Source organism: Vicia villosa, unplaced genomic scaffold (assembly GCF_029867415.1).
Source record: "Vicia villosa cultivar HV-30 ecotype Madison, WI unplaced genomic scaffold, Vvil1.0 ctg.000488F_1_1, whole genome shotgun sequence".
Taxonomy (NCBI): Eukaryota; Viridiplantae; Streptophyta; class Magnoliopsida; order Fabales; family Fabaceae; genus Vicia; species Vicia villosa.
Window position 1 is genome coordinate 95838 of NW_026705237.1, and position 72089 is coordinate 167926.

Consider the following 72089-nt stretch of genomic DNA (forward strand, 5'->3'; position numbering starts at 1 on the left):
GTTTTGTTTAAAACGTCTTGTGTCCTTTATAGGAACCGTTCTAGGTAGTTTTGTTTAAAACATTTCATGTCCTTTATAGGAACCTTTCTAGGTAGTTTTGTTTAAAACGTCTTGTCCTTTATAGGAACCTTTCTAGGTAGTTTTGTTTAAAACGTCGTATGTCCTTTATAGGAACCTCTCTAGGTAGTTTTGTTTAAAACATCTTATGTCCTTTATAGGAATCTTTTTAGGTGAGTTTTGTTTAAAACGTTTCATATCCTTCATAGGAACCTTTCTAGGTAGTTTTGTTTAAAACGTTTCATGTCCTTTATAGGAACCTTTCTAGGTAGTTTTGTTTAAAACGTCTTATGTCCTTTATAGGAATCTTTCTAGATAGTTTTGTTTAAAACGTATCGTTCCCTTTATAGGAACCTTTCTATGTAGTTTTGTTTAAAACGTATCGTTCCCTTTATAGGAATCTTTCTAGGTAGTTTTGCTTAAAACGTATCACTCCCTTTATAGGAACCTCTCTAGGTAAGTCTTGTTTAAGATATCCCGTATCCTATCTAAGAGCCTTTTCAGGTGAATCCTGTTTAAGACATTTCATATCTTTTTAGGAGCCTCTCTAGGTGAGTCTTATTTAAGCCATATCATGCCTTTTTAGGTAGCCTTCTTAAAATGTCTATCCAATCTTTTTTAAGACATACCTAATTTTTTTAAAGAACTCCGTGGTTAGTCTTCTCCAAGACATTCTTCCTAAGCTTTGTTCAAAGCCTAAGCTTCATCGCATCAACCGTCGATATATCCTATTCAGGAACCTCTTCAGACAGGTACCCTGCCAGGAAAATGGGTGGCATCTATAAGCCCATCTCCCACGGAACTCCTTCCTTACGCAAGCAAATTTCAGGGCATTTCAGTGTCCAATCATCTTCTACCTCTTCAGGTTCAAGAAGATTGAACAGGGGCAGCTGTCATACCCCAAAATTTGCCCGATCAATTCATGTTTTTAATTCATCAAGATTCAAAATTAAGAGTCATGGGGTTTGACATTTCTATTGTCAAACCCACTCTCTTATAAGTTAGGTTGAGTTAAAACAAGGGTGTAATTAGCAGAGGTTTAGGACCCAAACGTTGGGCCCAATTATTACAAGGGCTTTATCATTTGTGGGGTATCTTAGGGTTTTTACTAACATTTATTTCGATTATTATTTTATCATGACTAACTATAGCATTTAACATTATTAATTTTTATTGTTATTATTAATATTAATAGGATTAGTATTAGTACTATTATTTAGGGTTAATATTATTATTAATTTTGATAAGCATTATTACCATTATTAGTTCCAATCACTATTATTCTCATTAATTAGTATTATTTTATTCACTATTATTATCAATATTAGGTTGTTAAAGTAAAAAAAATGTATAATAAAATTACAAACAATTTTTTTGGAAGGAGCAAAAAAAAAGCGTGTGAGAGGTTGAAAAAAATGTGGGTTTGATATGAGCATAATAACAAAATTGGAAAGTTTGAATATTGATTTTCAATCAAATAACAATTTCCTTAAATCATTGATTCTTGACCCAAGTGATGACCTAAAACTGATACACTATATATGGCCAAAGAATCCTAATCACTGGGGGACAAAAATTCTGGCTGAGAAACCCTTATTCAAGAACAAAAAAATTGTGAACCAAAGGTGAGTGGTGGATCGGATTGCAGCCTGTTGCAGGCCAAATAGAGAGCTCCAATCAACTCCTGGATAACCTCTGAAGCGATTTCAATTGTCACCATCATTCAAGGCCTTCAGAAAAGGGGAGTTTTGTTCATGGTTTATTAAAATCTTTTCAAGTTCGGTTTACATAATTCACACGTTTCTATTGCAATTTGATTATACATATGCGTTAATATTGAGATTTAGAAGGGGTCTGGATTGTTTAATTTGAGTTTAGCCGTATATTTAACAAGATGCCATGGTTGGGGTTTTGAAACTTTAAATTGGGGATATTGGGTTAGAGATGAAATTGGCCAAAACTATAGGTCTCATGGAATTCGCGGGATTGTGTATGATTAATCTGGGCTATTGGTTTGTGTTTAGCGTCAGTGATTTGCAGGTTTGGGAGATGAAGGGTTATGGCCACGCAATAAAACCGTGGCCAAAGATGTTGCCTAGTTTTGCAGAATCGCGAACGAAGAAGAAAGGCTACAGTGCTGGGCGCGGTTTTCGTTTCAAGTTTTTTAACACTCTTGTTTTGTATATATTACGTGATGTTTGTTTACTAACAGCAAAGGAAGCGTGGCCCAGTGGAGGAGGGTGTTTGCAAAGGATCTGGTGGTGCAAGACGTGGGTTCGATCCCCACTCCCAACAATATTTTTAATAAAACGCAGGTCCATCTGATTCAGTATAAGACATCCACACGCGGCCTCCATGCGCCTTCGCTATTCACCGCTGGATCGTCACTAGCGGAGATCTAAAGGAAAGTCCTATGGTGCACCATCAATGAGTAGCAGCATATGATCTCACGCCCAGGTTTCTTTGTTTTTTTATTATTTGTATATTATTTATATAAATGTTTAATTTTCTTAATTTATTTTTAGTATGTATATACATATATAATTTTATTTTAATTAAGATTAATATAGTTACATTAGGGTTAGGGCCATAGTTATTTCCCCGATTATTTCGATTATATCGATGTAATTTATTTAATTAATTATAATTGTTAAATCACAAAAAAACCCTAACAGTAACAATATATTAGGGTTCGCTCAATCCCATTGGCCCTTGGCCAAATATTAGGATTTAAATTATTATTCGTTTCGACTAAATTTATTGGTCGCGATGATTAATAATCGATTAATTTAATTAATCAAATCCTATAAATTAAAATAATTTATTCTGCTAAATGGTTTTAACCAAAGCTATTGGTTACGATGATTAGCATTTTCCTTTCATCAAAATTCGTTATTATTTGTAATCGAATCTATCGATTATGAGGAGTAACGATAATTAAAACACGCACATTTGCTATTCGCGATAATTGAATCTATCGATTATAGTGGTTAGCAATCCTCCCTTTAATCCGTTAGCCATGGTAATCTAACCTATTGATTATTGCAACTAACGGTAACAAATTAAAACCAGGGTTGTACGCCCAAATCCTAAAACATTCAAAATACACTAAACCACGATATTACGGTGTTTCAACACTGCGATGTTCACAACTGCGATAAGGTAACTCAAAATACCTTCGAACTTCGCATTTCAAAACAATTTCAAAACAAATTCAAATACATTCAATTCAATTCTAAGGCGTACAACCCTGTCCCCGAACTACGTTGACTCTGATTCTCCCTAAGGAGATACGTAGGCACTTGGCAACAAGGCGAGTCCCCCTCCTCCAAATCTTAATCATTTTCAATAATTAAACTTTTAACCCTAATAATTGTCTGTTACCCTTTTCTGCCATAACCCTTATCTTTGCATGTTAACCTTTAGGAAAGGGTTGAGGGTGCCTAACACCTTCCCTCGACCTGAATATAGTATCTTACCCTGATCTCTATACTGCGTAGGGTTTCCTATTCGCCCTTCAGAATAGGTGGCGACTCTTAAAGTCTAAATTTTTAGGGCAGGTTGCTACAGGTTCAAAAATTTTATCTGGAGCTGCGATATTCAAATTCAAAATATTTGCACAGTGGCTTGGTTAGTTGTGTGCAAATCGATAGATAAATGAAGTTTGGGGCTGAAATCGGCTAGGAGGATAAATAAGCCCTTAAATCTAAAACTTACCTGGAATTTTCATACTTCTAAGAAGGAGTGGGTAACTATTTACCAAAGTAGATATTTTTTCAATGGAGAGCCTTGTAGGCACCATATTAAGTCATCCATCTGGCCATGGATTTATCACCATCTGATACGGCTAATGAAGGAAAGTCGTTGGGTCACATAGTTAGGTGATGGTTTTGGGGAAGTTTTCGTGTCCCAACTCCATCAAATTCATTCTTAGGTTAGGATTATCTTAGAAAAAAACACTGGGCCATGTATTTGGATGATCGGAGGTGGATTTCTCATCAACCGGAATTGAAAACCCGTGAGATGTTCGGTTTATCTCTTCTCCTCTTTGTGTATTTCCTTTATGTTGGGTTTTGTTTGTAAATTCATTTGAATCTTATGTATATTTATCGCTCATGGCGTTGTATAAAGTCTGCTTTATAAATCGTTATTTTTATTTTCTCTAATCTTTTTGCATTTATGTTTGGGATTTGTGTTGCTTTAGAGATAAACTTCACGGATCATGATTAGGGATTGATATCTGTTAGTTTCTAAACTCTAGAGATGGATTTAGAGCTAACAATAACTTGAGTGTCGAAGCTTAAGGCTTCCGTGTTCGAGTTGCGCGCGAGAGATCGTGAAGCGATAATACTAATGTTATCACAACTTGTGTTAAAGATAACCTTGGTTGTGATTGTTCTCGTAGGTGCTTCAGAGATGAAAACTGATGTGAGAGACCTATGATGGTAATAACGAGTATTGTAGGTTGAGTGCAACTGAACGATAGGTTTAAGTTTGTGACGAGTGAGTGTATTTGCATGCCTGATAAGTTATTCTCTCCTAAGAATATATTTATATTCTATTCATATGTTTTATTTTATGTTTTTATAATTTCAACCCATTCAAACCCAAGCTCAAAAACATCAAAACTGTTGGATAACATTTTAACATCCATCTCCGTGGACACGATAAATTCTCGGAGTAATACTTCCAAATTTTTGGTTGCTTACCGCTATACAACTTCAACACTGTTAAAGCTACATCTGGATCTGTTAAAGTTTGTTTAATGTACAGGTGCATAATATTTTGGAATATTATGCAGTCCTAGGTGGCGCTTGATTTAGGGATAAGAGACTGTCTCTATTTTTAAGATATTTGATTGGTTTCTAAATATGAAAAATATTTAGGAAACTAATGATTGAAGCCCTATCTTCAATGAGAAAATTGAGGAGTATTTTTTGAAGTTCCCTACTGTGATTTGAAGCCCAAGTCCAGTCTAGAAGATTGTTGTAAATATTAAGCATCAATGCTATAATGGTGGAACTTACATTGTAGTTTGTGTTAGAGTTTGTGCAGTCTTGTATATTGTGAGCCTCTCTAATATCATCTTGATAGAAGAATTTGGTGTTTTCATTGAGTTGTAAGTTATGTGTTCATTCATAAGCTTTTAAGCATTGAGTGACTGTATTTTGGAAGTGTGTCTTCTAATATTTGTAATTGATCATCACCATTGTGATTAAGGGGGATTGAGAAGGGCCTCATACCTAGGTGAGTATTAGGTAGAAGTATAGCACGAGTAGTGATTAAATGAGAAGGAAGTAAACCAGAGGTTGTCTACGTGTGAACCAGAGGTTGTTTGCATAGTACTTCGAATTGATACTATCATAGTGGACTTATCCCTGACTTGGTAGCTCCCAGAGTAGGTATTGTTGATACCAAATTGGATGAACAATTACTTGTGTTCTTTAAAGTTTATGCACTGCACTTTTATATACCTTGTCATTGTGTGTTGTTTAGAGATCATTATCTCGACATTTTTTATGACATCTGAGATCTAAATACCAGAATTTCAAAATATATGGCTTAATCATTATAAGTTTAATTAATTAATTTAAAGCCATTAAATTGATTTAAACTACTATATTAAAATGTAACAAAAAGAGCACAATGAATATTTAACATCTCATCTCATATCTATTTATTTAATAGTGATAAATATGTCTCGTTAATGTTAAAGGATTGTAGAAATTATTTTCATGAATTCAAATTTCATCATTAATTTAAATTTAATATTAGAAATTATATTTAATGTATAATAAGAATATTCATAGTTGTAGTTAATGTATAATATTTTTTTTATATCATTTTAACAAATATCAGTAAGTTGATTCATTTATATGGTTTAATCATTTTTATTACATTTTAATAGACTTGATTTCATCATTTTTGTAAATATAACAACCAATATAAAAATCTCAAACCTGCCATTATTTCAAAATGCTATAATATTAATAAGTTATAATGACATACTCCCTCCAGCCTTATTTACAAGCAATGATTCTTTTTTTTAGGTTCATTGAATAATTTACAAGCAACGATTCTTTTTTTAGGTTCATTGAATAATGAATGTATCTGGTCTTTTACGTAGACTAGATACATTCATTATTCAATGAATCTAAAAAGAGAATCTTTGCTTATAAATCAGGCCACAGTAGTACATTCTCTTCAATTTTATAATAAAAGCTATTTAATATTTATATCTGTATTTTAGGAGTAGAGTACATTATATATTAAGTTAAAATTGTACAAACTGAAATTTAAAGGAAAAATGTTCCTCCATAAATTATAAAATCTACAATTAAAATTAACTTGTAAGAAAATGTCAAATATAATAAAAACTTTTAAAAAAATTAACCGCATATCCAAATACATATTGACTTGCATCAAATATCTCTTAATTTTAAATCACACAAATAAAATGCATTTTTTTATAGAAAAAGGGGAATTTTATATATATAAAAAAAAAAAAAGAAGCCTTTTACAAAACCTACATAATAGTCTCACCCACTTATATTGAGGAAATCATAATCCACCTTTATTATCATTTTCAATACATAAACATTATTTGGCTGGTGCTTTACAACACCCACTAACTCTTACTTAAATCTCAATACAACAAGGACAGAATATTCATCAAAGGGCATTTTTCCTTGCAAATGATTGTAGGCAATATCCAACATAACTCGAAGGCCGATATGCTTAAGAGCCTGCAATATGTATAAATTCCAAGAGACAACAAAAAAGAAATAATTTAACCAACAAATTACTACAGAAACTGACATTACTCTTCCATTTTTTGGTGGTTACCAAGAATTTCCATTATGCATTGAATTGTTTCTCTAAATTATCAAACAAACATATTTACGAAATAGTGCATTAGTAAGGAGAATCATATTTAGTAGGGTTAATGAACTTTTTCGTCCCTTTAAATATTTCAAATTTCGTTTTTAGTCCCTCTTAAATTTTCCTTCAAGAAATCGTCCCTTCAAAATTTTTCTTCCGAACTATTGGTCCCTAACGTCAAATTTCGCAGCTAATCGGTGGCTAAAGTCGTAGCTAATCTCTAGCAAATTTGACGTTAGGGACTAATAGTTTAGACGAAAAATTTTGAAGGGACGATTTCTTAAAGGAAAATTTTGGAGGGACTAAAAACGAAATCTGCAATATTTAGAGGGACCAAAAAATTCATTAACCCTATTTAGTAAGTAGATGAGAATTTTCAGTTCAAAAACAACAATAACCTTATAGTTTTCTTACCTACCTAAAATCTTTCAACAATAACCTTATACAACAGTAGAGGTTTTAAATTTACCAAAAGTACTTATTATAATCTACAAAATGAATAAATATGATTGTGTTAGTTGGGGAGAAAAATGTTTCTAATATCTAGCAGATCTACATTATGCAGTTATATACACATGGAGAAAACACCCTTTGATATAGAAATTGGCATTACTCTTCCATTTTTGGCTAGTTACACCGAATTTCCATTATGCATTGTCTTATTTCTCTAAATTAACAAACAAACACAATTACATTCTTCCCATAAATAAATAGTGTATTTCTAAGGCATATTTCTGCAAGTAAATGAGTTAGCAATCATTAAATTACAACCCCTGCATATTGGAATTCATAAACAGAGATAATAAACCAAAACTTTTGCATATCGAAGCGAATTATAAATCCAACCCCGACATAATGAATCAGGAAAAAAATCATAAACTAAAATTACAATAAATTGGAACTTGCTTTAAATCAAGAGAAATCACCTTTGATGAGGATGTATCAGAAGCTTTAGTTGAAAGATTGTCAATTACAGAACAAACAACCAAAAGCTCAACCGTCATCCATTTTATTAGTTAACATCTGCCATCTTAAAAAAACAATAGTTACAAACACTTTCGCAAAAAAACTATGAACTAACTAAATTTTGAGAACTATGAAGCTAATTGCATAATACCATCAAATACATGCATATAACAGATACAGAAATAAGAAATTAAATTTAAGTTAGTAATAACAACCACATAAGGAATAACCATTGACACAATAACCAGTGATTTGAAAGAAAGCAAAAGAAAAAAAATACTTATCCAGAACGAAGACGTAGACATTGTTAGTGAGCTGTGTGATTTTATCAGATTCACGATTTGCAACATAATCTTCTGAAATAGAGAAATCAAACCGTACATCGTTTAAAAAATAACATCAAAATTCATCAACCAAACAGAAATTCTTTACTTAGAGGTAGTAACAGAACAAATTTCAACTACAATTTCAGGTGTATATGAGTGTAATGGATTAATTAAGATTAGGGTTTATTAACTAACCTTTAAAAAAGAGAAAGGTCTATACTTCTTGAAAGAGGAAGAAGGAAGCAGAAGAGGAAGAAGAAAGATGAAGAGGAAGAAGGAAGCAAATTCATAGACTGAGAGAGAGAGAGAGAGAGAGAGAGAGAGAGAGAGAGAGAGAGTCAGAAGAAATTAAAAAATGCATTGGTTGAATGATCCTTAATGGTGTGAGAGAAAAAGAGATAGGGTAGAAACCGTTTTTAATGTGGAATATGAAGGATGAACCGTTTGTGAAGAAACGGTAGAAACCCTTGTGGAATTATGGAACTGTTTTTGTTCGTGAGAAAAAAGAAATAAAATAAATCAGGAAAATGGAAATATTTGGGAAATCAAAGAGGAGATTTTTGAGGCCATCTACGTGACTTATTTTGGAATCAGAAAAGGTTTGACTTTTCTTATATGATAGATTACATCACTCATCTATTATTCTATTATTAATATAACTAGTAAAGGACTCGTGCATTCGCACGGGTCGCGTAAAATTGATATAAAAATTAAATAAATATTATATTGTTATGGTTAAAAAATGTATATTAATATATACAAATTAGCAGAATTTTTTTTTCACAGTTGATTGTCATACAAATATTAATTTAATTTATCAAGTTGTAGTAGTTGTTAGGATATACATATATTTGATAATTGCTATTAAACCAAATATATGGTGGAAAAAAAGTTTGGCCCGTCGGACATGCCTATAATTTTTATAATTGTTTATAATTTTAATTTTACAATTTCTATTAACTAATATTATAAAATAAAACATATATACACCAAAAAATAAATTGGTTTAATAATTTGATTAGATTTAATGAATTGAATAATATTATGTTTGTTAAATTTGTGTAGTAATTTAGAAGTTATATGTTATAGTAATTCAGAAGTCATTAAATATATGATCTCTAATATATGTTCAATTTAAGTAAATATTTCGTTGGCCCGTCAAAAAAATAGGTTAGCCTGTCGGGCATGCCTATAATTTTTAAATTCTTATGTATTGTAAATTTATGGATTCTATTGATAATATATGATTTTATCATCTAATAAAAAACAAATTTAAACACAGTTATGTTTTATAAGAAATCTCTGACAAATCTTGAACAAATAACAATTGTTGAAAAACTTAAAAGAAAAAGTTTTTGAAAAATGGAATGTGATAAGTAAATTGTAAAAGATATCTTAGGAATATAAAATCAATATGAATATAAAATTTATATATTATGAATTTATATATGCAAAAATATAGTATGAATTTATCCATCTTTCTTATAAATATTTTTTTTTGGAGCAAATAAGGATATATATATATATATTCCAAAAATAGTTGCAATACAAGCTGATCCAAAGGATCCAAGCATCAAAGTGACAAATCCTAGGCTACAAGCTAAGACAAACTAAGGGCATTTACAAACAAACTGAATTTGCTATTGTGTGTCACCCTCCCTTTTATCCTATCCAAGACATCCTGAACAATTAGGGATTCCACATTGGGAGCATTAAAGACTTTCCTATTCCTCATTGTCCACACATAATAAACAACTTCTACAATACACATCTTGAGAAGTTTAGCTCTATTACTATTCCCTTTCGTACAATCAATGATCCATATTAAATCACTTTGCCATCCCTGTGGAATATGTATCAGCTGCATCCAATTTAATACTTGCTGCCAGACAATTTTGGTTACATTACAAGCAAAAAAGAGATGTTCACATGTTTCCGGTTCACCACAGAATAGACAGATACCGTCAATTCTAACACCAAACTTCTGAAGACGATCCTTCGTGTGAAGACGGCTATGACAGGTCATCCAGAGAATAAAGATAGCACGAGGGCTAGCCAAGTTTCCACGAATGAGATTCCTCCAAGGCACACACTGACGGTCTCCTCGCAACTCAAGATACATCACTCTCGTCTTGTAATTACCCATACCTGCAAATTGATTCCAAGCAACAGAGTTACAAAGTTTATCCTTATGTTTGAACATAGCTTTGATAATCCAAGAGGCAGTCGGCTTAGGCATAAAAGTCACAACACCACAGTTTTTCATATAGTAGTGGTGCACCCAGCTTATCCACATTCTATCCTTCTTGGTGTGTAGGTTCCATAGCATTTTCCCTATTTAGGCTCGATTCCACACGCCCAAGTCAGTGACATTTAACCCCCCTGCAGCAATGGGGTCACAAATGTGATCCCAAGAAATGGGAGCCCTATTGCTAATAATTTCCTGCCTTGTCCATAGGAAGTTTCGACACAGGCTCTCAACTTGTTTTAGAATCTTTTTTGGTAAAGGAAAAATCTGCAGCCAATAACTAGCAATGGAGGTTATTGTTAGAACAAGATTTATTCTGATCAATATTCTTAGTTTTGATGATAACAATGTATATGAATTTTGTATGAGATAATGTGGTACTCTAATACTATGCAATTTCTATTTCAGGAATTATATAAAGAGTATGCACAAAATCAGCGCAAGAAGCACTGACTCAGAAGGTTCAGCATGCAACATCAGAACATGGTCTGGCAAGACATCAGAAGATGGTCAAGCAGAATCAAACATGGTCTATGGAAGCATCAGAAGAACTTGAGATCAGAAGCAGAAGCACTGAAGTTCTCATGGTATCACGCTCAGAAGCACTTCAAGGTCAGAAGACAAGAAGATGCTCTGTATCAAGCTGTTTGTACTCTGATGATATTCAAACGTTGTTTACACAAACATCAGATCAGAAGCAAGTACTAGCTGGCAGGCTACGCTGACTGACAAAAGGAACGTTGAAAGCTATTAAAGGCAACGTCAGTAGACACAGCGAAAGCAAGGCTCGAGGTAGTTGACAAAAGAGTGAAACATTAAATGCAATGCTGTACGGAATACGCAAAGCATTAAATGCTCCCAACGGTCATCTTCTCAAACGCCTATAAATATGAAGTTATGATGAGAAGCTAAGTTACGAACTTTGAAACCAACTCTGAGTAATATACAGAAACGCTGTCAAATTCAAAAAGTTCTCAAACTTCATCTTCAACCTCACTACATTGCTGTTGTAATATATTAGTGAGATTAAGCTTAAACTTAAGAGAAAATCACAGTTGTGATAATAGCTTTATTAGAAGCATTGTAACTCTTAGAACTTGTTTACATTGAGTTGTAAGAACTAGAGTGATCAAGTTGTTGATCAGTATACTCTAGAAAGTCTTAGAGGGTATCTAAGAAGATTGTTCCTAGAGTGATCAGGTTGTGATCAGTATACTCTAGAAGACTTAGAAGTTGTCTAAGTGGAAAACCATTGTAATCTTGTGTGATTAGTGGATTAAATCCTCAGGTGAGGTAAATCACTCCAAGGGGGTGGACTGGAGTAGTTTAGTTAACAACGAACCAGGATAAAAATCATTGTGCAATTTGTTTTTATCTTACAAGTTTTAAAGCTACACTTATTCAAACCCCCCCTTTCTAAGTGTTCTTCTATCCTTCAATTGGCATCAGAGCGCCGGTTCTAAGGTGCAAGCACTTAACCGTGTTTAGAAAAGATTCAGGAAGAGAAAAACGCTTAAGTCCAGATGTCTGGTGAAAATCCAACAAATACATCTACATCTGGCTCTGCTGAGCAATACAATGGAAATGGTAACAATGGTTATACTAGACCACCAGTATTTGATGGTGAAAACTTTGAATACTGGAAAGATAAATTTGAAAGTTACTTCCTTGGTCTAGATGGTGACTTATGGGATCTTCTGATGGATGGTTACAAACATCCAGTGAAGGCTACTGGCGTAAGGCTTACAAGACAAGAAATGAATGATGATTAAAAGAAGCTATTCAAAAATCATCATAAATGTAGGACTATTTTGCTGAATGCTATCTCTCATGCTGAGTATGAGAAGATATCTAACAGGGAAACTGTCTATGATATATATGAGTCATTGAAAATGACCCATGAAGGAAATGCTCAAGTCAAGGAAACCAAAGCTCTTGCCCTAATCAAGAAATATGAAGCCTTCAAGATGGAGGACGATGAAAATATTGAGAAGATGTTCTCAAGATTTCAAACGCTAACTGCTGGATTAAGAGTTCTGGACAAAGGCTACACCAAAGCTGATCATGTAAAGAAGATCATCAGAAGCTTGCCCAGAAGATGGGGTCCAATGGTGACTGTATTCAAGATAGCAAAGAATCTGAATGAAGTCTCTTTGGAAGAGCTAATCAGTGCCTTGAGAAGCCATGAGATAGAGCTGGATGCTAATGAACCTCAGAAGAAAGGTAAGTCTATTGCATTAAAATCTAATTATAAAAAATGCACTAACGCTTTTCAGGCTGAAGAAGTAGATTCTGAAGAATCAGAATCAGAAGAAGAAGATGAACTGTCTATGATCTCCAGAAGGGTGAACCATCTCTGGAAGAGCAAACAAAGGAAGTTCAAGAGCTTCAGAAGTTCAAAGAAGCCTGAAAGAGGAGAATCTTCTGGAGGCAGAAGATCTGACAAGAAGAAGGTCATCTGCTATGAGTGCAATGAGCCTGGACACTTTAAGAATGAATGTCTAAAACTTCAGAAGGAGAATCCCAAGAAGAAGTTTCATAAGAAGAAAGGTCTTATGGCAACAAGGGATGATTCAGAATCAGAATCAGAATCAGACTTTGAAGGTGAGCAGGCAAACCTTGCACTGATGGCCACAGTGGATGATGGATCAGAATCTACATCAGAATCAGATTCTGAAGAGGTATTTTCTGAACTTTCTAGAGAAGAGTTAGTTTCCAGTTTAACTGAACTTCTGGAACTCAAGGCTCATCTTAGTATCAAATACAAAAAGCTAAAAAAGCTATTTGAATTTGAAACTAAGAAGCTGGAAGTGGAAAATTCTGAACTGAAGGGAAAAGTTTTAAAATTATCCAAAGATATTGGATCTCCTTCTGAATCAGAAAAATCCATTCTTAGTCTCAATCATATTCTGAAAGAATATGACTCGAGCTTCAGGAAGTTTCTATCTAGAAGTATTGGTAGAAGTCATCTTGCTTCTATGATATATGGTGTTTCTGGAAACAAAAGGATTGGCTTTGGCTATGAGGGTGATACCTCACAAAAATTTGAACCTGTTGATGATTTGAAAATCACATACAAGCCATTGTATGATTAGTTCAAATATGGCCACTCACATGATATTAGGCTCACTTCACATGCCAAAAGTTTTAACACGTCACACACCAAGAAGCATGTGACACAACCTAAAAAATATCATGCTGCCAAACCTAAAGAATATCATGCTGTTCCTCCTGTTACTTATCATGCTAAACCCAAGTTCAATCAGAACTTGAGGAAAACTAACAAGAAAGGACCCAAGAAATTGTGGGTACCTAAGGAGAAGATAATTTATGTTGCAGATATCCTTAGCAGCAAAGAAGACAAAGCACAAAATGTCATGGTACCTGGACTCTGGGTGCTCGCGACACATGACGGGAAGAAGGTCTATGTTCCAAGACCTGGTGCTTAAATCTGGTGGAGAAGTCAAGTTTGGAGGAGATCAGAAGGGCAAGATTATTGGCTCTGGAACCATAAGTATTGGTAACTCTCCTTCCATAACTAATGTACTTCTTGTAGAAGGATTAGCGCATAACTTATTGTCCATAAGTCAATTAAGTGACAATGGTTATGACATAATCTTCAATCAAAAGTCTTGCAAGGCTGTAAGTCAGAAGGATGGCTCAATCCTATTTACAGGCAAGAGAAAGAACAACATTTATAAGATTGATCTTTTAGATCTTGAGAAGCAGAAGGTGACTTGCCTTATGTCTGTTTCTGAAGAGCAATGGGTCTGGCACAGAAGATTAGGACATGCTAGTTTGAGAAAGATTTCTCAGATTAACAAACTAAATCTGGTCAGAGGACTCCCAAATCTGAAATACAAATCAGATGCTCTTTGTGAAGCATGTCAGAAGGGCAAGTTCTCCAGACCTGCATTCAAATCTAAGAATGTTGTCTCTTCCTCAAGGCCGTTAGAGCTTCTGCACATTGATCTGTTTGGACCAGTCAAAACAGCATCTGTCAGAGGGAAGAAATATGGATTAGTCATCGTAGATGATTATAGCCGCTGGACATGGGTAAAGTTCTTAAAACACAAGGATGAGTCTCATTCAGTGTTCTTTGAATTCTGTACTCAGATTCAATCTGAGAAGGAGTGCAAAATCATAAAGGTCAGAAGTGATCATGGTGGTGAATTTGAGAACAGATTCTTTGAGGAGTTCTTCAAAGAAAATGGTATTGCCCATGATTTCTCTTGCCCTAGAACTCCACAACAAAATGGAGTTGTAGAGCGAAAGAATAGGACTCTACAAGAAATGGCCAGAACCATGATCAATGAAACCAATATGGCTAAGCACTTCTGGGCAGAAGCAATAAACACTGCATGTTATATTCAGAATAGAATCTCTATAAGACCTAATCTAAATAAGACTCCTTATGAATTGTGGAAGAACAGAAAGCCCAACATTTCATATTTTCATCCTTTTGGATGTGTCTGTTTTATTCTGAATACTAAAGATCATCTTGGTAAGTTTGATTCTAAGGCACAAAACTGTTTCCTTCTTGGATATTCTGAACGCTCTAAAGGCTATAGAGTATACAATACTGAAACATTGGTTGTAGAAGAATCAATCAATATCAGATTTGATGATAAGCTTGGTCTTGAAAAGCCAAAGCAGTTTGAGAATTTTGCAGATATAGATATTAATATATCAGAAGCTGTAGAACCAAGAAGCAAAGTTTCAGAAGCTGAAAATCTCAGAAGAAAAGAATCAGAAGATCAAGTTGCTGCATCTTTAGAGAATCTCAGATTTTCTGAAGAGCCAACCGTCAGAAGATCTTCTAGACTCACCTCAGCTCACTCAAAAGATGTGATCCTTGGAAAGAAAGATGATCCTATCAGAACCAGAACATTCCTTAAGAACAATGCAGAATGTCAATTAGGTCTTGTTTCTTTGATCGAGCCAACTTCTGTTGATCAAGCTCTAGAAGATCCAGACTGGATAATTGCCATGCAAGAAGAACTAAATCAATTTACCAGGAATGATGTATGTGATCTTGTTCCTAGACCAAAAGGATTCAACATCATTGGTACAAAGTGGGTTTTCAGAAACAAGCTTAGTGAGAAGGGAGAAGTGGTAAGAAACAAAGCCAGACTGGTGGCTCAGGGATATTGTCAACAAGAAGGAATTGACTATACTGAAACCTTTGCACCAGTGGCCAGGTTAGAATCTATTCGCTTATTAATTTCTTTTGCCACTCAGCATATCATCACTCTGTATCAGATGGATGTTAAGAGTGCCTTCTTAAATGGTTATATAGATGAGGAAGTCTATGTCCACCAACCTCCTGGTTTTGAAGACTCTAAGTCTCCAGAACATGTTTTCAAACTTAAGAAATCATTGTATGGATTGAAGCAAGCTCCTAGAGCTTGGTATGAAAGATTAAGTTCTTTCCTTCTAGACAATGGTTTCACTAGAGGACAACTGGATACGACTCTCTTCTGTAAAACATCTAAGAAGGACATTTTAATTTGTAAAATTTATGTTGATGATATTATTTTTGGAACATCTAATGCTTCACTTGGAAAGGAGTTTGCTAAGTCTATGCAGGCTGAATTTGAAATGAGTATGATGGGTGAACTCAAGTATTTTCTTGGGATTCAAATCAATCAAACTTCTGATGGAACTTATGTTCATCAAAGGAAGTATGTGAAAGAACTTCTGAAGAAGTTTAATCTTTCTGAAAGCAAGGAAGCCAAAACTCCTATGCATCCAACGTGTGTTCTAGGTAAGGATGAGGTAAGTAAGAAGGTAGATCAGAAGTTGTACAGAGGTATGATTGGATCTCTTCTATATTTAACTGCTTCTAGACCTGACATTCTATTCAGTGTTTGTTTGTGCGCTAGATTCCAATCAGATCCTAGAGAATCTCACTTAACTGTTGTTAAGAGAATTCTGAGGTATCTGGAAGGTACTACTAATGTTGATTTAGTCTACAGAAAATCTAAAGAATACAACTTAGTAGGATTTTGTGATGCTGACTATGCTGGAGATAGAATTGAAAGGAAAAGTACTTCTGGAAGTTGTCAATTTCTAGGAAGTCATCTGATCTCCTGGTACAGCAAGAAACAAGCTACCATTGCCCTCTCAACAACAGAAGCAGAATATGTCGCTGCTGCTGGTTGTAGCACACAAATTCTCTGGATGAAGAGTCAGCTAGAAGATTATCAAATATATGAGAGTAACATCCCTATCTTCTGTGATAATACTTCTGCCATATGTTTATCTAAGAATCCTATCTTACATTCCAAAGCTAAACATATTGAGATTAAACATCATTTCATTAGGGACTATTTTCACAAGGGTGTTCTCTCTTTAAACTTTGTGGATACAGACCATCAATGGGCTGATATCTTTACAAAACCCCTTGCTGAAGATAGGTTTAAGTTCATTCTGAAGAATATCAATATGGATTTATGCCTAGAAAGAGAAGATGAGAAGATCTCATGTATGGTTAAATTCTTAAATGTGTTGGGATTATGTGTATATAAGAAGTTCTGATAATGATCAATTAGAAGTTCTGATTCTGTTATTACTAACGTTTCATTATCTAAGTTGATTCAGAATCTTTTTTAAAGTAAAACAGTTGTCACCAGTTTTCCAGAAAATGAACACGTGTTTACTATTTCTGGACAAGCATGCGTGCAGTTGAGGAGACGCCGCCCTAGGTAACTGTGCAAATCATTTCATTTTTCCACTTTATCTCTCCTAACGTCATATCTCATTAAATGCAAATTGATGTCATGTTTTTCTGTAATCATTTCACTTAAACCATTTTGCAGTTATTTTTTTCTTTCCAACCTTTTATATACTCCCTTTCATCTTCGTTTCATCTTTTTCACTCTCTCTCTCTTCATTCATCCCTCTCTTTTTGCATTCATCGCATAAACCCTAGTTTGTGTCTGAAACTTAGCATATCATCATGAATCCTTCATCAAGTTCTTCAAACCAAGCAGAAATGTCTTCCACTCAACTGGTTTTGAGCAAGCGTGGTTTTGCTCCATTGAAGACATGTTCCATTCCTACTGCAGAGATGGAAGTTCTTTGTGAGTCCTCAATGGACTTTGAAAATCTGAGAGCACATGGTTTCAAACCTGAAGCAAAGACAATGGCACAAGGATGGTCAAACTACCTTGATAGATTGGTTGGACCAATTTATCCGGCTCTTGTAAAAGATTTCTAGGCTCATGCAACGGTTACTCCAACTGCAATCATCTCCTTCGTGTTAGGGCATGAAGTTGTGATTACTGAGAAGTTGATAAGGAAGTTGTACAACCTGGATGATGAAGAAGGATGTACTGGTCCACTTCTTGCCAGGGTTAGTTGGCCACAGGTTTAAGGACAAATATCTTATGCTGGTCTTCAATCTCACCAAACTGGTACATTGAGGGCATTCTATCAAGTCCGGGCTGAAATCATTCTGGGATCTCTTCATCATAGAAGAAGATCATTATCCTCCATGTACATCAGTCCTGATCACAAATATACTCTCTTCTGCATTGGAAGAAGAATTGAACTGAACATCTCCAACATTTTGTTTCAGAATCTGAAGATGGCTATTGAAGAATCAAGAGATGAAGAACGTGAGAAGTATCCTCATCTTCAAAGAAATACTATTCCTTTCGCCAGAATGATCTCAGACATTCTGATAGAAAGTGATTTAATGGACTCTCTAAAGACTATTGGAACGTTCAGATTCTTTGGAGCCATTCAAGGGCATGTTATCAATGCTTTTGATCTGCTAAGACTGGAACTTATCACGAAGGTAACTTCGGTTCCTGTAATCTCACCAGATATTCTGACCAGAAGGATTCCGGTTGAAGGCTTTGCTACCTTGTTCCAAGCAGAACTTCACAAAGCTGTTAAGCAATATTTGGAAGCTTCTGTAAGAACTCAATCTTCTGTTGATCCTGCGTGGATTCGTGGAAGAGTGCTTCCTTCTCTGGCTGACCTTCAGAAAAAGGATCAGTAGAAGCAAGAAGCAAGACTGAAGAGAAAGGCTCAAGAAGAAGAAGCCAAGAAAGCCAAGAAGCAAAGAGTCACCTTTGATCCTGTCAAAGTAAACTCTCCAGAATTTCAAGACCAGCGCATCAGGGAATCTTTCTGTACTGTAAGAACTACAAATTTTCCCAGGCAAGTATACCAACCACCTCCTTCTGAACCTCAATCTTCTATCCAACCTTCTCCTTCTAAACCTCACAACACCTTCACCATTCCAAATCCTCCTCAACCATCTCTTTCTACACCTATTTTGAACCCCACTCCACTAAATGTCTGTCCTCCCACACCCACTGATATACCTTCCTCATCAACCATCTCCACAGATATTCCATCCTCTTCAACCACAGCAGTTCCACCTTCTATATCCCATCCCTTTCCTACCAGAAAATCCAATCCATACTGCCTTCTATATCCTGTCTACAAATTCACTTTCAATCCTCCTAAACCTGAACCTCGCATCTACCTGGAGTTGTTCAAACAAGAAGTTATCAGTAGGCTGGATCTCTTGAAAGATGCCTTCTTCAATGACCTTGATGATGTTTCTACTAGAAACCTCTGGAGAAGCTTTCGCCAAGATTTTCAGGTGGGAGCTATGGCTGTTCAGAAGAGACTAGTGGCTGCTGCTCCTGGTTATGCTGGATATCTTCTTGAAGTTGATAATTGTGTATATTATCATCCTATCAGAAACAGGAGAGTTCTCGAGGAGAAGATGTTTGTTGATGAGTTGCTGGACAATCCTTGTAGGGATATTGTGGTCTGGAGACCTAAGTATCCAGTTCTGACTGGAGACTTCAAGTCACTATTTGACTTTCTGAGGGAAAATCCTTCTGAGGAAGACCCCAATTTGGTCATTCCAGAAGTTGTTAACCGGCCAGAAGTTGAAAGTCCTTCTGCTCCAAGGAATCTTGCTGCCATTCTTCAAGCTCTTGAGAATGGAGATTCTGATCTTCCTGCTCCTGAGTATGAAGAAGATGCTGATATGGGAGAAGCTGATGCTGAAGATCATCCTGCTAAGTCTATTCCTGTTGAGGAAAATCAAGATGATGATCTTACAATGGAAGCTGCAGTTCAGAATGTTGTCCCTCTGAACAGAAGTTGTGAAGCTTCTTCTGGTGAACCCTCTCTTCTGGTGAAGACTCTAGAGGTTATTCAGAAGAACCAAGCTGAGCTAGCTTCTCGTATGGACAAGCAAGAGGACACCAATGCTGAGTTCCGCTCTTTCATGGAGAGGTAGACTGAGAGCAATGCTGGGATTCATGACATGCTGGCCAAGATCATGTCTAAGCTAGGGTCGTCTTAGTCCTTTTGTGTCTTAGTAGTTTCTCTTTGTTTCTTGCATCTGCCTTCTATGCATCTTCCTTATACTTCCTGATAAATCTCTTTTGCTATCAATAAAAGTTATCCTTCTTTTCTCTCATAATTGTTTTGTCTTTCATCTGAATCTTTTGTGTTTTTGATGTTATGACAAAAAGGGGGAGAAATGTGATAAATGATCTGATTTATATTATCAGTTGCTGGGAGAAAGTCTCCACATTTCTAACAAGAAATTGCAAGTTCTGTGTCTTTGAGTGTTTTGCAGGAAGTGAAGATCTTCTTAAAAGCTCAACATGAGAAGCAAAGACATGGGGAAAAGCAATTCTGTATGGAATCAAGCTCATGGAAATTGAAGCAAGTTGAGTGCTGTGAAGCTTCAAGATCAGAAGCTAGAAGGAAGAATGTTATGATATTCTGATGATAGAATATGCTCTAACTCATTCTTATTCCTTATATGTTCTGATGCATGTTTTAGTTCTAAATATGCTCTGAAACATTATTGTTTTTGCTCTGATACATATTATATGTTCTGATACATATTTTATGTTCTGATCCATTCATGCTCTGACTTTTGTCGTTTAGTTTGTTCTGTAACATTTCAGGATGTAGAGATGCTCTGATGATGCTCTGGTACATTCAACAATGTTCTGATACAATCTAGCATGCAATGATTCAAGAAGATATTCAAGCTCTGAAGCTGTCCTATGGAAGCTGTAGCAACCTGCCCTAAAAATTAAGGTTTAGAGTCGCCACCTATTCTGAAGGGCGAGGGAAGGTATTAGGCACCCTCAACCCTTTCCTAAAGGCTAACATTGCAAAGATAAGGGTTTATGGCAAGGTTTATAAAGAAAGGTAACAGACAGGGTTAATTATATTGACATGATTAGAAATTAGAGGAAGGGGACTCACCTTGTTGCCAAGTGCCTACGTACCTCCTTAGGGAGGATCAGAGTCTACGTAGTTCGGGGGACGGGTTGTACGCCCTTTAGGTTTGAAATTTGATTTGATATGGTTTTGGAGGCTTTTTGAATGGCCTATCGTAGTTGTGATTATCCGTAGTTTGATATTGAAAGTTTTGAAAGGTATGAAAAGTGTTTTGAAGTTTGGGCGTACAACCCGAGTTTAATTTTGCACTATTAACCGCAACGATCAATAGATTCGATCGCCATAGTTAAAAGATTTGAAGTTGCACCATTATCAATTTTAATCAATTGATTTGATTATTACTAATAACGAATTAGGATATTTTTTATAATTTTTAATAATTAGTTTGTATCGTTACCCCTCGTAATCGATTGATTCGATTAAGAAGAATAACGAATTAAAGCTAGAAAAAGAAAAGGTTAATCATCACAACTAATAAAATAATTGCAACCATTTAACCAAATATGATTTAATTGCATTTTAATTAAATAGCATTTTAATTAAAATTATTGTTGACCATAGCGGTTAATCGATTTAATCGGCACGAATAACAAATTAAAATTTTTAATATGACTATTATATATTAATTTAATTTAAATAATTAATATATTAAAAAGATATTTCAATTAAAATAAATAAATAATTAAAATTATTTGAATTTATTTAAGGTTATAATCCTGTGTGGTGATTATGAGGGTGTATGATATGGGGAATAAACCTGGATGCGTTGGATTAAGCTGAGTGGAGAGCCAAGGGTTGGATTTGTGAGGGCTCATGGTAAGGTCTTTGGTGTAGGGCGCGTGGAATCAGAGAGGAAAATCCAAGAAAAATAATATGAAAGGGCCAGGGATCGAACCCTGGACCCTTGGGTACTCAATAGACCCCCACACCAACACAGCCTGAAGCGCTTCGTGTTAGTGGGACTACCCCAATTAATTATATACAAAAACAGCAATATAAACATAATGAAAGCACGCAAATTTTTAAACCAGCGAACCATGGGGCGACAACTCATCATCGTCCCCAACCACACCTGAAAAAGCCTGCAGATCCTGCTAAGATTTAGCTACGAATTCGTTGCGAATTCGTTTTGTAGCCTGCATACCAAAAAAAAAGCGAACAGGGCATAGATGCCTATAAATGTTTCGCGACCATGGGGATTACTTCGTCCCATCCCCCTAAACCTAATGGTGCCCCAGATCTTCCCTAATTTCCCCTAAAACGAAAAGCCCCAAATTAAACTCAAAAAACCTAATTCGGTCAACAATGGTGTTTCACGTTTTAACCTCTTAAGCTTTAATTAATCGGCACAGAAACGATCATAACATCAAATTAAAACACAATATGCAATCAAAACATGATGATATCGCATGGATCATGGCAATCAATCATAAGTTTGAAGACACTTACCGTGGCCTTAATGGAGGTTATCTGGGGTTGTTGATGCAGCGTAATGATCCCAACACGTTCAGAATTCTCCAAAGAAGCGTTTGTAATCTTCAAATCCTTTTGAAACACCTTAACTCCTTGAAATCGAATTTGAGTTTTGTGAGGAATTTTTGTGTTCTTGAATGCACTTGCTCTGCCCAGAATCCCGTCCCTTAGTCTATTGCTCTGCATCAACTACTTATAGAGGTTCAATTAGGTCTACAACAAGGGCCCAAAACTCCTTAAATCCATTCTTGCCATGTTTGTGAAAATTGATTTTATTCTTGAATAATAAGCTACTATATTTGGCAAATATTGTGTCAATCTTTCTCAATCCCATTATCACGAAAATTGTATTATATTTTGCCATTAATATTGATTGGAATCAATCAAAATATCTCCCTTACCAAAATATTTGATTTTTATCTTAATTAAATCATTAAAAAATGAAATAAAAAATAATATTAAATCAAATAAAATGTTTAATTTCGTGGCATATGATTTTGGGCATGCTAATGACTTGTGGACCAAGATTGCATCATAATACCATAGGCCCATTTGCAAAATATTCCAATTTGAACCTTCTTATTTCACATTTTGCCTCCAAAAATTGCTCAACTTTCATCAAGCATATCTCACTCAATTTTTAAGATATGAGGGAGTTCTAAGACTTTTTGGAAACCTCAAGATGTCCTTTATAAGCCACTTTGGAACATATGTTTCATTTGGAGCTTTTTTCTTAATCATATCTTCTTTGACCAAAAACTGCTTTTGAAGGATGCCTGAAAATGACCTGTAATCTTTTGCATCATACCTCTCAAATGAAGCATTTCTGGCCTTGGCTTGTGAGAGACAAAGTTGTAGAGAATCCAATTTCCTTCAAAATAGGCATTGAGTGGGGAATTTTTGATGTTCCATGTGAAAGTTATGCCCAGTCAAAGTTGGGTTGACTTTCTCCTAAAGAAACCCTAATTTGAACCTTTTTGCACTTGTTCATTTCTGAGTTTCTATTAATAGAATCATGATCAATCTTTGATCAAATTATGGATATACTTTAATTCACTTGATGTTGACCCAAAATTGAGAGCTTTAGATTGTGCTTTGACTGTGGTTGGCTTTTAGGTCAAACTAGTTGACTATGGATCATCTGGACCATTGAGTGGGCAAAGCTTTGGAATTGAATCTTGAACTTTGTTATGTAAGCACCTTAGAGCATAATGAACCATGGGGAGACTTCATTGGGGCTTCACTTATCCCATTACCTTAGGAGAGTACCCAAACCCTAGTTTCAAAGGAACCTTGTGTGAGAGAACTCCTTAATGCAACCCTCGAGCATTGACCCATTGTGAGTGAAGTGTGGGAGGCAAAGTTTGGGGTATGACAGAAGCAAGAAGCAGAAGCTATGAATGTTCTGAAGATCTAAGCATATGTGATCGTCTCAACTGAAATGGAAAATACTCAGGGAAGTCCTTTATTTATAAATTTCTTCCAGTATTTATTTCAGGGGGAGATTATTTATCTTAGGGGGAGATTGTTAATCTCAGGGAGAGACATATTCACACACTATGTTTATATGCTTATGCCATAGCTGTGTAATTGTCTTTAACCGTCTGATATTCTGATTGCAAATTCATATCATTTATTTATGTTTTTGTCATCATCAAAAAGGGGGAGATTGTTAGAACAAGATTTGTTCTGATCAATATTCTTAGTTTTGATGATAACAATGTATATGAATTTTGTATGAGATAATGTGGTACTCTAATACTATGCAATTTCCATTTCAGGAATTATATAAAGAGTATGCACAAAATCAGCGCAATAAGCACTGACTCAGAAGGTTCAGCATGCAACATCAGAACATGGTCTGGCAAGACATCAGAAGATGGTCAAGCAGAATCAGAACATGGTCTATGGAAGCATCAGAAGAACTTGAGATCAGAAGCAGAAGCACTGAAGTTCTCATGGTATCACGCTCAGAAGCACTTCAAGGTTAGAAGACAAGAAGATGCTCTGCACCAAGCTGTTTGTACTCTGATGATATTCAAACGTTGTTTACACAAACATCAGATCAGAAGCAATTACTAGCTGGCAGGCTACGCTGACTGACAAAAGGAACGTTGAAAGCTATTAAAGGCAACGTCAGTAGACACAGCGAAAGCAAGGCTCGAGGTAGTTGACAAAAGAGTGAAACATTAAATGCAATGCTGTACGGAATACGCAAAGCATTAAATGCTCCCAACGGCCATCTTCTCAAACGCCTATAAATATGAAGTTCTGATGAGAAGCTAAGTTACGAACTTTGAAACCAACTCTGAGTAATATACAGAAACGCTGTCAAATTCAAAAAAGATCTCAAACTTCATCTTCAACCTCACTACATTGCTGTTGTAATATATTAGTGAGATTAAGCTTAAATTTAAGAGAAAATCACAGTTGTGATAATAGCTTTATTAGAAGCATTGTAACTCTAAGAACTTGTTTACATTGAGTTGTAAGAACTAGAGTGATCAGGTTGTTGATCAGTATACTCTAGAAAGTCTTAAAGGGTATCTAAGCATATTGTTCCTAGAGTGATCAGGTTGTGATCAGTATACTCTAGAAGACTTAGAAGTTGTCTAAGTGGAAAACCATTGTAATCTTGTGTGATTAGTGGATTAAATCCTCAGGTGAGGTAAATCACTCCAAGGGGGTGGACTGGAGTAGTTTACTTAACAACGAACCAGGATAAAAATCATTGTGCAAATTGTTTTTATCTTACAAGTTTTAAAGCTACACTTATTCAAGGATAACTCCCACACTTAGGTTTTAACACAATTATAAAAATAACCAGCAGTGCATATAATATATAATTAAACATTTTAAGGCAAACATGACAGATAAAACATTTAATGAAAACCAAAAAACAATAAATAAATAATCAAATAATTAAATATTTATTATAAAGATAAACCTTCCCCCAAACCCTAAAAATGGCAAACTTGCCAAACCCTAAAGATGCGCCATAAACCTAAACCATTAGCCACAAACCTAAACCCTCTCAAGCCTTAGGAGCATAATAATTAACCTAATGTGTTTCCCCAGCAGAGTCGCCAGCTGTAGCAACCTGCCCTAAAAATGAAGGTTTAGAGTCGCCACCTATTCTGAAGAGCGAATAGGAAACCCTACGCAGTTTTAAAGATCCGGGGTAAGTTATTATAATCAGGTTGAGGGAAGGTATTAGGCACCCTCAACCCTTTCCTAAAGGCTAACATTGCAAAGATAAGGGTTTTGGAAAGGTTTATAAAGAAAGGTAACAGACAGGGTTAATTATATTGACATGATTAGAAATTAGAGGAAGGGGACTCGCCTTGTTGCCAAGTGCCTACGTACCTCCTTAGGGAGGATAAGAGTCTACGTAGTTCGGGGGACGGGTTGTACGCCCTTTAGGTTTGAAATTTGATTTGATATGGTTTTGGAGGCTTTTTGAGTGGCCTATCATAGTTGTGATTATCCGATGTTTGATATTGAAAGTTTTGAAAGGTATGAAAAGTGTTTTGAAGTTTGGGCGTACAACCCGAGTTTAATTTTGCACTATTAACTGCAACGATCAATAGATTCGATCGCCATAGTTAAAAGATTTGAAGTTGCACCATTATCAATTTTAATCAATTGATTTGATTATTACTAATAACGAATTAGGATATTTTTTATAATTTTTAATAATTAGTTTGTATCGTTACCCCTCGTAATCGATTGATTCGATTAAGAAGAATAACGAATTAAAGCTAGAAAAAGAAAAGGTTAATCATCACAACTAATAAAATAATTGCAACCATTTAACCAAATATGATTTAATTGCATTTTAATTAAATAGCATTTTAATTAAAATTATTGTTGACCATAGCGGTTAATCGATTTAATCGGCACGAATAACAAATTAAAATTTTTAATATGACTATTATATATTAATTTAATTTAAATAATAATTATTTAATAATTAATATATTAAAAAGATATTTCAATTAAAATAAATAAATAATTAAAATTATTTGAATTTATTTAAGGTTATAATCCTGTGTGGTGATTATGAGGGTGTATGATATGGGGAATAAACCTGGATGCGTTGGATTAAGCTGAGTGGAGAGCCAAGGGTTGGATTTGTGAGGGCTCATGGTAAGGTCTTTGGTGTAGGGCGCGTGGAATCAGAGAGGAAAATCCAAGAAAAATAATATGAAAGGGCCAGGGATCGAACCCTGGACCCTTGGGTACTCAATAGACCCCCACACCAACACAGCCAGAAGCGCTTCGTGTTAGTGGGACTACCCCAATTAATTATATACAAAAACAGCAATAAAAACATAATGAAAGCACGCGAATTTTTAAACTAGTGAACCATGGGGCGACAACTCGTCATCGTCCCCAACCACACCTGAAAAAGCCTGCAGATCCTGCTACGATTTAGCTACGAATTCGCTGCGAATTCGTTTTGTAGCCTGCATACCAAAAAAATAGCGAACAGGGCATAGATGCCTATAAATGTTTCGCGACCATGGGGATTACTTCGTCCCGTCCCCCTAAACCTAATGGTGCCCCAGATCTTCCCTAATTTCCCCTAAAACGAAAAGCCCCAAATTAAACTCAAAAAACCTAATTCGGTCAACAATGGTGTTTCACGTTTTAACCTCTTAAGCTTTAATTAATCGGCCCAGAAACGATCATAACATCAAATTAAAACACAATATGCAATCAAAACATGATGATATCGCATGGATCATGGCAATCAAGCATAAGTTTGAAGACACTTATCGTGGCCTTAATGGAGGTTATCTGGGGTTGTTGATGCAGCGTAATGATCCCAACACGTTCAGAATTCTCCAAAGAAGCGTTTGTAATCTTCAAATCCTTTTTGTCGCGGGCGAAAAATCGTTGTCCTTTTTCGGGATGAGACACCTGATGCCTTCTTTGGGCTCGAGTGCTCAAAAAATGATTTTTCTTTTGTACCGACCAAACTTTTTATTATTTCCAAAAGAGGAAAAGGAAAAAAGCTGCAATAACCTAAAAGTGGGGGGAGAGATCTTGGGTAAGAGGGTTGGTTATACGAAGGGAAGGTATTAGCACCCAACGTATCTATAGTACTCTATAGGTTTCTTTGCTTTGTTTTTCATTCCATGTTATTGAGAGGTTCTTGTGAAATAGGTGGGACCTAAGGTGTTTGTTTGATTATGCTCGCAAAGATCATCGCGATCCTCTGCATACATATCCCTTAGAGGGAATCAGAGCATCTGTAGCTCGGGTCTACGGGTGCTAAGGTTTGAATGGTTTGAGGGAGAAGTTTTGCTCGCCAAGGATACGACCTTGTGCCTACGTATTCTCAAAGGGATGTTGAGAAAGTCAGAGCAATCGTAGTTCCCACTTATGCTAGTGGAAGCAAAGGATAAGAGACAAATGTCATCTCAATGTTCGATGTATCTAATCTATATCATCACATACATCTGTTTGTTTTTGTTTGAAAATCTTTTCATTATAAGCCCTGGGCCATGCCACTTATGGCGCTTAGAATGATAAAGATGTTTTTTTGTTTGTTTAACCAGCCTTGTGGCAAAAACTTTCAATGAAGTCAGCCTTGTGACAAAAAGTTTTGATTAATCAGCCAGCCTTGTGGCAAAAGTTTCAATGAAGTCAGCCTTGTGACAAAAACTTTGATTAATCAGCCAGTATGGTGGCAAAAAAAAGTTTGATTGATTAGCCAGCCTTGTGGCAAAAAGGTTTGATTGATTGTTTGATTGATTGTTTGTGATGATATAGAAGAGATACTCCTATCATAGAGATGATAAATGTCTAATCTCCTAGGGTATTTGATTTGGATATTGGGGATGCTTATAAGAAGCCCGTGGGTCCTTGTACGAAGCCCAAGAGGAGGCTATCCGAGGGTCCTTGCATTGTAAGCCCAAGAGGAGGCTATGGGAGGGACAATCCAGGGTCCTTGCATTGTAAGCCCAAGAGGAGGCTATGGGAGGGACACTCGTTTGTACAAAGCCCAAGGGGAGGCATGGTATAGTTGGTTTGAGCTCTTAGAGCGATTTCACCGGGAAACCATACTCTATGTCCTAACCTAAACTAGGGAGATTCTTTGCACGAAGCCCAATAGGAGGCTATGGGGAACCTAGTGTTGTACTAAGTTGAACAAGCACACATATCACACATATGAACAAACATGAACAAGTATGAACAAACATGCACAGGTATGAACAATTATATATATGACAAAGTGTGTGTATATAATGGAGTTTATGAAGGAAATATACCTGTAAGCATGATCCATTTGTATACACGGGGCTCGGGACTTATACTCGAGGAGAGGTCCACTTGAGTTTATTCAAAGCTATGTAAACAGGTATTCACAAAAGGGCTTGGGACTTATACCTACATGGAGGCCCATGGTATATTTTTGGGAAGATTTAAAGAAAACCTTCATTTTTTTGATTTGTTGTTCAAAGTTAAAAAACAAATTGAACGAGATATGTACAAAAAGCGTGTGTACAATGAAATACCTAATTTCATGTACAGGAATGGGTATGTACAAAAGGGGCTTGGGACTTATACCTACATGGAGGCCCGTGGTATATTTACAAAACATGGTTGATTGTTTTATTTACAGACGCGTCGTTTGAAAAACTGTTTGAAAGTTTTTGTTTTTGAAAGAGTTTTCTGTATAAAGAAAAACTGTAAAAAAGGAAAAAAGGAGTGGGTCTTATACTCTCTAATATTCGAGAGGCCCCACATCGTTTTGAAAATCAATTGATCAATTAAAAAGATTTAATCAATAGTTTCAAAAAGAAATGGTTTATCGTCTTTGAAAAGAATCGCGATCGCTTGTTTTAAATCGGTTTGAATTTTGAAAGGAGTCAAATTAATCAAGATAAACAAAAAGATTATCTTCAATTAACACTTATATGATCAGGGTTTGCTCAAAAAATATTTACAAGTGATTAAGTTTGAAAATCAAATGAAAAATAATATTTAAAAGTATTAAAAATACTTAAAAATAAGTCATTTTAAACCTATTTAAAAATGTATCAAATAAATATTTTTTGATGATTTTTTTTTATATTCTTAAAATATATGTGTTAAACAAGAAGTGTGTAAAAAATGAATGAAAAATGAATTAATTTGATGTGTTAAATAATTAAATGAAGTTGTAAAAGAAAAATGAAAGAAAAAAAAGTTGTAAAAAAAATGTTTTGGTCCCTAAGGGTGTTGAACCCGTGACCTTATGCTCACCACTCAAAAACTTAGCCAACTGGACCACGCGCGTGGTCTGTTTAACACTTGCAACGAATTTGTTATATTTTTGAATCAATTTCTAATTTCAGTTTCAAAATCTGGCGCCAAGAACACATGAACAATTTGAATTTGAAAATTCTGAAAACTGGATTGTTTTGATCAAGTGAATAGCCTATCTTGCTCGATTTTCCACAAGGAACATGATGGTACCATTTAATTTCATTTATTTTCACTCTAAGATCATTAATTTTCTGATGAACATGAAGAACCCTAATTCTATGATTCAATCTGAAATCGTGTATGTGCAAGATAAATAGCAATTGATTGAGGGTTAATGATCCTCATTTGTGCAGAAATGAGATGGTATGTTCATATTTCATTTATGATGCATGATTCATAGAGTTTGAAGTTCAAGTAGCTTACCTTCAAAAACGGCAAAAGTGAGAATCGAATTCTGCAAATGAGGAGTTCCAGTTGTTGTTTCTTGATCTGAACACCTTCAGTGGACCTTATGGAACATGTTTGGATGCCTGGAACAATTTGAAAACCTCTTGATCAATCCATGGTACTCGATCTGCAGTATGGTTCAAGTGAGGATCAAGCTTAGTGATTTTGGTGTTTCAGATCATGTATGATGGTTGGAACAGTTCATATGAAGTATGTGGATGATGTTTAGAAGGTTAGTTTGGACAGAATTTGCTTGGTATGGATTTTGGCATGATAAGGCTAGTGTTATGCATATTTGGAGGTGAGATGATGATTCTGAGTTTTGGGATGATTTGAGGTGTGTGAATGGTTCAAACACATCATATATGATGTTTATGAGATGTTAGAATCATTACTTTGGCCAGAACTTCAAGGGTTTGGAGGTTGGGATTTCTTCCTCACTTTGAAACTTAAAACTTGCAATTCAAGAAAGAAAGAGAAAACCTATCTTTTGTGAGGTTTTGGTGTGATTTTGAATGGAGTTTGGACCTCTATTTATAGGCCAAAGTGTCTGAATGCAGAGCCTTGCAACTTGCTTCTTCTTTGGTGATTTGGCATTTGGAGATAGAAAGGAATCTTACCATTTAATGCAAAATGGTTAAAGTGACTTAACCATGGTTATTTCTCTAAGCTTCTTATCTCTTTCCTATCTGATCCCAAACCAGAAAATATCTTCTAATTATTGCATTGGTGTGTCATCACTTGCATTATTTGGTAAGATAGTTCATAACTTTGGCAAAATGACTTGAAATTTCAAGTGAAATGGTCACTAATGGCAAAATTCAAAGCCATAGCTACACTCCATATTTTTTCATGCTCTTGGACATTTTGGAAAGCTCATGTTACATACTTCAAAACCCTAGTTGGAAGTTTCTTCAAGACCTTTAAGGAAATGGGTGAAAAAGATCCATGAACTTTGAGAAAAATGAAGTTTCAAGTGAAATTTTCCAAAGATGCCAACTTTGAAGCTCCATATCTCTTAAATGGTTGATCTTATGGAAAAAATTTATATGTGTCAAAGTTGTTTATTGGATCAAAATCTACAACTTTCATGTTGGAAGTTTTTTCAGTTTGTAGGTGAAATTTTGAGAAATTCCCTTCCAAAGTTTGGAAAAAACCATGAAAAACACTTAGAAATTTTTCTAAGTATGAAAAGTCAAACTTTGACTTTTTGATTCTTGATTGATTTTCTTGATTTTCCTTGATCAAATGACTTCATATATCATATATTGATGATTCAAAACTTCAAAAGTCATGGTTGACCAAAATTCCCAAAAGTCAAAGGTGTTCTTGTACAGTTGACTTTTTCAGACGAATCGTGTTTCTGGAGATTTCAAATGAAACAGGCTATCCTCACCAAATGAATGGTATGAATGGATCACATTGAAGCATTAGAGGTTATTGAGCCATGTTTTGAGTTGTAGCATCATTTCCTGATTAAAAAGTCAGTTGTTCAGTGAATTAGGTCAAAAACCCTAATTGTCGACCAGATGAAATTGATGACTGTAGGTCTTGAATTGAGATGTAATTTCCATTGGATTTTGTCATAGGGATTATTTGAGGATGATTGAAACTTTTGATTGACTTCCTGGGGATTTTTAGGGTTTCCCAAATGTGATCCCTGATTTCAGTCCCTGATAGTTCAAAACCCTTATCTGATGATTTGAATTTTCACTGTTGATCAATCCTTGTGTAGGAGATGTTCTGAGTCAATGGATTAGGTCAAAATGATGCACTTGGGGTCTTGAGGTCATGTCCCAAGTCATTAGATCAAATTCTGAGCAAAAGTCAGGAGTATGCTATCTTCAGTCAAAACCCTAATTTGATTAGTTCAGAGCCTTTGAGATTGTTGAAATGAGTCTCTGAGGACCAAATGTTGATTATTGATGAAGATAATTCTTTTGAGATGAAGGGAGAACAAAACCCTAATTGATTGTTACTTGTACTAATGAGTGATTACTTGATTAAACCCTGCTGAGTCACAAGTAGCAAACACAAACTATGCAATTTGTTAGAGATGCAAATGATGCATATGCAGATGATATGAGGTGGTATATTAGGTCAAAAATTGGGGTATGACACTTTTGAAACACCTTAACTCCTTGAAATTGAATTTGAGTTTTGTGAGGAATTTTTGTGTTCTTGAATGCACTTGCTCTGCCCAGAATCCCGTCCCTTAGTCTATTGCTCTGCATCAACTACTTATAGAGGTTCAATTAGGTTTACAACAAGGGCCCAAAACTCCTTAAATCCATTCTTGCCATGTTTGTGAAAATTGATTTTATTCTTGAATAATAAGCTACTATATTTGGCAAATATTGTGTCAATCTTTCTCAATCCCATTATCACGAAAATTGTATTATATTTTGCCATTAATATTGATTGGAATCAATCAAAATATCTCCCTTACCAAAATATTTGATTTTTATCTTAATTAAATCATTAAAAAATTAAATAAAAAATCATATTAAATTAAATAAAATGTTTAATTTCGTGGCATATGATTTTGGGCATGCTAATGACTTGTGGACCAAGATTGCATCATAATACCATAGGCCCATTTGCAAAATTTTCCAATTTGAACCTTCTTATTTCACATTTTACCTCCAAAAATTGCTCAACTTTGATCAAGCATATCTCACTCAATTTTTAAGATATGAGGGAGTTCTAAGACTTTTTGGAAACCTCAAGATGTCCTCTATAAGCCACTTTGGAACATATGTTTCATTTGGAGCTTTTATCTTAATCATATCTTCTTTGACAAAAAACTGCTTTTGAAGGATGCCTGAAAATGACCTGTAATCTTTTGCATCATACCTCTCAAATGAAGCATTTCTGGCCTTGGCTGGTGAGACACAAAGTTGTAGAGAATCCAATTTCCTTCAAAATAGACTTTGATTGGGGATTTTTTATGTTCCATGTGAAAGTTATGCCCAGTCAAAGTTGGGTTGACTTTCTCCTAAAGAAACCCTAATTTGAACCTTTTTGCACTTGTTCATTTCTGAGTTTCTATTAATGGAATCATGATCAATCTTTGATCAATTGATGGATATACTTTAATTCACTTGATGTTGACCCAAAATTGAGAGCTTTAGATTGTGCTTTGACTGTGGTTGGCTTTTAGGTCAAACCAGTTGACTATGGATCATCTGGACCATTGAGTGGGCAAAGCTTTGGAATTGAATCTTGAACTTTGTTATGTAAGCACCTTAGAGCATAATGAACCATGGGGAGACTTCATTGGGGCTTCACTTATCCCATTACCTTAGGGGAGTACCCAAACCCTAGTTTCAAAGGAACCTTGTGTGAGAGAACTCCTTAATGCAACCCTCGAGCATTGACCCATTGTGAGTGAAGTGTGGGAGGCAAATTTTGGGATATGACAGAAGCAAGAAGCAGAAGCTATGAATGTTCTGAAGATCTAAGCATATGTGATCGTCTCAACTGAAATGGAAAATACTCAGGGAAGTCCTTTATTTATAAATTTCTTCTAGTATTTATTTCAGGGGGAGATTATTTATCTTAGGGGGAGATTGTTAATCTCAGGGGGAGACATATTCACACACTATGTTTATATGCTTATGCCATAGCTGTGTAATTGTCTTTAACCGTCTGATATTCTGATTGCAAATTCATATCATTTATTTATGTTTTTGTCATCATCAAAAAGGGGGAGATTGTTAGAACAAGATTTGTTCTGATCAATATTCTTAGTTTTGATGATAACAATGTATATGAATTTTGTATGAGATAATGTGGTACTCTAATACTATGCAATTTCCATTTCAGGAATTATATAAAGAGTATGCACAAAATCAGCGCAATAAGCACTGACTCAGAAGGTTCAGCATGCAACATCAGAACATGGTCTGGCAAGACATCAGAAGATGGTCAAGCAGAATCAGAACATGGTCTATGGAAGCATCAGAAGAACTTGAGATCAGAAGCAGAAGCACTGAAGTTCTCATGGTATCACGCTCAGAAGCACTTCAAAGTCAGAAGACAAGAAGATGCTCTGCACCAAGCTGTTTGTACTCTGATGATATTCAAACGTTGTTTACACAAACATCAGATCAGAAGCAAGTACTAGCTGGCAGGCTACGCCGACTGACAAAAGGAACGTTGAAAGCTATTAAAGGCAACGTCAGTAGACACAGCGAAAGCAAGGCTCGAGGTAGTTGACAAAAGAGTGAAACATTAAATGCAATGCTGTACGGAATACGCAAAGCATTAAAAGCTCCCAACGGTCATCTTCTCAAACGCCTATAAATATGAAGTTCTGATGAGAAGCTAAGTTACGAACTTTGAAACCAACTCTGAGTAATATACAGAAACGCTGTCAAATTCAAAAAGATCTCAAACTTCATCTTCAACCTCACTACATTGCTGTTGTAATATATTAGTGAGATTAAGCTTAAACTTAAGAGAAAATCACAGTTGTGATAATAGCTTTATTAGAAGCATTGTAACTCTAAGAACTTGTTTACATTGAGTTGTAAGAACTAGAGTGATCAGGTTGTTGATCAGTATACTCTAGAAAGTCTTAAAGGCTATCTAAGCAGATTGTTCCTAGAGTGATCAGGTTGTGATCAGTATACTCTAGAAGACTTAGAAGTTGTCTAAGTGGAAAACCATTGTAATCTTGTGTGATTAGTGGATTAAATCCTCAGGTGAGGTAAATCACTCCAAGGGGGTGGACTGGAGTAATTTAGTTAACAACGAACCAGGATAAAAATCATGTGCAAATTGTTTTTATCTTACAAGTTTTAAAGCTACACTTATTCAAACCCCCCCTTTCTAAGTGTTTTTCTATCCTTCAGTTATGACACTTTTTATTAGTTGAAGTCTGCCTGCATATGATAACATTCTGGTACTCCAATGTTTAAACTTACAGAGCATTTTCTCAATGAGTGGTTGTTGAATAGTATACTCAAGGCAAATATTTTTATATCGTATCCACAGAGATTGGGTGATATTACCGTCGTACTATAGTTACTATTATTTTAAGTTCGAAAGGTAACAAAGTTGTTTTGTTTTGAATCGCTATTTGTTCTATTCAAGACAATTATAAGACAATAAACTAAAATTTGTTTCAATAATAAAAGAATGACAAGATTGGTTTTGGTTTCACTCTTCCTATCTTCTATGTGACTTTAACAACTAAAGTATAACTTCAATAGCAATGACAATGTTCTAGTATCCTCTCAACAATGTTTATCTCTAAACAAAGTTGTGAAAGTTAACATATTAATCCTTAGATGATCTCTCACTCTAACTATCAATATATTAATCTTGATTGTTTGATACAAATAGAAAAGTGGCAAATAAATCTATCTCTAGCATTTATTCACTACTTGATAAAATGTTGTAGACCAAGACTTGAAATATATTTCTCAATCATAAATCAAATCTAAATATAAAAGATAAAACAACAACATTCATCCATTTCAATACTAATGAAGTTCATACAAAGTGCTAGAGAAAATACATAGTTAACAAGGATAGCTACTACCTCTAATCTTGTCAAAGTGGGATTTAGCTACTCATCACCATGGTTGACAACAAGAAGAATGAAGAAGAAGCTAAGAACATCAATCTCTCACAAAGTTGTTCTTTTCTCTCCCAAAACCCTAGCCTCAATGTTTGGTTCACAATGAATAGAATATCTAATTTCACTTTTCTTTTCTCCATAAATAACCCCTAATTCGTACTAACTTTTAATCTTCAAAAGATAAGCCCCTCTCTCATGACAAGTGGCAACAAAGTAAAAGAACAGATTCTGCAGCGCAGTGTTTGCGGGGAAAACAATGTTGGCGGGGCAATCATTGAGTCTTTTGCCACATCATTTGCAATTCAAAACTGGACTTGTTCAGCACTCATCAGTTGGCGGAGCAAAGGTTGTTTGCGGGGCAAACAGGCTTCATCAGCACTTCTTTTGCTATTCCAAGTCTTCATGCAATTCCTCTTCCTTTCCATGATCTTCAAACCTAATCAAAACACTACAAAACTAACAAACATGTGAAATAACAATTCAAATGAACTAAAACTAACAAAATTGCAAAATTATTAAATTGTGTGAATAAAAGTGTGATTATTGAGTAAAAAGTGGTTAGAAGGACCAAAAACATTATATGAAAATTAGTACTCTTTGGTCCCTAACAACTCTCCCCAACTTTCCATTTTGTTTGTCCCTAAACAAAAATTCACAAGAGTAGTAAGGGCAGCACAACAAGAGAAAGATGACAAGGTAACCAGACACTCAAATGGCTCAAAAGTATAAGTCCTTTCAAAGTACACCCACCACAATTCTAAAACAAAGCATGAGAAAGAATGATGGTAGAGTGCAAAGTGGTATCAAGAAATTCCAACAAGACATGTCAAAATTTAATCAAACCTACAAACACATCATAGTAATGATGAATACAAGAGGGTTTACTTTCACTCATCCGGGCATTTAAATCAACAACAACTCAAATCATGCGTTCACCATAACAAGTTCAAAATTATGTGCAAAGTGAGAATCAAGAGGGCTTTCATAGGTTGTAATGTGGCTTGGGTTACAAAGAAATGGTTTTATTAGAGGGAAATTAAACAAAAATGCCTATCCTAAGGGAGCATTCCTATCAATTCACTTAACAACAACACTTGCTTGAATCCCCTTTTCTTTCTTTTTCTTTTTCATTATTTTTCAACAACACATAACGGGAACGATTTTATTTCTTTTTCTTGCCCCATACTTTCAAAATGTGTTGTTCTTTTCTTATTACCACAAAACTCATAAGTACCACTTTTTCATTTGTTTTTCAATCAACTCTCCCCAACTTTAGGATTTAAACCATATTAGATACAACAATGCTCCCTACATAGACATAGGCACAAGGCAAAATTGCAACCATTGTGGTTGAAGGTTCCAATGAAACAAAAGAAATTAGGATTCATCTACCAAACATTTTCAATAATCACATGAATCCTAATATAAGCTCAATGGGGTTAACTAAGAATCACTCCTCACAAGGTTAATTGATTTAACTTTTTGGTCAAGTGGTTTTTTTCAAATTCAAACAATGCCTCTATCACTTTCACACTTTTCACAAACAAGAATAATGCATGGTTTAGCATGATAAAAATGAGTTGAAATAAATTCCGGTATCCCGCATTTAGTGTACAAAGGAAAGTTTCCTCACAATTGGTTAAGTTCTAAATTTTGATTCAAAAATGACATGTGATTCAAGGAATTTATGCTAAGCAATTTGCACACACCATCTACTAACCATGTCAAGTCTAGAGAGCGATAAAGTGTACCTTAATTTTCCTTGATACCGATTCTCATCATTGCCACTTGAAGTGTTCACAACATCAACTCTTGTCTGTGCCCATTGATTCCTCAAGCTTCTCTTTGTAGCAAGAACAATTAAACAAAAACAATTTGAAAAGTTGGGCTAATCACTTTCCACCCAAACACACAATTAAACTACAATAATAAAAATGCAATTGTAAAGATGTTCAAATGGTGAAACGAGAGCCACCCTAAAGTACAAAATTAAGAACTGAAAAGTGTAACCATAAATAAATAAAACAAAACAAAATTAAGACTAAAATAAAATAAAATAAACTACAAAAGTGCTAAAACACCACTTCAATAAAATAAAGTAAACTACAAAAGTGCTAAAACACCACTTCAATCGACTTCTTCATCACCGCCACCAACTGTCCCGATCACATCTTCTATTGTGTCGTCCTCATTTCCGGTACCGCTGCCTCCTGCATCCCCCATGAAAGGTGGCCTGCCCACAGGCCAATTAGCGTATGCATCATACTCCGCTTCCAAAGAATGTGGGTGAAGATAGGGTATGAGAGTTTAGTGAGAGAGAGTGGTAGAGTGAGAGGAGAGAAGTGAAAATAAAAGATAAAAAATAAAAAACTAGGTCAAACTAAAAGCTAATTTTTTTTTTATGAAAGTGGAATTTCTGTACCGCAGTGTTTGCGGGGAAAACACCTGTTCGCGGGGCAAACAGATGAAATTTTCTTTGAAAAATTGGCTTACTTACTGTTTTTGGTCCATTCACGGGGCAAACAATGTTTGCGGGGCAAACACTGATGAAAATTTCTTTTTCAAAATTGGCTTACCTGTTTGCGGCGCAAACACCTGCTTGCGGGGCAAACATGTGAAATTTTCTTTGCAAATTTGGCTTACTCCCTGCTTGTGATCCATTTGCGGGGCAAACATTTTTTGCGGCGCAAACAGACCAATTTTTTTTAAAAAAACCAATTTTTACACTTAACTTCCACCTCCCTACAAAAACAAGCACCTAATAACTATAAAATCGAAAAACAATAAGCATAATAGAATTTACTTACGACGTTGGGTTGCCTCCCAACAAGCGCTTTGTTTAACATTGTTTGAGCTCGACGATTCGATGATGCATCAAGGCTCGACGAGCAAAATGACACACCATCACGGCTTGCTTATCCATCGTGGTAGACTTTGAGTCTTCGTTCCTTTACAGTCCAGCTTTCTTGTGTTTTAGGATCCTCCACCACAATGGATCCATAACTTCGCACCTCTTTCACAACAAATGGCCCCGACCACTTTGACTTTAACTTACTAGGAAACACCTTGAGTCTTGAATTGCACACAAGCACCATTTGTCCAACTTTAAAGTTTTTGTGATGAATCTTTCCCTCATGATTTTCCTTCTCCTTGTCCTTGTGAAATTGATTCGCCACCTCAATGATTTCTCCTTTTTCATCATCGATTTGGAAGTTGTCATGTTCATCCTTAGGAGGCTTCGTAGACTCAAAAAGAGTAAAAATCACCTCTTTATCTTGCACCCTTACTTTCATAATCCCATCATCGATATCAATCATCATTCGAGTGGTCTTCATGAATGGTCTTCCAAGTATTAATGGCACATCACAATCCTCCTCCATGTCGACTACCACAAAATCAACCGGGAACAAAAATTTGTCCACCTTTACTAACATGTCTTGTACAACTCCATATGGTGAAATGATAGACTTATCGGCTAGTTGCAAAGTTATCCTAGTGTGTTTCATCTCAATGTTCCCCAATCTCTTGATAACGGATAAAGGTATTATATTGATGCTAGACCCCAAATCAACAAAACCATTACTAATGTAGTTACCTCCAATGGTGATCGGTAAAATGACTCGTCCCGGATCGGCGTCCTTTCTTGGGGGAGTTTTTTGAATAATTGCACTAGAATGAGCATCAAGCACAATTGGATCTTCATCCGTGTACTTCTTTTTCTTTGTGAGCATCTTCTTCATGAATTTTGCATACTTGGGCATTTGCTTCAATGCTTCGGAAAATGGAATATTTATGTGAAGTTGTTTAAATATATCCATAAATCGAGCGTAACGCCTTGCGTCTTCCTTCCTTGATTGCACATGCGGGTAAGGTAGATGTTGGAGAGGAATTGTGCTCACATTCTCATTTCTCTTTTTATTCCTCTTCACGTTTTTGTCATTTTTCTCTCTTCTTTTTCTTTCCGCTCTTTTTCAACTAATTCTTCCTCCACTTTCTCTTCACTCTTTTCTCCCTCATCTTCAACTATCACCTCATCCTCTTTATTTTCAACTATTATTTCCTCATCCTCTTCCACTATAACACCTCCATCTATTCCACCATTTATCTCTTTACCACTTCTTGTCACAATGGCTTTACAATGCTCCTTTGGATTTGTTTGAGTGTTGGCGGAAAAAGAAGCTCCCGGTTGTTGTTCGGACAATTGCTTTGCAAGTTGGCCCACTTGATTCTCCAAATTCTTGATGGCAGCTTCATTGCTTTTTTGATTAGCCATGGATGCTTGCATAAATTGTGTGAGAGTGTCTTCCAACTTTGAGCTTCCACCTTGAGATTGTTGATGTTGTGGATTTGGACGTTGATAAGGACTTTGTTTAGGGTAATTGTAATTTTTGAATCTTGATGGTTGATACCCTTGATTGTTTCTTTGATAATGGTTGTTGTGAGGTGGAGGTGTCCTTTGATAGCCTTGGTTTGGATTATTCACATAATTCACTTCTTCACCTTCGGGGGGAGGACAAAAACCAGTCGGATGATCTCCATTACAAAGTTCACAAGCTGCCACATGGTGCCTAGTTTGAGATCCTTGAATCTCTCTCATTTGCTGTGGGAGTTTGGTCATTTGTTGTGTGAGTAACTCCACTTGCTGTGATAGAAGCTTGTTTTGAGCAAGGATGGCATCATTGGTGTTCAATTCAAGAACTCCCGGTTTCCTTTGGGAAGGACTTCTATCATGTTGACTTTGACGGTCATTGAGTGCCATCCGGTCAATTATAGTTGTTGCTTCTTCTGCACTTTTAGACATAAGAGAACCACCCGCGGTAGCATCCAAAAGCGTTTTGTGAACCGGTTGAAGTCCATTTCAGAATAGATGAATTTGTGTGAGCTCATCAAAACCATGTCCCTTGCACTTTCTCAACAATGACTTGTATCTTTCCCAAGCCTCATTAAGCGATTCGTTACTTCCTTGGTTGAAAACCGCGATTGCCGTTTTGGCCTCCATAAATCGGGATTGAGGAAAATATTGTTCTAAAAACTTTTCTTCTAATAGATTCTAATCCGTCATCACATTTGGTAATTGATCAAGATACCATTCTTTGGCTTTCCCAATTAATGAATGTGGAAATAGCCTCTTGAACAATGATTCTTCATTCGCCGCATCAACTCCCGTTGAACCCGCAATCTCATAAAATTTGGTGAGATGTGCGAAAGGATCCTCATGATCCATTCCGGTGAATGGATTTGCATAAAAAAGTTGAAGGATTCCGAACTTCATCTCCGTATTTGCTCCACCTTGAGCATTGCGTGCAAATTGGATGGTGCATCTTGGACTATTGGCGGACATTTCGGTTGGAACAACACCCGCCATGTCTCCTTCAAAAGTGTCTACAACTACTTCTTCAATTTGATTGTTAGAAGAAGTAGATGCCTCTTCTCTTTGTCGCTTCTCTTGGGCTAACTTCCTTCTTCTTCGTGTCTTGCTATTGAGCTTTCGGAGTGTTCTTTCAATTTCGGGATCGAGTTGAAATTGTTCTTCGGTAGCTTTTTCTCGCATGCACAAGAATCTACAAAACTAACAAACCAAGTGAAACGCAAGAGTAATATTAATAAAGTAACAAAACTTAAAACAATGAACTATTGCAATGCTTGCAATATCAAACGCCAATCCTCGGCAACGACGCCAATTTGTTGAATAGTATATTCAAGGCAAATATTTTTATATAATATCCACAGAGATTGGGTGATATTACCGCCGTTCTATAGTTACTATTATTTTAAGTTCGAAAGGTAACAAAGTTGTTTTGTTTTGAATTGCTATTTGTTCTATTCAAGACAATTATAAGACAATAAACTAAAATTTGTTTCAATAATAAAAGAATGACAAGATTGGTTTTGGTTTCACTATTCCTATCTTCTATGTGACTTTAACAACTAAAGTATAACTTCAATAGCAATGACAATGTTCTAGTATCCTCTCAACAATGTTTATGTCTAAACAAAGTTGTGAAAGTTAACATATTAATCCTTAGATGATCTCTCACTCTAACTATCAATATATTAATCTTGATTGTTTGATACAAATAGAAAAGTGGCAAATAAATCTATCTCTAGCATTTATTCACTACTTGATAAAATGTTGTAGACCAAGACTTGAAATATATTTCTCAATCATAAATCAAATCTAAATATAAAAGATAAAACATCAACATTCATCCATTTCAATACTAATGAAGTTCATACAAAGTGCTAGAGAAAATACATAGTTAACAAGGATAGCTACTACCTCCAATCTTGTCAAAGTGGGATTTAGCTACTCATCACCATGGTTGACAACAAGAAGAATGAAGAAGAAGCTAAGAACATCAATCTCTCACAAAGTTGTTCTTTTCTCTCCCAAAACTCTAGCCTCAATGTTTGGTTCACAATGAATAGAATATCTAATTTCACTTTTCTTTTCTCCATAAATAACCCCTAATTCGTACTAACTTTTAATCTTCAAAAGATAAGCCCCTCTCTCATGACAAGTGGCAACAAAGTAAAAGAACAGATTTTGCAGCGTAGTGTTTGCGGGGCAAACAATGTTTGCGGGGCACTCACTGAGTCTTTTGCCACATCATTTGCAATTCAAAACTGGACTTGTTCAGCACTCATCAGTTGGCAGAGCAAAGGTTGTTTGCGGGGCAAACAGGCTTCATCAGCACTTCTTTTGCTATTCCAAGTCTTCATGCAATTCTTCTTCCTTTCCATGATCTTCAAACCTAATCAAAACACTACAAAACTAACAAACATGTGAAATAACAATTCAAATGAACTAAAACTAACAAAATTGCAAAATTATTAAATTGTATGAATAAAAGTGTGATTATTGAGTAAAAAGTGGTTAGAAGGACCAAAAACATTATATGAAAATTAGTACTATTTGGTCCCTAACAGTGGCTGGTAATCGATAATAGTGAGTTTCTTGTTGTCGAGAGGAACCCCCAGATATTTAAATGGCATAGCTCCAATCTGAAAACCAGTTTCTTGTTGCAAGTACTTTTGAAAGTCAGTGTCCACCCCTCCAAGATGTATTTTACTTTTGGCAGCGCTCATGTGCAATCCTATGGCAAGGGAGAATTCTATGACTTTATTCATGATGAGCCTAATAGAAGTGGCATCTGCCTTGGCAAATAAAAAAATATCATCAGCAAAACACACATTAAGGATTTCCATTTTTGCACATTTAGGGTGGAATTTGAAGTCAGGATTATCCTTCAAGCCATGCAGTACCCTATGCATATACTCCATGATTAACACAAAAAGCAAGGGGGAGATAGGGTCCCCTTGCCTCAACCCTCTCTTAGCTTTGAGATTCTCACTATGCTCACCACTGATAGAAAATTTATAGGATACCGTAGTTACACAAGCCATAATCCATGTTACAAATTTATGAGGGAATCCAAGAGCATACATAATCTGTTTTAGAGCCAGCCATTCAACTGTATCGTACGCTTTCAGTATGTCCATTTGGATCATACACCGAGGTGAAACATACTTCCTTCCATAGCCTCTAACAAGTTCCTGGGCAAGCATGATATTATCATGGATAATCCTTCCAGGGATGAAAGCCGACTGGTTTTCATTAACAATGGTGTTAATGACTCTACTAAGTCTTCTAGTCAAGATCTTAGACATGATCTTGTAGAAGGTACTGCAGCAGGAGATAGGGCGCCAATCCTTGATTGTTTAAGCATGAACAGATTTTGGAATCAGGGTGATCAGAGAGCAGTTGAGAGCCTTATGCATATGATTGGTCATGAAGAATTCATGGACAGCTGCAATGACATCATGCTTCACAATTTGCCACGAGTTCTTGAAAAAGAAGGAATTAAAACCATCTAAGCCAGGAGCTATAGTGTTCCCAATACCATCAAGAGCATCCCATATTTCCTTCTCTGAGATAGGAGCAATCAGACTGAGGGCATCATCTCTAGAGAGAACAGGGCCCCCCATAATGCAAGGCATGTCAATCCCAGTCAGCATATTGGAAGTAGTACCCACCAGAGTATTATAGAAATCCAAAATTTCTTTAGCAATATCCTCCTTGGTGCTGAGAGTCTAACCTGTAAGAGATGTGAGAGTATTCATGGTCTTCTGTTTGTTCTTTTCTTTAACAGTGGAGTGGAAGAAGGTGTTGTTTCCATCACCAAGCCGTAGCCAGTCCACCTTAGATTTTTGCATCAAGATATGTTCCTCCTATTGAGACAGCTCCAAGACTTTGTCAGTTAAACTCTTCACCTGCGCAACAACTAAATCATCAAACAAGTTAGTCTCCAGGTTGTGTTTCGCATCAATGAGATCATGTCTGGCTTTTAGGATCTGTATTTGGATATCATTGAAACTCTTTTGGAGGGCCTTAAGAGGTTTCTGCAACCGTTTCATCTTAGACCAAAGTCTCTGCATGGCATTACCATGGGTTCTTTGAGTCCAGCTATCCTTGACAATGTCAAGATACCCTTCCTTTTTAGTAACACAATTCAAAAACTTAAACTTACTTTTCCTACAGACAGGGGTCACCAACCAACTAACTCTGATGGGGGAATGATCAGAAATATTAGGGGGTAGCACCTCCACAATCGCATCCTGAAATGACTGGAACCACTGGGAATTCCCTATAAGCCTATAAATTCTCGAGTAAATAGGACCAGCAATATGTTTATTCGACCATGTATAGTAGCAGCCTCTAGTTGGTGCTTCAAACAAGCCTTGTCTTTGCATCTGTAATACGGTGAACTGATTTTTTATCGAAATGTCGCGGTAAGGCTAAAAGGCTAAAAGAACAGGAAAAAACCTTTTTAAAGAAAACAAGGTTCGGGGGGTAATTTATGCAAAGGGAAGGTGCAAGGCACCCTTTGCATCTATGGTTACCCATGGGCTCTAAATTGCCTTGCTCGTTTGAAAAGAAATGTAGAAGAAGAGAATACGGACTTTAGCTCGTAAATGAGCGTAGCCTTATTGAAGGTTTATGAAAAAGTAAGAAAAAGATTTTTTTAGAACAAGGCCATTAGGAGCAATTACCTTGTTAGATGAAAAATGTTCTTTAACCTTTCACGGTGAAAGGGTCTATCCATACCATAAGAGGGCAGGAAGTCTTTCGTTTGGATGTTAACGGGTCATCGAGTTATCGTTCGCCATAAGACTGTCCCATGCCATAGAGGGGCAGGTAGTCTAAGGGAAAGATCAGAATAGCCTTCTTCGTTAGGCAACCAGAGGATACCTCAGCACTTCGTAGGCAACTTCGAAGAACGACGTCATATTTGGCGAATCGAAGGCAGCATCATTAGGGACTTATGACCTTGAGAATGAACTGAGGGCAACATTGCTGAGGTATCCTCGTATTCGAGGGACAAGGCTATTCTGCAAAAACACAAGGCAACAGGCAACATGCAACAAGAGGGGTACCATAAAAGGTGCGTGGGTGCAACAATCATGTGATTAATTTAGATATTTATCTTGTAATTAAATGACTCTAATTCAGTTCAAGGTTATCACTCCCTAGGATTACTAACCACACAATAATATGGGGAAGGGGAAAAAGAAACCAGCGGATCAATAGTGCAATAGGTATGAACAAGTAATAATTAAAGAAAATAGATAAGTTTTAGGGTTACCGACTATTGAGCTTTGACAGGTTGGTTAACCCTGAAAATTGGAAAAGGAAAAATAAACACGAAGGGGTGAGTGCATTATCAATTCATTGACAATTAAGGCTAAACCTAATTAAATAAAAGAGGGCAAGATAAATATTTAAACATAAAATAAGACTTATCTTTTGATTTGATCTGATATGGTTCGTAGTCGTGGGTAGCTTCGGGGTTAACCCTGAAAAATTGGCAAAGAAAATAAAAGACGTGAGTGCAAAAGAGTCCATTGATTTTCGAGGTTTTAGCCCTAATAACAATTTTATAAGGCAAATAAACATTCAAATGAAAATAAAATCGGGACTTAGCTTCGTAATAGGCGTGGCGCACAGTCGGATGAAACCCTGTTGCTAACCCTGAAAAATGCACAAAGAAATATTTTTTAGTGTATGAAGGATCCTCGTAAACCCTGATTAGGGCACAAGTTAACTATGATTAATAGAATAAATGAAATCCAAATTAATTAATTATTGGTTTTTAACCTAATTAATTAAATTGGAAAAAAGAAAAGTTCGATTAAATAACCCAACTGTAATGTATATTTTATTCAATTAATAAAGGCGTTTATAATTAATTAAATAAATAAACAAACTAAATTAATTTAAAACATTTAAATAAAAAAAATTTAAAGTAAATAAATATTTTTATTTTTTGATATATAAAAAAAAAAAAATTTAGAACAATTTTTGTTAAAGAAATAAATTAAAAGAATTTTGGAAACTAATAAAATAAATAAGCAAAACAAAATAAAAAGAGAAAACTATATTATGTAATTAAAACAAGAAAAAAAAAATTAGTTGGGGTTCTGTGTGGCATGACTGAGGGCCCATGGTATGCTCCTCGTCTCTTCATATGCGTTGGATCAATTGATTGGAAATCTGATGACTGGAAAGCGAGGTTGTATGGTATGCGCTTGCACGTGAGATGCGTGGGATCTGGTAGATAAACATAACAAACAAATCAACAAAATTTAGGAAAATAATACGTGAAAACCTGGGGATCGAACCCAGGTCTCTTTGGATACCAGTGACACGCTTCAACCATCTGTGCCAATATCCCACGTTGATTAAGACACGCGCGTCATGCAATATATTAAAAACTAAGTTTCAAATTTCATAACACGCGTGCGCCCTGTACCCTCTTCCTCTTCGTTGAAATTTTCTGAAACTCAGAACCTTTAGGCCACGATTTTTTTGTGTTTCCGTAGACCTGCAATCTGCGAAAATCCATTATACATAATATAAATTCAAGATAAAGCCATAGAATGGATCTAATTGGCCTCCTGAGCATGGTTGTAGCTTTAGTTTCGTCTAATTTTGCCCGGTTTGCAAAGCCCTAATTTGAGAGCCACAAACCCTAGCCATGGTGAAACCGTATTTCCACATTGAAACTTCAATCAAACTATTCAGATACCTTCGAAACATCATCACAAGCAAGATTATATAATCAGACTCAATTAAAAATGCATGAATGTATGAAATTGAAACAGAAACCGAAGTGTCCAAATTGTGGTCGTGTTCCACGATTTCGTACGTATGAAGGACTCGTGAGGATCTGGAATCAATCAGCAAAGGTCACTGAATGTATTGGAATGCTTTATTTGGCCTGAATCGCTTCAGAATTTGAAACCCGAGTTTGATTTTTTCTTCAACCTTTGAGCTTGGTACGAATACTACAGGGCTGCAATCCTTCTCCTTTCGTTTCTGTTTTGATTTGGATATATATATGGAGTCTTCATTAGGTCAACAATATTGAATCAAATTTTTTAGAATTGGAGAATGAAGATTTGATTTAGTCCATGATTCCAAATTTTCTAATCTTGGTCCATTCTATTTTCCAGCCTAATTTCACGTTTTTGGATATTGGGATTGTTGGGAATATTTGAAAATAAATTACACAATCTTTTCCTTTCAATTTATAATTTCTTTTTTATTTAATTTGAATTTAAATGGTTAAATCCAAAATAAAAGAAAATAAAAATTATAAAAATACAAGGAAATGATTTGTGGGACTTTCATGAGCTTAAAATCATGTGGGGAATCTAAAAGCCCAAGCCCAATACTCAAAAGTATGCAAATTGCAATTAAGATTTCAAGCATTTTCATACATTTTCCAAATTCTGACAGTCATACCTTACTCGACTTTTATCCTATGAAAGCGTTCTAGGACTTTTTGAAAAGTTTGAAGAGTCCTCTAACCAGCCTTTTTGTTCTCCTGTCAAAATCTTTCTTGATGCCCAATATATGTCCTTTGGAAAAAATGACTTTTGGTTGACTTTTCAAAAGACCTATAATGTTTTGACTTATATCTCTTAACTGAAGCATTTTTAGGCTTGGCTTGTGAGAGACAAAATTGCAAGTAATTCAATTTCCTTCGAAATGAGCTTTGGATGGAAAATTTCTAATGTTCCATGTGGGAGTTATGGCTGGTCAAAGTTCAGTCATCTTTCTCCGATGAAAACCCTAATTTAGAAACTTTTGAATTTGTTGATTTTGGATCTTTTCTTGATGAACCATGATTAATCCTTGATCAAATGGTGAATGATACTTCAAAATAAGGACGTTGACAAAAAATCAGGAGTTTTGACTGTACTTTGACCATAGTTGACTTTTATGTCAAATCAGTCGACTGTTGACTTTCTGAGCAATTGAGTGATCAATCTTTTGAATTAGAGCCTGAATTTTGTCATGGAGGTAGTTTGAAACATCATAAGCCATATGATATGCCTTGGAGCCTTTGATCCATTCATTTTCTTCAGAAAAAACAAAAACTCTAGTTCCTTGAACCATTGTTTAGGAGGAGGTGTCTTTGAGCATTGTGCCTTGGTATGAGTTGAAGGATAGAAAAACACTTAGAAAGGGGGGGATTGAATAAGTGTGACTTTAAATCTTGGACGATAAAAATAAATTGCACAATTATTTTTATCCTGGTTCGCTGTTAACGAAGCTACTCCAGTCCACCCCCGCAGAGATGATTTACCTCAACTGAGGATTTAATCCACTAATCGCACGGATTACAATGGTTTTCCACTTAGTCCGCAACTAAGTCTTCCAGAGTCTTCTGATCACACACTGATCACTCCAGGAACAACTGCTTAGTTCACTCCTAAGACTTTCTCTAGAGTCTACTGATCAACCTGATCACTCTAGTTACAAACTGCTCAGCCAACTGCTAAGACTTCCTAGAGTATACTGATCAACACGATCACTCTAGTTCCTTACAACTTAATGTAATCAATTCAAGAGTTTACAAATGCTTCTTAAAAGCGATAATCACAAACTGTGATATTTCTCTTATCGTTTAAGCTTAATCTCACTAAGATATTACAACAGCAATGTAGTGAGTTGATGAAGATTCTGAGCTTTGATTGAATAGCGTTTCAGCAAGTTTATTTTCGTTCAGAGTTGTTAAGAATTGGTAACCTTGCTTCTCATCAGAACTTCATATTTATAGGCGTTGAGAAGATGACCGTTGAGTGCATTTAATGCTTTGCGTGTTCCGTACAGCATTGCATTTAATGTTATACGCTTTTGTCAACTACCTCGAGCCTTGTTCACGCTGTGTCTACTGACGTTGCCTTTAGTAGCTTTAACGTTCCTTTTGTCAGTCAGCGTAGTCTGCCACGTGTACTTCCTTCTGATCTGATGTTTGTGAATACGACGTTTGAATATCATCAGAGTCAAACAGCTTGGTGCATAGCATCTTCTGATCTTCTGACCTTGAAGTGCTTCTGAGCGTGATACCATCTTCTGATCTTCAGTGCTTCTGATCTCATGTTCTTCTGATGCTTTCATAGACCCATGTTCTGATTCTGCTTCGACCATCTTCTGATGTCTTGCCAGACCATGTTCTGATGTTGCATGCTGAACCATTTGAGACACAACTTCTGAGCGCTGAATTATGCGTACTCTTTATATATTTCCTGAAAGGGAAATTGCATTGGATTAGAGTACCATATTATCTTAAGCAAAATTCATATTATTGTTATCATCAAAACTAAGATAATTGATAAGAACAAATCTTGTTCTAACAATCTCCCCCTTTTTGATGATGACAAAAACATATATAAATGATATGAATTTGCGATCAGAAAGAGTAGACGGCAAAAGACAAATTACACAGCTATAGCATAAGCATATGAATATGTCTCCCCCTGAGATTAACAATCTCCCCCTGAGATAAATAATCTCCCCCTGAAATAAATACTCGAAGAACTTTAATAAAAGACTTCCCTGATTATTTCGGTAGAGACGATCATATAAGCTTCTGCCTTCAGAGAATTCATAGCTTCTGACTTCTGCTTCCATTGGACAGCTTCAGAACTTGAATTTCTTTAGATCCTTAGAACACTCACAGCTTCTGATTCCTGCTTCCATCGTGGACAGCTTCAGAACTTGAATTTCTTTGATCTTCAGAACATTCACAGCTTCTGACTTCTGCTTCCATTCAGGACAGCTTCAGAACTTGAATTTCTTTGATCTTCAGAACATTCACAGCTTCTGATTTCTGCTTCCATTCAGGACAGCTTCAGAACTTGAGTTTTCTGGATCTTTTAGAACATTCACATCTTCTGATTTCTGCTTCCCTCGGATAGCTTCAGAACTTTGAATGTCTACCAATCATCACTTCATGCTAGATTTGTATCAGAACATTGTTGAATGTACCAGAGCATCATCAGAGCATCTCTACATCCTGAAATGTTACAGAACAAAAACTAAACGACAAAAGTCAGCATGAGCGAGTTAGAACATAAAATGTATGTTTGAACACATTATATGTATCAGAGCCATATAGGCTGATATAATGTATCAGAGCAAATAATGTATCAGAGCCATAACATTATATGTATCAGAGCAAATAGAATTTTGTCAGAACAGGATAGACAATGATATTCAAATTCTATTATCAGTGCTTCTGATTCATTCTTCTTTCTTGCTTCTGATCTCTGAAGCTTGACAGCACTCAGCTTGCTTCAGTTTCCAAGAGCTTATTCCTTTTACAGAATAACGCTTCTTATGGTTTTGCTTCTAGTGTTTGCTTCTGAAGATTCACTTCACTTCTCTGTACCTGCAAAACACTTAAACCATATAGAACTTGCAGTTCTTGTTAGTGAATGTGTGGGAGCCTTTACCCAGCAACTGATAGATTTAATCATATCATTTATCATTTATCTTCTCCCCCTTTTTGTCATAACATCAAAAAGAATATTTAAAAAGATTCAGATGTATAAAACGACAAATAGAGACACTTGAAAGTAAAAGCAAAGAAACTTTTTCATTGAGTAATCAAAAGAGGATTACAAGAAGATGTGCAACAAAGCAAAATAAAACTACTAAGACCAAATCCTAGGACCCTAGCTAAGACAACGTCTGTGCCAGCATGCCATGAAGGAGTGAAACGCCTCATTGACTGCTTCTAGGGCTTTCAGGCGAGGGATCAGGGAGACTTGGTCCTGAAGCAGATCTTCCACCACCTTTACCAGAGACAACATCCTCAGCGGGTGAAGATGAAGAGATGTCTTCAGAAGAGATTAAGGGAGAGGAAAGATTAGAGGAAGCTGAGTCTTGAAGGTCGAAAGATGAGGAAGAAGATGGAGATGATGGAGGGCTTTCACCAGGAGGATGAAACACACGTCTAGAATAGTTTCCAGACAACATTGCTTCGAAAGGATTCACCTTGAGAGGATCATAGGTGATTTTGATCTTTTTGGGTTTGGAAGGAGATGTTTCAACAGCTTTTCGTTTATTGTTTTTATCATTTTCATTATTTCCTGGGCTTGATGAAGAGTTCATGATGGGTTTGCAGAAAAAAAAAAATGAACAGGTAGGGTTTGATATGGAAGAGAGGGAGAGACAAACTTTAAGAGGAAAACAAAGAGATAGGAAACCAAAAACCATTTTGAAGAGTATTTAAAAGAAAATAAAATGAAACGAATGATGACTAGCATTTAATGTTACGTGACGTGAGGAGAGATAATAAAGACAAATGAGGTGACTAGCACAGTTACCTATGGTCGGCGTCCCTTCAACTGCACGCGCGCTTATCCATGAATAGTAACGACAGGTTTACCATCCCGAGATAAAACGTAACAGCTGTTTTGCTTTAAAAGAGGTTCTGAATCAACTTAGACAATGAAACGTTAGTAATAACCGAATCATAATTTCTAAAAGAATTCAATCAGAACTTCTGATTAAAAAAAATGTTCCACATTCATTTCAGAAGATACTCATACATGAGAACTTCTCATCTTCTCATTCTGGGCATAAATCCATACTGATGTTCTTCAGAATAAACTTAAACCTATCTTCAGCTAGGGGTTTTGTAAAGATATCAGCCCATTGATGGTCTGTATCCACAAAGTTTAAAGAAATAACACCCTTCTGAACATAGTCCCTTATGAAATGATGTTTAATCTCAATATGTTTAGCTTTTGAATGAAGAATAGGATTCTTAGATAAACATATAGCAGAAGTATTATCACAGAATATAGGAATGTTACTCTCAAATATCTGATAATCTTCCAACTGACTCTTCATCTAGAGCATCTGTGTACTACAACCAGCAGCTGCGACATATTCTGCTTCTGTTGTTGATAGAGCAATGGTTGCTTGCTTCTTGCTGTACCAGGAGATCAAGTGACTTCCAAGAAATTGACAACTTCCTGAAGTACTTTTTCTTTCAATTCTGTCTCCAGCATAATCAGCATCGCAGAATCCTACTAAGTTGTATTCTTTAGATTTTCTGTAAACTAAACCAACATTAGTAGTACCTTTCAGATACCTTAGAATTCTCTTAACAGCAGTTAAATGATATTCTCTAGGATCTGATTGGAATCTAGCACACAAACAAACACTGAACAGAATGTCAGGTCTAGAAGCAGTCAAATATAGAAGAGATCCAATCATACCTCTGTATAACTTCTGATCTACCTTCTTACTTACCTCATCCTTACCTAGGATGCATGTTGGATGCATAGGAGTTTTGGCTTCTTTGCAGTCCAGAAGATTAAACTTCTTCAGAAGTTCCTTCACATACTTGGTTTGGTGAACATATGTTCCTTCTGATGTTTGATTTATTTGTATTCCAAGGAAATACTTGAGTTCTCCCATCATGCTCATTTCAAACTCAGCCTGGATAGACTTAGCAAACTCCTTTCCAAGTGTAGCATTAGATGTTCCAAAAATAATATCATCCACATATATTTGACAAATTAAAATATCCTTTTCAAAGGTTTTACAAAAGAGAGTAGTGTCCACTTTTCCTCTAGTGAAACCATTATCCAGAAGGAAAGAACTTAAGCGTTCATACCAAGCTCTGGGAGCTTGCTTCAATCCATATAATGATTTCTTTAGTTTAAACACATGATTCGGAGACATAGAGTCTTCAAAACCAGGAGGTTGATGGACATAAACTTCTTCATCTATATAACCATTTAAGAAGGCACTCTTAACATCCATTTGATAGAGAGTGATGTTATGTTGAGTGGCAAAAGAAATTAATAAACGAATAGATTCTAACCTGGCCACTGGTGCAAAGGTTTCTGTATAATCAATCCCTTCTTGCTGACTATAACCCTGAGCCACCAGTCTGGCTTTGTTCCTTACCACTTCACCTTTCTCACTGAGCTTGTTTCTGAAGACCCATTTTGTACCAATTATATTGAATCCATTTGGTCTAGGAACAAGATCCCAAACATCATTCCTTGTAAACTGATTTAGTTCTTCTTGCATAGCAATTATCCAGTCTGGATCTTCTAGAGCATGATCAACAGAAGTTGGCTCGATCAAAGATACAAGACCTAATTGACAGACTGCACTGTTCTTAAGGAATGCTCTTGTTCTGATTGGATCATCCTTCTTTCCAAGAATGACATCTTCTGAATGACCAGAGATGAGTCTGGATGATCTTCTGACAGATGGCTCTTCAGAAATGCTTAGATCCTCCAGAGAAGCTGATACTTGATCTTCCGATTCTTTGCTTCTGAGAGGTTCTGCTTCTGATGCGTTGCTTCTTGGCTCAACAACTTCTGATATGTCAATATCACAATCTGCAAAATTATCAAACTGCTTTGGTTTTTCAGAACCAAGCTTATCATCAAACCTGATATTGATTGATTCTTCTACAACCAATGTTTCAGTATTGTATACTCTGTAGCCTTTTGAGCGTTCAGAATATCCAAGAAGGAAACATTTTTGTGCTTTGGAATCAAACTTACCAAGATGATCTTTAGTGTTCAGAATAAAACATACACATCCAAAAGGATGGAAATATGAAATGTTGGGCTTTCTATTCTTCCACAATTCATAGGGAGTCTTATTTAGAATAGGTCTGATAGAGATTCTATTCTGAATATAACATGCAGTGTTTATTGCTTCTGCCCAGAAATGCTTAGCCATATTGGTTTCATTGATCATGGTTCTGGCCATTTCTTGCAGAGTCCTATTCTTTCGTTCTACAACCCCATTTTGCTGTGGAGTTCTAGGACAAGAGAAATCATGGGCAATACCATTTTCTTTGAAGAACTCTTCAAAGGATCTGTTCTCAAATTCACCACCATGATCACTTCTGACCTTTATGATTTTACACTCTTTTTCAGATTGAATCTGAATGCAGAAATCAAAGAACACTGAATGAGTCTCATCCTTGTGTTTCAAGAATTTTACCCAAGTCCAGCGACTATAATCATCTACGATGACTAATCCATATTTCTTTCCTCTGACAGATGCTGTTTTGACTGGTCCGAACAGATCAATGTGCAAGAGTTCTAAAGGCCTTGAGGTAGAAACAACATTCTTAGACTTGAATGCAGGTTTGGAGAACTTGCCCTTCTGACATGCTTCACAAAGAGCATCTGATTGGAATTTCAGATTAGGGAGTCCTCTGACAAGATTCAGTTTGTTAATCTGAGAGATCTTTCTCAAACTAGCATGACCTAATCTCCTGTGCCAGACCCACTGCTCGTCAGAAACAGACATAAGACAAGTCACCTTCTGACTCATAAGATCTTGCAGATCTGTCTTATAAATGTTGTTCTTCCTCTTGCCTGTAAATAGGATTGAGCCATCCTTCTGATTTACAGCCTTGCAAGACTCTTGATTAAAGATTATATCATAACCATTGTCACTTAATTGACTGATAGATAAGAGGTTATGAGTTAAACCTTCTACAAGAAGTACATTAGAAATGGAAGGAGAGATACCAGACTTTATAGTTCCAGAGCCAATTATCTTGCCCTTCTGATCTCCTCCGAACTTGACTTCTCCTCCAGACTTAAGCACCAGGTCTTGGAACATAGACCTTCTTCCTGTCATGTGTCGCGAGCATCCAGAGTCCAGGTACCATGACATGTTGTGCTTTGTCCTTCTTGCAGCCAAGGATATCTGCAATAGGAATAATCTTATCCTTAGGTACCCACATCTTTTTGGGTCCTTTCTTGTTAGATTTTCTCAAGTTCTGATTGAACTTGGATTTAACATTGTAAGCAATAGGAGGAACAACATGATAATTCTTAATGAGAGTTTCGTGATATTTCCTAGGTTGTGCCACATGCTTCTTAGTGTGTGTAATGTGAAAACTTTGAGCATGTGAAGTGTGCCTAATATCATGTGAGTGGCCATACTTGAACTGATCATACAATGGCTTGTATGTGAGTTTCATTTCATCAACAGGTTCAAGTTTGTATGGGGTTTCACCCTCATAGCCAATGCCAACTCTTTTGTTTCCAGACACAGCATATATCATAGAAGCTAGCTGACTTCTGCCAATACTTCTAGATAAGAACTTTCTGAAACTTAAATCATATTCTTTTAGAATATGGTTTAGACTAGGAGTGGATTTTTCTGAATTAGAAGGAGATCCAACATCATTGGATAATTTTAAAAGTTTATCTTTCAATTCAGAATTTTCCAATTCAAGCCTCTTTGTTTCAAATTCAAATAGCTTTTTCAGCTTTTTGTATTTGAGACTAATCTGAGACTTGAGTTCCAGAAGTTCAGTTAATCCGGAAACTAACTCATCTCTAGTAAGTTCAGAAAATACCTCTTCAGAATCTGATTCTGATGTAGATTCTGATCCGTCATCTTCTGTAGCCATCAGCGCACAGTTGGCCTGCTCATCTTCTGAATCATCTTCTGACTCATCCCAGGTTGCCATAAGACCTTTCTTCTTATGAAACTTTTTCTTGGGACTTTCCTTCTGAAGATTTGGACATTCATTCTTGTAGTGTCCAGGCTCATTGCATTCATAGCACATGACCTTCTTCTTGTCAAATCTTCTTTCATCAGAAGATTCTCCACGTTCAAATTTCCTTGAACTTCTGAAGCCTCTGAACTTCCTTTGCTTGGTCTTCCAGAGTTGATTTAGCCTTCTGGAAATCATGGACAGTTCATTTTCTTCTTCAGATTCTGATTCTTCAGGATCTTCTTCTTTGGCCTGAAAAGCGTTAGTGCATTTCTTGATATTTGATTTTAATGCAATAGACTTACCTTTCTTTTGAGGCTCGTTTGCGTCCAGCTCTATTTCATGACTTCTCAAGGCGCTGATAAGCTCTTCCAGAGAAACTTCATTCAGATTCTTTGCAATCTTGAATGCAGTCACCATAGGACCCCATCTTCTGGGTAAGCTTCTGATGATCTTCTTTACATGATCAGCCTTGGTGTATCCTTTGTCAAGAACTCTCAATCCAGCAGTCAGAGTTTGAAATCTCGAAAACATCTTTTCAATGTCTTCATCATCCTCCATCTTGAAGGCTTCATACTTCTGGATTAAGGCTAGAGCTTTAGTCTCCTTGACTTGAGCATTTCCCTCATGAGTCATTTTCAAGGACTCATATATATCATAGGCCGTTTCCCTGTTAGATATCTTCTCATACTCAGCATGAGAGATAGCATTCAGCAAAACAGTTCTGCATTTATGATGATTCCTGAAAAGCTTCTTTTGATCATCGTTCATTTCTTGCCTTGACAGCTTTGCGCCACTGGCATTTACTGGATGTTTGTAACCATCCATCAGAAGATCCCATAGATCACCATCTAGACCCAGAAAGTAACTTTCTAGTTTATCTTTCCAGTATTCAAAGTTTTCACCATCAAATACCGGCGGTCTAGTATAACCATTGTTACCGTTGTATTGCTCAGCAGAGCCAGATGTAGATGCAGGTGTAGGTGTAGTCTTTTCACTTTCATCAACCATCTTTTACTGAAGCGTTTTTCTCTTCCTGAATCTTTTCTAAACACGGTTAAGTGCTTGCACCTTAGAACCGGCGCTCTGATGCCAATTGAAGGATAGAAAAACACTTAGAAAGGGGGGGGATTGAATAAGTGTGACTTTAAATCTTGGACGATAAAAATAAATTGCACAATTATTTTTATCCTGGTTCGCTGTTAACGAAGCTACTCCAGTCCACCCCCGCAGAGATGATTTACCTCAACTGAGGATTTAATCCACTAATCGCACGGATTACAATGGTTTTCCACTTAGTCCGCAACTAAGTCTTCCAGAGTCTTCTGATCACACACTGATCACTCCAGGAACAACTGCTTAGTTCACTCCTAAGACTTTCTCTAGAGTCTACTGATCAACCTGATCACTCTAGTTACAAACTGCTCAGCCAACTGCTAAGACTTCCTAGAGTATACTGATCAACACGATCACTCTAGTTCCTTACAACTTAATGTAATCAATTCAAGAGTTTACAAATGCTTCTTAAAAGCGATAATCACAAACTGTGATATTTCTCTTATCGTTTAAGCTTAATCTCACTAAGATATTACAACAGCAATGTAGTGAGTTGATGAAGATTCTGAGCTTTGATTGAATAGCGTTTCAGCAAGTTTATTTTCGTTCAGAGTTGTTAAGAATTGGTAACCTTGCTTCTCATCAGAACTTCATATTTATAGGCGTTGAGAAGATGACCGTTGAGTGCATTTAATGCTTTGCGTGTTCCGTACAGCATTGCATTTAATGTTATACGCTTTTGTCAACTACCTCGAGCCTTGTTCACGCTGTGTCTACTGACGTTGCCTTTAGTAGCTTTAACGTTCCTTTTGTCAGTCAGCGTAGTCTGCCACGTGTACTTCCTTCTGATCTGATGTTTGTGAATACGACGTTTGAATATCATCAGAGTCAAACAGCTTGGTGCATAGCATCTTCTGATCTTCTGACCTTGAAGTGCTTCTGAGCGTGATACCATCTTCTGATCTTCAGTGCTTCTGATCTCATGTTCTTCTGATGCTTTCATAGACCCATGTTCTGATTCTGCTTCGACCATCTTCTGATGTCTTGCCAGACCATGTTCTGATGTTGCATGCTGAACCATTTGAGACACAACTTCTGAGCGCTGAATTATGCGTACTCTTTATATATTTCCTGAAAGGGAAATTGCATTGGATTAGAGTACCATATTATCTTAAGCAAAATTCATATTATTGTTATCATCAAAACTAAGATAATTGATAAGAACAAATCTTGTTCTAACATGAGTTTGAATAAAAGGAATGAGATGGGCAAATTTTGGGGTATGACAGCTGCCCCTGTTCAATCTTCTTAAACATGAAGATGTAGGTTGGCCTGTGTGCCTGTTGGAATCTGAAGGTGGAAAAGGATTGAACACTAGAATACCAAGAAATTTGGCCTTGATGATATAGGGACCTTTGTCGGAGATGGGCTTGAAGATGCCATCCAGGTGTATGATGGGGATGGGCTTAAAGATGCCATCCAGTTGAGCATGCACTAGATTATGTTCGAAGTGTTTGAGAAGTAGTTGTTTGTATGTTGGTCGTGTCATTATTGTTCGTAGTAGATGAATTAGATCTTTGAGAGTTGATCGTGTCAGTATCGTTCGTAATACTTGAATTAGATCTTGGAAATGTGATCGTGTCTACACTGTTCGTGATGATAGAATTAGATCCTTAAAGGTTGATCGTGTCAGTACTCTTCGTAGCAATTGAATTAGATCTTCGGAAGATGATCGTGTCTACACCGTTCGTGATGATGGAATTAGATCTCTTGTCGTGTCAGCACCGTTCGTGGTAACTGAATTAGACTGAAGAGGTAATTGATCGTGTCCACACCGTTCGTGATGATAGAATTAGATCTCTTGTCGTGTCAGCACCATTCGTAGTAACTGAATTAGACTTTAGGGGATAATTGATCGTGTCCACACCGTTCGTGATGATGGAATTAGATCTCTGACCGTGTCAGTACCGTTCGTAGTAACTAAATTAGATCTTTGAAAATGATCGTGTCACCACTGTTCGTAGTAAATGAATTAGATATTGGAAGATGATCGTGTCAGTACTGTTCATAGTAGCTGAATTAGATCTTGGAAATTTGGAACTTTTGTTCATTTGTATGTACCTGTGTTATGCAATAGGTATAGCAATTTTAATGCAATGTCATGATGCATGTATTGTGTAATGAGTCCCTCAAAATAAATGAGAAACTTTGTATGTTATGCATGAGTTCATTATGAGGTAATGTATGCGATGTATGAATATGTTTATGATTTATAACGTATGACTATGATTTATGCTATTTGACACATCTTGATTGAGAAGATGGATCTTCATGTCATTGTAATTTTGATGTTCGATCTTATCTTAAAGATGCTCAGCTGGGGATTTATGATTTCTGCTTGGGGATGGTCAGTAACTTGATGTACCCTGACTGGGGATTAGAGATATTAATAAACCATGTTGGAGAAGAGCAAAGTCTTGGAGAACCGGTAGTGTTGAAGATGTAAACGCTATTGGGGAGCCATGTCTTTGTCGGGACGAGAGCATTTGAAGGTGATTACTCTGTGGGGATATGATCTTGTGAACCCGGCTCTGCGGGTGTCTTGAAAGTTGCCCCCAGTATTATAGCTGCCATTCATGGATTGGTATTGATTAGGACACACCAATAAATATTGATCGAAGTGTCAAGCTGGACTTGCATAGATTTGCCCCTGCTAGTAGGAACTTTGGAAAGATTCGCCTCGCGAGGACTTTATGAGATGTGCACTATGGGCGACATGCCCCTAGTACTCATAGGCCGAGGACAACATCCCATGTTGATTGGGAGGTAGCTTTAGATCTACTTGGATGCATGCCCCTGATTGTTTTGGCACCTTTGAGAGATTCTCAGAATCTTGACTTGATTGCCCCAGATTGATCGGGAAATAGTTTGAAATCCACTTGGGATGTATGCCTTTGACTTTTTGGCATTTGAGAGATTCTTGGAATCTTGACTTGATTGCCCCAGATTGATCGGGAAATAGCTTGAAACCCACTTGGGATGTATGCCTTTGACTGTTTGGTATTTGATAGATCCTCGGAATCTTGACTTGATTGCCCCGGATTGATTGGACAAAGCATGTCATGACCCTTGTATTTGTTGACTTCTAATTGAATCCCGTGTAAAAGTTTTTGTTACTGAAGTGGTTTCGTCTGTCGGGATGACTTTTAGTCATTAGTTATACCCTGTGCAAATTCTTCCTGATGCTAACATTTGAAATTATGTAGCAGAATATGTTTAATAATGGAATCATGAGATGCAATGCATACGTTTGTCTTGAGCTTTTTTGAAAAACATTAAAATAGGAGATGTAAAAGCGTGATGTTTATAAAAACATGATTTTTGTAAACACAAGATATCAACTTCGCATTTATGGCAAACCTTAAGGAGTCAGTATACCTTTTTGGTGATAGTATGCTTTCGAACTAACCACGCTTCAGTTAGGACTTTCAAGGGTTGTAACGTGGCTTAGTTCACGGTTTAAGAAACAAAGGATAATGGCTCAAAATTTGATTGTACCCACCCCTCTTCGTGATGATCTTCAGTCCTAAGCTCAGTTAATTCAAATTATGCATTCAGGTTCCAAGAGACTTTTGGATTTGCACCTTTGATAATGATGATGGTTCACAAGCAAAGAGAACTTTTGAGATGGCAGTCACTTCTTCCTTTTGGTAGTCAGAACATTGTGTTGTTCAGGAATTTAATGACTTCTCTTTTTTCATCTTTTTGATATCCCTAACTTTTGCCTGAACCGTCTATTTTGAGCTTACAGTCAGCGGGATGCCTTGATTTTTGCTTAAGTCATCTTTTTGATTTTTGACTTAGCAGACTTTTCTTTGTATATGTGTTTTTTCATTTTTTTTTTGAAAGATATTGACTGCCTTGCTTAATGATTGATGAACCATCATTGGCTTTTGATTGACATCTCCAACACTTCTTTGATGTGTGCGGATGAACGCTTGTGATTGAAACCTTTGTTGAAAGGTGTACTGAATGATTCTCTTAAAATAGAATGCACAGCCAAAGTAACTGAGAACTACCCTGCCCCAGGTTATGATCAACGGTTTTAATTAGTACAAGGAAGAAACTTCTACTTCTTAGGCTCAAAGGGGTTGACGAGGGATTAACATCGTTATATCTCCACTGTTTAGGAATTAAAACAATGCCTGTACATCGTCAACATAGTTCATTCAAAAGCATACTGTATGAGGTTGCGATATCATTTTCGTCTTCCTCCCTTTAAAGGCTTACGGCTTAGCAGGAGTTGAATATCACAAAACACATGCAAGGTAAAGACATAATTTAAAATAAGTGATAGCGAAATAATTTAATCAAGACAAACATATGCAATGCAGTGATGATGATTATTAAAACAGATAATGTCTATCATGAGTCAAATGTTTAAACAAACAGAAAAGAAACTTGCAAATGAAAGTAATTCTAATGATCTAAAAAGTTCATCCTTCTAAACATTAATCAATATTGTCGTGACTAGGAATGGGAGCAGTGATCACTACAGGAGTCTTGGGATGATTGAATTCAATTTCACCAGCATCGATCATGTCTTGAATCTTGTTCCTCAATGTCCAACAATTGTTGGTGTCATGTCCAGGACTATTGGAATGATACGCACACCTTGCGTTGGGATTATAGCGAGGAGAGGAAGTGTTGGGATTCGTGGGAGGATCCTTTACGGTAATCAAGTTTGCTTTCAGCAGATATCGTAATGCTTGAGCCAGTGACATATTGATCTTTGTGAATTGACGCTTAGGTGCCTCTGTATTGCGCCCTTGTTGTAGAACTGGTGTAGAGATTAGAATTGTCCCCACAGATTGGTTGTGTTCATTACGACTTTTCCGATTGTACACAGCATCAGCCATATGAGATTCCTCAGGTAAGTTGAAGTCAAAGATCTGGTCGTCGATTAAATCTTGGATCTTATTCTTCAATAGCCAGCAATCGTTAGTGTCATGTCCAATGCTGTCGGAGTGATAAGCACATCTTGCATTAGGATTATATTGATGAGACAAAGTGTTAGGATTCCGAGGCGGATCCCTCAACGTAATTAGCCGTTTCTTCAACATCTGTTGTAATGCTTCAGCCAAAGTCATGTTGATCTTTGTGAATTGTCTTTTAGGCGCGTTATGTTTACGTTGTGGTTGTGATGCTGATGTAGAGATCGGAACTTCCCCAACCTGTTGGTTGCATTTGTCTCGACCTTTCAAGTTGTGCACGGCAGTAGCTCTATAAGGCTCTTCAGTTGAATTGAAGTCAATGATTCTGTCGTCAATTAAGTCTTGGATCTTATGCTTCAATGGTCTACAATCCTCCGTGTCATGACCAGGACTATTCGAATGATAAGCACATCTCGCATGGTACTTATACCTAGGAGTGGGGTTGGTAGGAAATGAATATGGAGGCAATAGAGTTATCAAGTTCTGATCGAGCAGTTGTTGTAGAACTTGAGACAACGGCATGTGCAACGGAGTGAATGACCGCTTACGTTTGGATTTCCATTTATCTTGCACACCTTGCTCCCTTTGTTGATCCTTCTCCTTCTCGGTCAGAAGTGCCTTTAATTCTTCTTGCCCCTTGGCTAAGTGAAAGATTATTTTTCGGAACTGGTTATTCTGAGCCTGAAGATGTTTGACAGATTGTTCAAGATCCATTTTCTCGCTGAAATAAACAGCAGAAAGATGAGGCATTTGCTTTCTTGAAACCTGTGATGTAATGTTTACGAATGATATGATTATGCATATGCAATGATTTCAAGAAGTTAAAGGCTTTTTAACACATTTAAAGAAAACAAAATAGAAACAAGAAAAAATTAATAATTCAACTGGAAACCAATATGTTATAAGTTTTATGGTTACATCAAAGAGATACTGAAAATAATAAATAAAATAATAAAAGAAATCATCCTTCAAGTCGGCGCTTCCTCTTCAACCCCCTGATCTCTTCTTTATAGGCTTTGATCATTTCATTCTTTTCCTGAACAAGTCTATCAATCTCTCGTTCCCATGATTGTATTTGATCCTGCAAAATAAAGTCTTCGATCTTCCACTTGCGGGAGAAATAGTCAAGCATACTATCTCGTTCTTTAGCATTAGCCACTAGCACTACTTTTTCAGCCTCAACCTCTTGTAAACGCCTTTCAAGATCAGCTTTTTCTTGTCTTAAATGAGCAACTGTGACAGCCAGGTCTTCGTTTGGGGCGGGTACATAGGGTTCAACTTCTACGTGAACATCTGGAGGAGTAATCCTTGGAACCACATGTGTGTCAGATGGATATGGTATTCCAAACTCAACTACTCGATCGTAAACCCATCTAAAATAGAGATCTGAAGGAGTATAGTTTCTTATTCCCAAATCTCTTACGCCAACCTTTTTTACCTCGTGCCAAGCTTTAATAAAACGTCCTTTTTTTCCGGTTTTATCGGAATCGTAGTCGAAGTTTTCCGCACTAAGATATATGGAACATGGCCTATCTTTCAAAGCAAAACCAAACTAATGTCGAGCAAGGATAGGGTTGTAAGTGATTCCCCCTCGAGTACCAAGAAGAGGCACATTGGGGAACTCTCCGCAGCGATCAAATAACTGGATACCTTCGAACTCTTTTTGGTGCCAGATGATGTCATCATAAGAAAGCTTCATAATTCTTTGAATCCATGTCAAACCTTCTTCATTCTTTATTGCTGATCGAGGCAAGTGCGAAATAAACCACTTGTGCAGAAGGGGGATGCATCCTAAGACACAACCTTGTCTCTTTGTTACTCTGGCATTGATGGAATGCAATAAATCACCAAGTAGAGTAGGAACAGGATTCTTGCTAAGGAAGATCTTAATAGCATCCCTATCAACAACTTTGTCGCAACGATGAAATAAAATTTGTCCATATATCAACAAAGTTAGAACACTTTCCAAGGCATCCATGCTTAGAGCTTCAGCAAAGATTTTGGCCTTCTCGTATGAGAAATCCACAGGTATTCCAGAATAGTCTCTTCTATTGATCCAAACCTTGTTAATTTCTGCCCTTGGTAAGTGTAAGGCAGCATCAATGTCTTCAAGCTTAGGCCCTCCTTCCTCACCAGTGTAAGGAATTTGATCAGGTATAGGGATGTCCATTATATGAGAAAATTCCTCCAATGTAGGTACCAGTTGAAAATCTCTATAAGTAAAACAATGGAGAAGAGGATCATAAAATTGCATCATGGAATTGAGGAGAGCTTCGTCCACTTTGATTCGCACCAGATTTATCAGTTTGTTGAGAGGCTCGGTGAGGACGAGAGAACCAGTAATTTCATCACATAGGAGCTTTAGTGAAGTAGGTACTTTCTTGAAGTTGAGAAAGAAAGGCTTACGGACTAAGATTTCCATTTTCAAATAACCTACAAAACAAATTATGGTTAAAAAACCTTTTTTCTCCTTGAAACGGGTTAGCCATGTCATGAATGCATGTATGCATGATGCATCACAAAAAAACAAATCCACACAAATCACACAATTTTTGGCTTAAGGCTTGCATGGAGTCTGATCAGGTGTCCTTCCCAAGGGTATTTCTATGGATAAGGAGATTTCAGCAACAGGTTCTATAAGTTATCCAGAATTGTCAGCCCTTCTAAAGCACCCTCGGACATGATGCATTTACACCATGCAATGATACTTTGAGAGAGAACCTATCTGAATTGTAGCATCGGGTAGCGACTAGTTCTCAACATTTGTCAAGAGTAGTCCCCCCACTACGTTCCTAAAGGCGAGGATGGGTTAAAGGTGACTACAGGTCCTTGAGCTCCGGCGCACCCACAGGCACATACATAGACCTCCCTCATTTGAGAAAGGTGTGCATATGCTATGGAGTCCTAACTCAAGTGTGAACTTCATATTGACTCATCTCACACATATGTGAAGGAGGTCGCCATGACTATGCCACTCCTAATCTTAAGTGTTCTTGAATCCGGGAATAGGATTCGTCCTTCATTTAATTCCCAAAACGCCCCTGAAAAATAAAACAAACAAAGCAAACAATAGAAAACATTTAAAGTGAGTCCTAAACTTTTAAGGTAACCCCGCTTTTATCCGAAAGCATCCCCAGCAGAGTCGCCAGTTCTGTAATACGGTGAACTGACTTTTTATCGAAATGTCGCGGTAAGCAAGAGTCGCCACCGACTTTTATTTTATCCAAATATCAGAAAGGCTAAAAGAACAGGAAAAAACCTTTTTAAAGAAAACAGGGTTCGGGGGGTAATTTATGCAAAGGGAAGGTGTAAGGCACCCTTTGCATCCATGGTTACCCATGGGCTCTTAATTGCTTTGCTCGTTTGAAAAGAAATGTAAAAGAAGAGAATACGGAATTTAGCTCGTAAATGAGCGTAGCCTTATTGAAGGTTTATGAAAAAGTGTAAGAAAAAGATTTTTTTTAGAGCAAGGCAATTAGGAGCAATTACCTGGTTAGATGAAAAATGTTCTTTAGCCTTTCAGGGTGAAAGGGTCTATCCATACCATAAGAGGGCAGGAAGTCTTTCGTTTGGATGTTAACGGGTCATCGAGTTATCGTTCGCCATAAGACTGTCCCATGCCATAGAGGGGCAGGTAGTCTAAGGGAAAGATCAGAATAGCCTTCTTCGTTAGGCAACCAGAGGATACCTCAGCACTTCGTAGGCAACTTCGAGGGACGAGGTCATATTTGGCGAATCGAAGGCAGCATCATTAGGGACTTATGACCTTGAGAATGAACTGAGGGCAACATTGCTGAGGTATCCTCGTATTCGAGGGACAAGGCTATTCTGCAAAAACACAAGGCAACAGGCAACATGCAACAAGAGCGGTACCATAAAAGGTGTGTGGGTGAAACAATCATGTGATTAATTTAGATATTTATCTTGTAATTAAATGACTCTAATTCAATTCAGGGTTATCACTCCCTAGGATTACTAACCACACAATAATATGGGGAAGGGGAAAAAGACACCAGCGGATCAATAGTGCAATAGGTCTGAACAAGTAATAATTAAAGAAAATAGATAAGTTTTAGGGTTACCGACTATTGAGCTTTGACTGGTTGGTTAACCCTGAAAATTGGAAAAGGAAAAATAAACACGAAGGGGTGAGTGCATTATCAATTCATTGACAATTAAGGCTAAACCTAATTAAATAAAAGAGGGCAAGATAAATATTTAAACATAAAATAAGACTTAGCTTTTGATTTGATCTGATATGGTTCGTAGTCGTGGGTAGCTTCGGGGTTAACCCTGAAAAATTGGCAAAGCAAATAAAAGACGTGAGTGCAAAAGAGTCCATTGACTTTCGAGGTTTTAGCCCTAATAACAATTTTATAAGGCAAATAAACATTCAAATGAAAATTAAATCGGGACTTAGCTTCGTAATAGGCGTGGCGCACAGTCGGATGAAACCCTGTTGCTAACCCTGAAAAATGCACAAAGAAATATTTTTTAGTGTATGAAGGATCCTCGTAAACCCTGATTAGGGCACAAGTTAACTATGATTAATAGAATAAATGAAAGCCAAATTAATTAATTATTGGTTTTCAACCTAATTAATTAAATCGGAAAAAAGAAAAGTTCGATTAAATAACCCAACCGTAATGTATATTTTAATCAATTAATAAAGGCTTTTATAATTAATTAAATAAATAAACAAACTAAATTAATTTAAAACATTTAAATAAAAAATTTAAAGTAAATAAATATTTTTATTTTTTGATATATAAAAAAAGAAATTTAGAACAATTTTTGTTAAAGAAATAAATTAAAAGAATTTTGGAAACTAATAAAATAAATAAGCAAAACAAAATAAAAAGAGAAAACTATATTATGTAATTAAAAATAAGAAAAATAAAAATAAAAATAGCTGGGGTTCTGTGTGGCATGACTGAGGGCCCATGGTATACTCCTCGTCTCTTCATATGCGTTGGATCAATTGATTTGAAATCTAATGACTGGAAAGCGAGGCTGTATGGTATGCGCTTGCACGTGATATGCGTGGGATCTGGTAGATAAACATAACAAACAAATCAACAAAATTTAGGAAAATAATACGTGAAAACCTGGGGATCGAACCCAGGTCTCTTTGGATACCGGTGACACGCTTCAACCATCTGTGCCAATATCCCACGTTGATTAAGACACGCACGTCATGCAATATATTAAAAACTAAGTTTCAAATTTCATAACACGCGCGCGCCCTGTACCCTCGTCCTCTTCGTTGAAATTTTCTGAAACTCAGAACCTTTAGGCCACGCTTTTTTGTGTTTCCATAGACCTGCAATCTGCGAAAATCCACTATACATAATATAAATTCAAGATAAAGCCATAGAATGGATCGAATTGGCCTCCTGAGCATGGCTGTAGCTTTAGTTTCGTCTAATTTTGCCCGGTTTACAAAGCCCTAATTTGAGAGCCACAAACCCTAGCCATGGTGAAACTGTATTTCCATATTGAAACTTCAATCAAACTGTTCAGATACCTTCGAAACATCATCACAAGCAAGATTATATAATCAAACTCAATTAAAAATGCATGAATGTATGAAATTGAAACTGAAATCGAAGTGTCCAAATTGTGGTCGTGTTCCACGATTTCGTACGTATGAAGGACTCGTGAGGATATGGAATCAATCAGCGAAGGTCACTGAATATATTGGAATGCTTTATTTGGCCTGAATCGCTTCAGAATTTGAAACCCGAGTTTGATTTTTTCTTCAACCTTTGAGCTTGGTACGAATACTACAGGGCTGCAATCCTTCTCCTTTCGTTTCTATTTTGATTTGGATATATATATGGAGTCTTCATTAAGTCAACAATATTGAATCGAATTTATTAGAATTGGAGAATGAAGATTTGATTTAGTCCATGATTCCAAATTTTCTAATCTTGGTCCATTCTATTTTCCAGCCTAATTTCACGTTTTTGGATATTGGGATTGATTGGGAATATTTGGAAATAAATTACACAATCTTTTCCTTTCAATTTATAATTTCTTTTTTATTTAATTTAAATTTAAATGGTTAAATCAGAAATAAAAGAAAATTAAAAATTATAAAAATACAAGGAAATGATTTGTGGGCCTTTCATGAGCTTAAAATCATGTGGGGAATCTAAAAGCCCAAGCCCAATACTCAAAAGTATGCAAATTGCAATTAGGATTTCAAGCATTTTCATACATTTTCCCAACTTTTGACAGTCATACCTTACTCGACTTTTATCCTATGAAAGCGTTCTAGGACTTTTTGGAAAGCTTGAAGAGTCCTCTAACCAGCCTTTTTGTTCTCCTGTCAAAATCTTTCTTGATGCCCAATATATGTCCTTTGGAAAAAATGACTTTTGGTTGACTTTTTAAAAGACCTATAATGTTTTGACTTATATCTCTTAACTTAAGCATTTTTAGGCTTGGCTTGTGAGAGACAAAATTGTAAGGAATTCAATTTCCTTCGAAATGAGCTTTGGATGAAAAATTTCTGATGTTCCATGTGGGAGTTATGGCTGGTCAAAGTTCAATCGACTTTCTCCCATGAAAACCCTAATTTAGAAACTTTTGAATTTGTTGATTTCGGATCTTTTCTTGATGAACCATGATCAATCCTTGATCAAATGGTGAATGATACTTCAAAATAAGGACGTTGACAAAAAATCAGGAGTTTTGACTGTACTTTGACCATAGTTGACTTTTATGTCAAATCAGTCGACTGTTGACTTTCTGAGCAATTGAGTGATCAATATTTTGAATTAGAGCCTGAATTTTGTCATGGAGGTAGTTTGAAACATCATAAGCCATATGATATGCCTTGGAGCCTTTGATCCATTCATTTTCTTCAGAAAAAACAAAAACTCTAGTTCCTTGAACCATTGTTTAGGAGGAGGTGTCTTTGAACATTGTGCCTTGGTATGAGTTTGAATAAGAGGAATGAGATGGGAAAATTTTGGGGTATGACAGCATCATATCAGCCAGGTCTTTATATTCAGTAGTATGTACACGATTTCCACCTATCCTATCTTGACTTGTAAGAACATTATTAAAGTCACCCATCACAATCCAAGGGAGAGTGATATTATTACCCAATTGGTCAATTTGTTCCCACAGAACTTTTCTTCTATCATGTTGGCTCAGAGCATACACTATGGTGGCATAGTAGATAACCTTATTGTCAAAATTCTTTACCTCCACATGAAGAAACTGTTCCTCACACTGTAACATATTGATTCTCACTTCCTGGTCCTTCCACATCAACCAAATCCTCCCATTATGATGGTGGGAATAGTTGTCTAAGTATGACCAGTAGCTACCAAATTTCATTCTTATTCTACTAGCATTGTCCTTCTTAACCCTAGTCTCAAGCAGAGCAATAATAGGTACCTTAAAATTAGAGAAGTAGGAGCTAACTTCTCGATGCCTTGCTTCTTTATTGATGCCCCTTACATTACAAGTTGAGATCATTTGATAGTGCTGCTCCCCCCTCTAGAATTGCTCCATTCCTAGGAGGTGTGAAGATGTTATGAATAAGCATCTTATTGGAAGGTGTGAAGATGATCTTCTTTTTAGCTTTATCCGTTTTATTAGTCCCAATTACAGTCCATGCCTCTTCTGGTGTAGCCTTGTTTGGTTCAATGCTCTCTTTAACATGTTCCTCAGCTATATTTTCAGGCTTCTGTTCCACAGTTACAGGTTTCGTGGTTGGCTTCCAAACCCTTTGCACCTGTTTATGTTGTCCAATTCCTTTCTTGATAGAGCAGTCATGCCCAATCTTCAGGCAAGTCTGGAAGTACTTTGGTCTCCACTCGTATTCAATTTTCTGCTCCCATTCCTTACCATTGTGACCCTGAATGGTAACTGACTCCTTGACCGATTTAGTAATGTCAACCTCCACTAACACCCTTGCATGGGATATCCTAAGTTTCCTAGCCGTACATTCATCCGTAGTGATAGGTCTACCCCATAGATGTAGTGGTAGATTCGGCAGAGTGATCCAAAGGGGTAACACACACAACAAATCAGCTGTTAACTCAAAATCAATAGACCAGTATTTTAGGAAAAGCGGCTTCCCATAGATGAAATAAGGACCTTGTTCCATGACCTGGCTCTGTTCCTTATACGTATTGAATCAAACAATAAAGTATCCAGCATCATTGAAGTACAATTCCGGGAAGGATACAAAGTTCCATGACTTCTCCATAAAGTTCTTCACAGCATGCATAGAAAGAGTTTCCCCCAACGCAAAGAGGATAATTGTGTTATCCCAGTAGTTCAATTCCTCCGTAACATCACTTTCCTCGATAATAATCTTCTCAACACCATTGATGAGATGTGGAGCAACAAACTCCACAGCCATTCCCCGATTCAGATTTCTATTGCCTTGAAGGATCTCCACCCACGATTTAGTTGTAGTCCGCTCCTTTTCTGGTGACTTAACAGCCACTGGAATGGGAGATTTCCTTGTCTCCACTGCCTCTCCATTGCTCTCGGTAAGGGTTTCTGTTTGTTCCTGTGTCCCTGACGTGCTTGTGATGTGTTTCGCTGCCCTGGGAGGCGCCACCACCGTAGATTTAGGGCGGCCGACGTGCCGTTTTTCCTTGGTCATCAACCCTAGCAGAGGTTCAGCGAAAAAAGATTGTTATATAGATTTCTTCTAATTAAATATTTAATACATAATAAAATAAATTAAATAAAAATAATGACAAATTTGAGTTTTTCATAAGAAAATTGTGTTTTCCATATATCATGATTGTCTCATGTTTTTTAAAACAAATATTATATCAATTTTTAGTATAAATGTTACCATTTTCTCACTAAATATTTAGTAAACTTTTACGATTGTGTTTATTTTACAAAAATTTATGCATTTATTTTGTAACCGTTGTTTTTTAAATCAATAAATAACATATAGAATTTAAGGTTTTTACCACACACCATATAATCTCCACTTAATTTTTAAATCTCTTTCCTTTGACCTTTATTTTTTAATTATATTTCATTAATAATAATAATAATAACATATAGAATTTCTACAATCAATGAATTTTAATATTTTGTGTGACAATTATAATTGTATAATAACTTCATTTTAAAAATATATATTTGATAATTGAATATTTTAATATAATTGTAAATTATATTTCAATAGACACTTTGTTAACTTACAATATAATTTTGTTAATTGTATAATTATCTATATATAATAAAATTGTAAGTTATATAGTGTGAAAGTAAATATTTAATAATTTAATCCTCTAAAAAAATTATGAATCTCTCTTTTTTTTATAAAAAAGTTATATTAAAATATATATTTAATTAATAATTTAATATTATAATACAATTGTAAATCTTTCTTTTTTTTCTATACATTCCTCTAACTCTCTATTTATTGTAAATTAAAATATTAATGTGATAAAAAAATTAAATTGATTATAAATCAATAAATTATGCCATTTTCAGTTACAATTCGATGCATTAAAATTAAATTGCTGATAAATCAATAAATTAAGTATTTTTTATTGATTATTACTATCAATTTAATACATGTAAATTTCTCCAAATTAATAGTTTTTATAATATTTAATATGTAATAAATATCTAAAAAATTTTTTAAAAATATTCACCACTTACAATACTAATAAATTATTATTATTATTATTATTATTATTATTATTAATATTATTATTTTATTTTTTATAGGAAGTATTTTTATTATTGTTGTTGTTATATTGTTATTGTTATTATTATTATTAATATAATATAAAAATAAGAACAACTATACTGTTGTTTTTTAAATACAAATATTTTTAACTGATGTTAATAATCATTATTAACAAGATCTTCTCAGGAATCTTCTCAATATTAATTAGGATTGGGAGAATAAATTAGCATGATCTTAATAATATATGACTACGTATTATAAACTAAATTATAATTAATTAGGGTTTAAGGTAAATGAATGAGTTTAGTATGTAATTTTAAATTTTTATATACTAGATTGTGACCCGCGCGATGCGCGGCTATATCATTTATTTTTGTCACTACCAACTCCCTAAATGTTAAAATCTTTATTATTTTCATATTTTATATTTCTCAACTGACACATCTCCTCATAATTGTAATTTTTTTTATGCAGCAAAATAAAATATAGAATAATAAGTCAATTTATAGAAGAATTTTTAAAAAGTATGTTCATAACAATTAAATGAAAATTAAATATTATTTATATGGTTATATTCGAAAGAAATCATAAATAATAGAAGGAAATTAATTAATAAAAATAATTTAATTGGTATGGTTATATTTCAATCTTCATTCTAAGATTGTTATCCGTAGAGACCATAAACTATAAAACCGCTAGACATGTAAATTTATGTGAATCTTTATTACAAAGACAGTAAACAATCTATATCAAAATAATTATGAGTACAAAATATGATTAAAATAATAATTAGAATTTATATTAAAGAAAGAAATAAAAATTTATCAGAAAAAAAATATTGTCATTTTAGACTTGTGAAGAAAGAGGAAGGAAATTAAACCCACAAAAATAAATAAAAATCAATAAAAAAAACATTTGAACTCAGTTTATAAATTTGTGATGCTCCAAATGATTGTAAGAGTAAGAGACTTATATTTTGATCTTCATTCTAAGATTGTTCTTTG